General features: G+C 43.5%; 1 long non-coding RNA gene across 6 annotated transcripts; it reads left to right on the forward strand.

Annotated features, from left to right (window-relative positions):
• The first annotated feature begins 24,673 nt into the window (after positions 1-24,673).
• On the forward strand, positions 24,674-48,642 carry LOC125552924. Of its 6 annotated transcripts, none has more exons than XR_007303848.1 (11): positions 25,640-25,787; positions 25,904-26,145; positions 27,544-27,660; positions 28,713-38,011; positions 38,958-39,089; positions 39,295-39,371; positions 39,620-39,691; positions 40,125-40,180; positions 40,261-40,350; positions 42,724-43,409; positions 47,615-48,642. It is a non-coding gene; the product is annotated as an uncharacterized LOC125552924 (long non-coding RNA). The 6 variants fall into 6 exon arrangements; XR_007303851.1 differs by having other exon boundaries at positions 40,261-40,333; XR_007303850.1 differs by having other exon boundaries at positions 40,261-40,297.
• The last annotated feature ends 23,447 nt before the right edge of the window (positions 48,643-72,089 follow it).

The raw sequence follows: 72,089 nt of genomic DNA on the forward strand, positions 1-72,089 counted from the left end.
GCACCTGCTGAGATAGAAGATATCGATGTTACCATTAAGCTTGCCAATAGAGATACTATTTCACCAATTGGGATTGTTAGAGATATTGAATTCTTGTGTGGGAATGTTAAATATCCTGCTGATTTTCTTGTCTTGGTTCCCCACAAGATAGCTTTTGTCCCATTATATTTGGTAGACCCTTCTTGAATACTGTTAATGCTAAGATAGACTGCAATAAGGATATTGTTTCTGTTGGTTTAGGGGATATGTCTCATGAGTTTAATTTTGCTAAGTTTCATAGACAACCCCATGATGAGGAATTGCCTAGTAAAGATGAAATTATTGGTCTTGCTTCTATTGCCGTGCCTCCTACTGATCCTTTAGAACAATATTTGCTAGACCATGAAAATGATATGTTCATGAATGAAAGAAGGGAAATAGATGAAGTATTCTTTAAACAGGAACCTATTCTAAAACACAACTTGCCTATTGAAATTCTAGGGGATCCTCCTCCACCCAAGGGTGATCCCGTGTTTGAGCTTAAACCTTTGCCCGATACTCTTAAATATGCTTATCTTGATGAAAAGAAGATATATCCTGTTATTATTAGTGCTAACCTTTCAGAGAAGGAGGAAGAAAAATTATTTAAAACTCTGAAGAAGCACTGTGCTGCTATTGGATATACTCTTGATGATCTTAAGGGCATTAGTCCCACTCTATGTCAACACAAAATAAATTTGGAGAAAGACGCCAAACCAGTTATTGATCACCAACGATGGCTGAATCCTAAGATGAAAGAAGTGGTAAGAAAGGAAATATTAAAGCTCCTTGAGGCAGGAATAATTTATCCTGTTGCTGATAGTCAGTGGGTAAGTCCTGTCCATTGTGTCCTTAAGAAGGGAGGTATTACTGTCGTTCCTAATGATAAAGATGAATTGATTCCACAAAGAATTATTACAGGTTATAGGATGGTAATTGATTTCTGCAAATTAAATAAAGCTACTAAAAATATCATTACCCTTTGCCTTTTATTGATCAAATGCTAGAAAGATTATCCAAACATACACATTTTTGCTTTCTAGATGGTTACTCTCGCATCTCTCAAATACCTGTGTCAGCTGATGATCAAGCAAAGACCACTTTTGCTTGCCCTTTTGGTACTTTTACTTATAGATGTATGCCTTTTGGTTTATGTAAGGCACCTATTACCTTTCAAAGATGCATGATGGCTATATTCTCTGACTTTTGTGAAAAGATTTGTGAAGTTTTCATGGACGATTTCTCCATTTATGGATCCTATTTTGGTGATTGCTTGAGCAACTGTCGGTGTACTAGAGTAGGGGTACCCTAGTATCCCGAACTTGTGCACGGGCAGTCGCAGCATCCCGCGGCAAAGCTTGCCGGGTGACCGCCAAGGTCCTCCGTGGTTCCTTTGGAGCCATTCAAGGACAAAGTATCCAAGCCAAGGCATCTCAAGACCCCGGCAAGAGGAGCTTGCCGGGAAGGCCAACCAAGGCATCTCAAGGAACTTGCCGCGACGCGCCACGCGTCCCGGCAAGGCCCGGTGAGCGACAAGCTCCCGGACGCGACAAGACAACGACCGCGGCAAGGCGCTTGCCGCGGCAAGCCACTACTCTGTGCCCGCGCTCCAGCACATCCACCAACGTGTCGCTCTGGGACCCTTCCAGGCGTACGTGGCGGGAGGCTGTGCAGCCAGCGGCGCGCGGTGGCAAGCGGCGCTGACAAGATTGCCATCGTGGCGAGCGGTGGCGTCCCTGACGGTCCCTTTTGCACTATTTAGGCGACGCAGACGGGCATTTAATGCCCTTGTCCCCTGCCGTCAGGGTTAGGTATGATACACTGTAGTAGGTAGTTGTACCAACCGCAACACCTTTCCATTTTTACCCTTGTCTACGTTGCCACCTGTCGGTGACCCCTTGAGCATATAAAAGGAGGCCCATGCGCAACGTAGAGAGGGGTCAGAGAAAAAAAGAGGACACTCATGCTCGGTCTCGTTAGCTGCTGGGGTGTACTGTAGCACTCCACGCTCCCGAGCAAGAACTCAATACAAACCACAAAGCAGGAGTAGGGTTTTACGCATCCGTGCGGCCCGAACCTGGGTAAACCGCTCGTGTGCTTGTCCTCGATCCGCTCTTCGTGCGACCCTCGCCCCCGCCGAACCGAAAGGGACTCGGTCCGCCGGTCCCATAGGTGCTCGTGGATTAGTCCCACGACATCTTTGGCGCGCCAGGTAGGGGGTGTCGAGGTTGTGTGAACCAGATCCGGCGTTCACACGAGCTAGATCTTCATCATCTTCATCGACATGCCGCCGAAGAAGAAGGCTTCGGAGGCGGCTGCTCCGTCCGTGCCGAACCCACCGCCGTCGGAGCAAATGGCTGATGGGGCAGACGCCGGCGGAAGAACGGGCGTCGACGAGGGAGCTCACGGTGCTGCCAGGTCCAAGGACAAGGCTGCGCTGCCCATCGGCGGCGTAGCCGGCTCCCACAACGACCGGGCGCACTCCAAGACCTCGGCGTCCGTACATGCACCGCGCCCATCTCAGGAGGCACGGGACCGGCAGCGTCATGGTACTCACGGTACCATGCGTTTGCTGGACCAAGATCGAGCTGGTGGATCTCGGGGTGCTCAAGACCAGCATGCACGCCAACATGCTGGCACGAGCGAGGCACGGTCGCCTGGACGGGATACTGCTCCTTCTAACATAGTTAGAAGTCCGAGCACATCCCGCTCCTCGCACCGTTCGCCACCGCCACCCGCCACTACAGCAGAAGCTTTGGCGCGAGCTCAACTGCTCCTGGACTACCCTCCAACGGCAGACAAGATCGACGACTGGAGGGCCACCATTCAGAGCCTCATCGGCTTCGCCAACGGCGACACTCAACGGCAGCCGGGCACGTCGCAGCCGCGGCAAGTCAGCCAGGCACGAGCCAGTGGCGACAAGACCGGTGGAGGTGCAACCACTGTGCACTCTCCGCCCCGAAGGCCAAGATCGCCGACTCGCCGGATCCACCTCGACAGCGACTCCACCGCGTCATCAGATCCACGAGCTCGTCGCGATCAGCGCCAAGTTCTTCACGAACTACAGCAAGAAGACGCTCGTACTCGCATCGAGCGCCAAAGAGAAGCGCGACGTCAATCGGACCAGCGCGCTGGGCCCTCTGTCGACATGCATGCACTAGGGGAACCAGGAGACTTGCCGTACGCGGTAGGTTGCCCTGCGTTTACTCGTGAGCTGCGGCAAGTCCAGTGGCCCAGCACGAAGAATTTCAAGCCAGACGTACCAGAGAAGTACGACGGCAAGTCGCATCCGTCGGAGTTCCTCAGCATCTACACCATCGCGGTGCAGGCTGCCGGGGGGCGGGACGACAAGATCCTTGCCAACTACTTCCTGCTGGTGCTCAAGCCCAACGTCAGGTCCTGGCTCATGCACTTGCCGGACAACTCCATATCCTCCTGGGCAGACCTATGCCATCAGTTTGTCGGCGCCTTTACAGGCGGCCACAAACCTCATGGCCAAGAGAGTGACCTTCATCTGCTCGCCCAGAAGGAAGGAGAGCCCCTGCGCAAGTACATTCAGAGATTCAGTCGTGTACAGCACAACATCCCAGATATCCACCCTACCGCGGTCATCAGCGCATTCCATAGAACGTGCGTAACCGCAGGATGCGGGAGGAGATGGAGATGTGCAGGATCAGAGACGTCAGTGAGCTGTATGCCCTGGCCGACAAGTGTGCACGTGCTGAGGAAGGGAGGAAACTCCCCGGAGAGAATACAGGAGCAGGAGGATCTGACAGCGAGGATGCTGCCCCAGCAAAGAAAAATCGGCGGCGGAACAACAGGAAGAAGAAAGGCAAAGATGTGCTAGTCATTGAGCAGTCCGGCAACAAAGGTGGCGCCAAGAAAGCCAAAGCTGGTAGCTCCGGCAAGGAGATTGCCGCATGCACCAATTGCCAGGCTGTGGCGGTCGCCGACAAGCAGGACGGCACCGACAAGCAGTACTGCAAGATCCACCGCACCAAGGGCCATGATCTCCAGAGCTGCAAGAAGGTCGAGCAACTTGTCCAGCAGCAACAGGCTGAATACGAGTGACGCGACAAGGAGAGGGCCCAAGGAGGCGCTGGAGAATCCGGCAAGAAGCGCGCCGGCCGGGGAGGACGCCGCGGCAAGGAGACAGACCTCCCCGCGGCCGCGACAAGGATGAAGATGACGACGACAACGAAGACATGGATGATGTCGAGACCAGTGAGCAGGAGTTCCAGAAAGCCACAGAAGTCTTGTGCGTTGACGGTGGTGCTTCCCTGCATACTTCGCACCGCCAACTCAAGCAGTGGGTGCGGGAAGTCAATGCGGCGGAACCACCTGTCGAGTCACGCAAGCTTCTGAAATGGTCCAGCACGCCTATCATCTTTGATATTGAGGACCACCCTGATCGCACAACTGCGGTCGGGTGCTTGCCGATGTTGGTTTCACCAACTATCCGCAACCTCAAGGTCACTAAGATGCTAGTTGACACCGGGGCCGGCTTGAACCTGATCTCCTCCGCTGTACTCCAGAAACTCCAGATCCCTGACAGCGAGCTTGAAGAGACCGGCACATTCCAAGGAATCAACCCGGGAAGGAGCAAGCCGAAGGGGAAGGTCACGTTGCCAGTAACATTTGGCAGCGAGGTGAACTTCAGGACTGAGAGGGTCACTTTTGACGTTGCCGATTTTCCATTGCCTTACAATGGGATACTTGGCCGTCCAGCACTCGCCAAGTTCATGGCAGCCTCTCACTACGCATACAACATGCTGAAGATGCCAGGCCCGATAAGCGTCATCTCTGTCCCTGGCGACAAGAAGGATGCTCTTATCTGCGCCGACAAGATCTATCGGGAAGCGGCAGCCGCAACAGATCGCAAGTCACCTGCCGTTGAAGCTCCCAGGGGGAAGAAGAAGACAAGTCCGGCAAGAGTTCTGATGCCCACTCCGGCAAGCGCACCTCTTCGGAGTGCTGCGCTGCCGTCGAGGACGCACCATCGAGCTCCACCGGCAAGTGTAAGAAGACAATGGCAGCTCCGCGAGAGACCAAGAAGGTGTCCGCCAAGGAGGACGGCACTGGTGGTACCTTCACCATCAGTGCCACTCTCGACCCTAAATAGGAAAGCGCGCTCATTGCTTTCCTGCGGGTGAACGTCGACGTGTTTGCGTGGCAACCGTTTGACATCCCCGGTGTTCCCAGGAAAGTAATTGAGCACCATCTTGCCGTTTGTCCTCATGCGCGGCCCGTCAAGTAGAAGGTCAGGAAGCAAGCAGTGGAGCGCCAAGAATTCATCGCAGAAGAGATCAAGAAGTTGGAAGCAGCAGGCCTTGTCAGAGGAGTGCTCCATCCTACGTGGTTGGCCAATCCTGTAGTCGTGCGCAAGGCAAACGGGAAATGGAGACTTTGTATCGACTTTACCGATGTTAACAAAGCTTGTCCCAAAAACCCATTTCCTTTGCCACGCATTGACCAGATTGTTGACTCCACAGCCGGATGTGACTTGCTTTCATTTCTTGACGCATACTCAGGATACCATCAGATCTTCATGGCAGAAGAGGATGAGGAGAAGACCGCATTCATCACTCCATGTGGCACGTACTGTTTCATACGGATGCCTTTCGGATTAAAAAATGCTGGTTCAACATTTGCAAGGGTAGTCCATGTCGCTCTTGAGCCACAAATACACAGAAATGTGGAAGCCTACATGGATGACATAGTGGTCAAGAGCAAGGACAAGGCAACTCTGATTCAAGATTTAGACGAGACCTTTGCAAATCTGCGCAAGATCAGCCTCAAACTCAACCCCGAGAAGTGTGTGTTTGGAGTCCCCTCCGGCAAGCTTCTCGGGTTCTTCGTGTCTCAGCGGGGAATCGAAGCCAATCCCGACAAGATCAAGGCCATTGAGCAGATTGAAGCACCAAAGCGCGTCAAGGATGTACAAAGACTTGCCGGTTGCGTGGCTGCTCTCAGCAGGTTTATCTCTAGGTCTGCTGAGTGCGCCCTGCCATTTTTCAAAATATTGAAAAAGGCAGGTCCAATGAAATGGACTCCGGAAGCGGAGGCTGCGCTGCAAGGCTTGAAGAGATACCTGTCCTCCACTCCAATACTTGTCGCACCTAAGCCACAAGAGAAGTTGCTGCTGTATATAGCGGCAACCAATCAAGTGGTTAGTGCTGCGTTAGTAGCAGAGAGGGAGGCAGATGACGAGCCAGCAACCACGGCAGGCGCATCCAGCGACAAGTAGGGGGCTTCCCCGACAAGCTCTGGTCCCGACAAGGATGGATCTACACAGACGCGCGAGGAGATATAGAAGACAATGGTACAGCGCCCAGTTTACTTTGTCAGTTCCCTTCTGCAGGGGGCTAGGTCAAGGTACTCTGGCGTGCAGAAATTGCTTTTCGGCCTTCTCATGGCCTCGAGAAAGCTGCGCCATTACTTCCAAGCACATGAGATCACAGTTGTCACTCGTTTTCCGCTGAAGAGGATACTACAGAATCCAAAAGCGACAGGCAGGATTGTTGAGTGGGCACTGGAACTGTCAAGCTTTGGCCTCAAGTTTGAGAGTACTTCAACTATCCAAAGCAGAGCATTGGTAGAATTCATAGCAGAATGGACGCCAATACCAGATGAAGAAATTCCAGAAACGAGCATCCCCGTCGAGGAAGCAAGCAAAGAGTGGCTGATGTACTTTGATGGTGCCTTTTCGCTGCAAGGTGCCGGCGCTGGCGTGCTGCTTGTCGCACCCACCGGAGAGAACCTCAAGTACGTAGTCCAGATGCACTTTCCCAAGGAGCAAGCAACAAACAATACTGCAGAGTATGAAGGCTTGCTTGCCGGTCTCAGGATCGCGGCAGACCTTGGGATCAAGAAGCTCATTGTCAGGGGTGACTCGCAGCTTGTCGTCCGCCAAGTGAACAAGAGCTATCAGAGTCCGTTGATGGAAGCCTACGTCGACGAAGTGAGAAAGCTAGAAGAGCACTTTGACGGCCTACAGATGGAGCATGTTCCAAGAGCTCAGAACGCCATTGCCGATGGCCTATCAAAGTGCGCCGCACTTAAGTTACTTGTGGAACCAGGGATCTTTGTGCTCAAGCTGACTCAACCGTCTGTAACGCCATCAACTGGACAGAGCAAGAAGAGGAAGTTGATTTCTGGTGACTATTTTCCGGCAGAGCTTCCCGAAGCCGCCGCCAAGAAGGTCCCCAAGATCAACGCCAAAAGCGCTGAGGAGCAGTCTGCTCCGGCAAGCCCTAGGGTTTGTTCCGTTGAAGCAGAAGCTCCCGACAAGTTTTGCTCCGGCAAGCTTGTCGGGGAACGTCAAGCAGCCTGCAGAGCCGCAGGTTCTCGCCGCAGAAGCGGATGTTCCCGCAGCAGCAGATTTGCCTTTAGTCCTTGTTGTCGAGCCACAAGCTCCAGCATGGGCACAGCAGATTGTCCGTTTCCTTCAGACAGGAGAACTTCCCGAAGAGCAAGAAGAAGCAGAAAGAGTAGCCCGGCAGTCAAGTATGTACCAGTTTGTCGACAACACACTGTACATAAGAAGACTCAACGGTGTGAAATTGAAGTGTATTCACCGGGAAGACGGACAAAAGCTGTTGGCAGAGATACATGGAGGCATATGTGGTCACCACATTGGCGCAAGAGCACTTGCCGGCAAAGCATTCCGGCAAGGTTTCTTTTGGCCGACAGCCCTCCAGGATGCAACTGCACAAGTAACCAAGTGTGAAGCGTGCCAGTTCCATTCCAAGCAGATACACCAACCAGCTCAAACTCTCCAGACGATCCCTTTATCCTGGCCATTTTCGGTCTGGGGGCTCGACATCCTCGGCCCCTTTCCCCGAGCAATCGGGGGCTTTGAGTACTTGTACGTTGCAATCGACAAGTTCACAAAGTGGCCGGAAGTGGAAGCAGTGAGGAAGGTGACAGCACAGTCAGCAGTCAAGTTCTTCAGGTCGATTGTTTACCGCTTCGGGATCCCTAACAGGGTAATCACCGACAACGGTACGCAATTCACGAGCCGCACCTTCATGCAGTACGTCCAAGATCTTGGCGCCAAGGTCTGCTTCGCTTCTGTTGCTCACCCGAGAAGCAACGGTCAAGCGGAGAGGGCAAATGCTGAAGTGCTGCGTGGGCTCAAGACCAGGACTTTCAACAGGCTGCACAAGTGCGGAAGAAACTGGATCGAGGAGCTGCCGGTGGTTCTTTGGTCGATCAGGACGACGCCAAATCGAGCCACTGGCCAGACACCTTTCGCTCTAGTCTATGGAGCAGAGGCAGTTCTCCCCACGGAACTGGTATACGGGTCACCTCGAGTGCTCGCTTATGATGAGCTTGAGCAAGAGCAGCTGCGACAAGATGACGCGCTACTCCTTGAGGAAGACCGTCTTCAGGCTGCTGTACGAGATGCTCGCTACCAGCAAGCTTTGCGCCGCTACCATAGCCGCAAAGTTATCGCCCGAAGTCTCGAGGAAGGCGACCTTGTTCTTCGGCGTGTTCAGTCCGCCAAGAATTCCAACAAGTTGACGCCGAAGTGGGAAGGCCCTTACCGGGTGAAACGAGTCACTAGGCCTGGCGCTGTCCGCCTTGAGACCGAAGATAGCATTCCGGTGAGCAATTCCTAGAACATTGAGCATCTTCGTAAGTTTTACCCGTAAGGCGCGGTTGCTGGAACCTGTTCCGGCAACCACCTTTTGTACAAGTCTTGCCGCTGTTGCATGTAATCCTTTGTACAAAGCCGGGCGCAGACCCCGTGCATAAGTAAAGCTCATATGCTCCGCACATCTTGTCAATTTCATGCTTTCTATTTTTGCATATGTGATCTAACACTTTGTGCAGCACCTACTCCCCGGTAAGCAATAACGAGCCGTAAGGCCCCATATCTTTATTTTCTCCTCTTTCTTTCTTCTCAAGGAAAGGAAGGTTCCCTCGCCCACAAGTTTGCCGGGGGGAAAGGAGAAGATAGTGGTATGGACCAGGCGTCGTTCAAGAAAGTTTCGCCTTACCGGGAAGCAAACAACAAAAAAAGCTAAGTTGCCAAAGTTTGAGCAATCAGATTTTTTAAATTTTTAAGTTATCTCCCTTGAACGACCGCACTTTGTATGGAAAACCTGTGCGCGGAGGAACCAACTCGTAGCTAGTTGCGCCCTTACTTTGTTTCGAGTCCGCTCAACAACTTAAGTGAGCTGCGACTAGTTGCGATAAGGTTTCTTGTTGGTAGCGGCACCGCCAGCAGGCTGCTGACGTCCTACACTCAATGCTCGCGGCTAAGGTGCCTGCACCGGCAAGTTCCCTAAAAGCGTAGGGCAAAAACATACAAAGGGAGGAATCAAGTAAAGGGAATAACATTGCAATCATTACCCAGAATAGAGTTATATTACAAGGTAGCTTGTCACGGCTCTAACAGATTGTTCTCATAACATGACCAGCAGCGACAAGAAAAGAAGAAAACGGGCGGCCTAGTCTACGCGATCGCCGTCAATCCTCTTGATCCCGCTCACCTTGTCCACAATGGGTGCGACAAGGGTCTTGAGCGCCTCCAGATCAGCATCCAGCGGCAGGGTCTTGAGGACGTTGGTGAGGTTGAGGCCCGGGTTGCGGAAGGCCACCTTCACCAACACCTTTTGAAGAGCTCCCGCGCAGATCTTGCACGACTCGTCGGCCAGCTGCTTTGGGATCTTCTCCCGGAGCCGCTGGAGGGCCGTCACCACGCCTTTGAAGAACAAGCTGAGCTTGGTGCTGGTTGGAGGTTCTCGTCGGAGGGATACCCGAGATCCTCCATCCCCAGCTGCGCCAGCTCCCTGTCAATGTTTGCGGCAACATTCACGAGACCCTCCGTCCAGTGCTCCACATTCTCCCTAAAAGCATTCTGGGCGGCGGCAGCACTATCCAGCAGCGCCTTGTCGGCCTTGATCTCCTCCTTCAAGGCCACCTCCTGCTCCCTGGCGCCGTCCAGCGTATTGGTCAAAGTGGTCAGCTTCAACTCAAGATCTGCGTTGGAGTCCTTGGCGGCACTAAGCTCTTTGCCCTTCTCAGCGAGACCGGCCTCTAGCTGCGCCACCTTCGTCTCCAGCTCCTTCTTGGCGGCCTCGGCATCTGCGGCAGCATCCTCTGCTTGCTTAAGGGCTCCGCCGAATCTTTGCTCATGCGCGGCAAGCTCCTCCTCGTGGCTGTCGAGGTTAACTTTCCGCTGCACCAGCTCGCCCTCCTGCGCAGACAGCTTCTCAGCGGCAAGCCGCTGTTGCTCTTCAACTTCGGCCTTCTCGAAGAAGAAGGCCTTCTGCTCTTCGGCGAGTTGCTCCCGCTCCTCTGCCAGGGACCGGAGAGCTTCCTGGTTGAGACCCCGAAGCTCCTCCACGCGCTTCTCGATGTCCGCTCCCGCCTTCGCGACAAGCGCCTCGCAGGATTCCAGCTTGGCTTGCCGCGCGCGGTAGAGCGACAACAGCTTCTGCAGCAGCCGCTCCTCCTCAGGCTCGCTGCTGCTGCTGCTCGGCGCGTCAACCAGCGTCAGCCCAGCGGAGGCGAGCACCTCTCCGTCGAAGCTCTCTCCTTCGACCGGCTCCCTGGAGCTCGACGCCCAGGGGAGGTTGATGAAGACGCCATTGCCAGCCTTCAAGTAGACGCCTGGCTGGGGCTCTTCGGAGCCTGGCGCTGCGGCAGCGGCGGACGGGTCGGCGGTCGACGTAGCGCCTGGCGCTCCTGCGGCCTCAGGGCCGTCAGTGCGATCGCCAGACCCCCCGCCTGCTTCTGCGGCGACAGCTTTGGCGGCCTCTGCACCGGCGGGATCGTCAGCACCGGCTGCTTCTTCGGTGGCAGCGGCGTCGTTGGCGGCAACCTCGGTCTCCATCGGCTCCGCAGCAGATGGGTCTGACGGCCGGAAAAAGGAGAAGAGTCAAGCAAATATCCAAAAAAAAAGAAGATCAAAAGAAGAAGAACCCAAGGGAAGTTTTGAAGCGAGAGGATTACCTGTACGGGTTCTGCAGTCGTGGTCTCCGCCGCCGGGGGGCCGCTGGTGCTGTCCCTTGCCGGAGAACTCTCCCTTGCCGGAGACTTCTCCCTTGCCGGAGAACTCTCCCTTGACGGAGGACTCTCCCTTGGCTCTTGGTGGGGCTGCTCTGCTCCTACACAAACCAACAGTCAGATGTCAACAAAGAAAGAGTATCCATGCACGCCTAACAGCGGAAAGCGAACCATATACTTACGCTGGGGGCTGCTCTGGAGAACAGTTGCCGGGTCCGGCAAGGTTGTCTCAGACGCACCCCCTGCTGTCGCGGTGGGTTCGTCCTCGATGATAATCACCGGGACCTTGGCTCTCTTCGCTGCTCTCTCGGCCAGAGTCCTAAAAAGGAATAAGTTCAGAGTAAAGCAAATGAGATACAAGACAAAACAGCAAGAATTGAAGAACTACAAGTACAAAAAGAGAATCTTACTCTTCTTCTTCCTCGTAGGAGCTGAACGCGGAGAAGTCGAAGTCCGGATCACGTCCGGCGCGAGGAGGCGGAGGAGTAGGTTCCCTTGGCCGCTTGGCGGGAGCAGTGGCGGTGGTCTGAGACGACCCCGCTCCGGCTGCCGCCGCGGCGTGAGAAGCAGCAGGAGCAGAAGTGGTGGTCCGGCAAGACCCCGCTCCAGTTGCCGCAGCAGCGTGAGGTGCTCCCACGGCAACAGTACTTGCCGCGATGGAGCGTGTCGCGCAGCGCGGCGGCTGTTGGCTCGTCTGCCGATCCGCTACGTCCCCGGCCTTGCGGAGACGCCTTCTTGGTGGGGATGGAGGCTCTGCTTGCGGCGAGCTGCCTGAAGATGAGGAGGAAGAGGAGTTGATCTCCAGCGAGCCGCTCGTATCCTTGGCAGGCTCACTCGACTCGACGTCATGCCCGGCAAGCTCTTTCTCGCCGACGAGCTCCTCTTGCTCGCCACGGCTTGCCGCCTCTGCTGCCTCTGCCTCCTCCACGGTGAATCCAAATTCGCCCGCGGCTGCGGCTGCCGCTGCCTCTTCCAACCTAGTGGCGATGCGTGTCATCTCTGCATCGGTGGTGTCGCGAGTGAGGCTCTTCTTTTCGTCGGAGCGGACCGGCACTTCTACCAAGCCATCAAAGAACTTCTGCATGACATCGTCTGCAGGCTCTTGCCAAGTTGGGACAATTCCATGCGAATCGCACAGCGGCATCATTGCATGGATGCGGTCGAGCGCGGAGTTGTTGCACAGCGGAACGACACCCTTCGGCAACCTGAACACTTCGGGATGTTGAGGGTCGTACTTGAACAGCTCGTGGAGCATCGCGTTAAGCTCCAGAACAGTGAAGTTGAAATTGAGGCCCGGATGCAACCTCATGATATCTGCCGAATTCTTGAATTCCCAGGCAGGTCTCCCCCGTTCCTGCAGGGGGGCGATGCGGTGGCGAAGAAAATCTGCGCCAACAGCGCCTATAGTGAGCCCGGCATGCCTGAGGCATTGGATCCGGGTGACGGCAATCTTCATCCTATCGTCTTCCGGGGCCACGTCACTCCAATTGCTGCCGCGTGCTACTGGGGCTTGGCGTCGGGCGGTAAACGGCTGCGGGTTCTCCTCGGCAATCCAGCACCAGTCTGCTCTCCATTCCTCCCACTTGCCGCGGAACTCTCCCTCCAGATAAGTTTCCTTCTTGCCGGCCCTCGAGATCCAGGCGATTCCACTAGATAAAGGCTCTCCTCTCTCTACTCGGGGCATAAAGTTTTCCAAGCGGGGCATAAAGTTTTCCAAGTGGCCAAAAAGGGCTACATTGGGATAGACTCCGACAAAGTTTTCGCAGAGATGTGCGAAAACTGCCATGGTCAGAACAGCATTGGGGGTGAAGTCAAGGAGGTGGAACCCGTAGGTGTTCATAATATCGCAGAAAAACTCAGAGAAAGGCGGACAGAGCCCGCAGTAGAAGAACAAGGCGAAGAAAGGGTATCCACTTGGAGCCATTTTCCAAGCGGCGGCTGGAAGTACCTTCGTGCGCGGATGCGCTCGCGTCTCTGTCGACCAGAAGAGGTAGTAATTCTCCCTCAGCTCCCTCGCGGCGAGCTTGGGGGGGAGATTGCCCGCTCCTTTCGCAGCGCCGCAAGCCGCTGCGCCTCGGTCGACTTCACAACCTTCCCCTTGTCGGCTCTCGGAGCCATGGCGGAAGTGGTGAAGGAGGTCGACGGCATTGGTGGTGCTGGTGGCGATGGGGGGCGGGGCGCTGCTCTCTTTCGGCTTTGGGAAGACGAGGGAGCGGCGGAGGTTTCCGAGATTGGAGTAGCAACCGGTGAATGGGCGAACTACCCCTGTTTCCCCTGCTTATAAAGAGGGAGGGGGCGGACGTTCCACCTTTCCGAATAAAGAAATCACCCACAATCTCTCCCACGATGCCGCATTCAACGCGTGCCGTTCGGGGAGGGCGCGGTGGATACGGGGAGAGATACGGCGTAACCCAGGCCGCGCGTGCCCGTGCCCTGTTTTGGGCCTGCCCCAACAGCGCTCGGCACCGTGTATGGCCCAGGCCCGAGGGCTCCTATCGGTATACTAGAGTAGGGGTACCCTAGTATCCCGAACTTGTGCACGGGCAGTCGCAGCATCCCGCGGCAAGGCTTGCCGGGTGACCGCCAAGGTCCTCCGTGGTTCCTTTGGAGCCATTCAAGGACAAAGTATCCAAGCCAAGGCATCTCAAGACCCCGGCAAGAGGAGCTTGCCGGGAAGGCCAACCAAGGCATCTCAAGGAACTTGCCGCGACGCGCCACGCGTCCCGGCAAGGCCCGGTGAGCGACAAGCTCCCGGACGCGACAAGACAACGACCGCGGCAAGGCGCTTGCCGCGGCAAGCCACTACTCTGTGCCCGCGCTCCAGCACATCCACCAACGTGTCGCTCTGGGACCCTTCCAGGCATACGTGGTGGGAGGCTGTGCAGCCAGCGGCGCGCGGTGGCAAGCGGCGCTGACAAGATTGCCATCGTGGCGAGCGGTGGCGTCCCTGACGGTCCCTTTTGCACTATTTAGGCGACGCAAACGGGCATTTAATGCCCTTGTCCCCTGCCGTCAGGGTTAGGTATGATACACTGTAGTAGGTAGTTGTACCAATCGCAACACCTTTCCATTTTTACCCTTGTCTATGTTGCCACCTGTCGGTGACCCCTTGAGCATATAAAAGGAGGCCCATGCGCAATGTAGAGAGGGGTCAGAGAAAAAAAGAGGACACTCACGCTCGGTCTCGTTAGCTGCTGGGGTGTACTGTAGCACTCCGCGCTCCCGAGCAAGAACTCAATACAAACCACAAAGCAGGAGTAGGGTTTTACGCATCCGTGCGGCCCGAACCTGGGTAAACCGCTCGTGTGCTTCGCCTCGATCCGCTCTTCGTGCGACCCTCGCCCCCGCCAAACCGAAAGGGACTCGGTCCGCCGGTCCCATAGGTGCTCGTGGATTAGTCCCACGACAGCAACCTTGATCAAGTTTTGCAGAGATGTGAAGAAACTAATCTTGTCTTGAACTGGGAGAAGTGCCACTTTATGGTTAATGAAGGTATTGTCTTGGGGCATAAAATTTCTGAAAGAGGTATTGTAGTTGATAAAGCTAAAGTTGATGCTATTGAAAAGATGTCGTGTCCCAAGGACATCAAAGGTATAAGAAGTTTCCTTGGTCATGCCGGTTTTTATAGGAGCTTCATTAAGGACTTCTCAAAAATTTCTCGGCCTCTGACTAACCTATTACAAAAAGATATTCCTTTTGTCTTTGATGATGACTGTGTAGAAGCATTTGAAATACTTAAGAAAGCTTTGGTTTCTGCACCTATTGTTCAGCCACCTGATTGGAATTTACCATTTGAAATTATGTGCGATGCTAGTGATTATGATGTAGGTGATGTTCTAGGGCAAAGAATCGATAAGAAATTAAATGTTATTCAGTATGCTAGTAAAACTCTAAGCAATGCCCAAAGAAATTATGCTACTACTAAAAAAGAATTTTTAGCAGTTGTATTTGCTTGTGATAAGTTCAGACCTTATATTATTGATTCTAAAGTCTATTCACACTGATCATGCTGCTATTAAATATCTTATGGAAAAGAAAGATGCTAAACCTAGACTTATTAGATGGGTTCTCTTGCTACAAGAATTTGATTTGCATATCATTGATAGAAAGGGAGCTGAGAACCCCGTTGCAGACAACTTGTCTAGGTTAGAGAATGTTCTTGATGACCCACTACCGATTGATGATAGCTTTCCTGATGAACAACTAAATGTCATAAATGCTTCTCATACTGCTCCATGGTATGCTGATTATGCTAATTATATTGTTGCTAAATTTATACCACCTAGTTTCACATACCAGCAAAAGAAAAAGTTCTTCTATGATTTAAGACATTACTTTTGGGATGACCCACATCTTTATAAAGAAGGAGTAGATGGTGTTATTAGACGTTGTGTACCTAAGCATGAACAGGAACATATCCTGTGCAAGTGTCACTCCGAAGCCTATGGAGGACACCATGCTGGAGATAGAACTGCACACAAGGTATTGCAATCTGGTTTTTATTGGCCTACTCTCTTCAAGGATGCCCGTAAGTTTGTCTTATCTTGTGATGAATGTCAAAGAATCGGTAATATTAGTAGACGTCAAGAAATGCCTATGAATTATTCACTTGTTATTGAACCATTTGATGTTTGGGGCTTTGATTATATGGGACCTTTTCCTTCCTCTAATGGTTACACACATATTTTAGTTGCTGTTGATTACGTTACTAAGTGGGTAGAAGCTATTCCAACTAGTAGTGTGATAACCCACAAGTATAGGGGATCAATTATAGCCTCTTTCAATAAGTAAGAGTGTCGAACCCAACGAGGAGCTAAAGGTAGAACAAATATTCCCTCAAGTTCTATCGACCACCGATACAACTCTACGCATGCTTGACGTTTGCTTTACCTAAAACAAGTATGAAACTAGAAGTACTTTGTAGGTGTTTTTGGATAGGTTTGCAAGATAATAAAGAGCACGTAAATAAAAGATAGGGGCTGTTTAGATAAAGAAACAATAAAGTTAGTATAGCGAGTGTGGAAAAGTGGTGGTAGGAGTTGCGAAATTGTCCCCAAGCAATTGACTACTTTACTAGACCGATAGCAAGTTTTATGTAGGAGAGGCCACTGCTAGCATGTCATCCCTGACTTGGAATTCTATGCACTTATGATTGGAACTATTAGCAAGCATCCGCAACTACTAACGTTCATTAAGGTAAAACCCAACCATAGCATTAAGATATATTGGTCCCCCTGCAATATATTTATTCAATCTATTACAACTTTTTCCCGTCACGCACCAATTTCTGGCACCGTTACTCGAGAGGGATTGACAGCCCCTTTTACACGTCGGGTTGCGAGGAGTTGTTATTTGTGTGCAGGAGTTGTTTACGCTGTGTTGCTTGGTTCTCCTACTGGTTCTATAACCTTGGTTTCATATCTGAGGGGAATACCTACCTCCGTTGTGCTGCATCATCCCTTCCTCTTTAGGGAAATACCGACGTAGCTTCAAGCGACATCACTTCCCACCGACCATCCGTTAGCTTCACAACCGTCATTGCCTTGCACCCTGTCTGCACTATTGTATCTCGTTTTCGTTTCTTTCTTCTCTTCTTCTTTGCACACTGATCATCAATGAAAACTATGTCATCATGTGCATCATCGTCATCTGCATTTTCACAAATATCTTGAAGCTCATCTAGGGTAGGGGCAACTTTTGCACCTCCATCGTCAACTTTTGCTTTTCGAAACTTGTTCCAAACAAACTGTTGATTTCCCAGCTGGCCAGTAAAAGAAGATTTCCTCGAGGTGTGTCCATCTTGATTGAAAACCCAAGGCGGAGATCATAGGCATTGTAGTGTTGTTGGGCACCCTCAAGAGTATCGAACCTCATGCCTATGAAAGGTTCTCTCGGCTGGGACCAAGCTTCATCATCATTATCTATTCCCAAACCTCCTTGTGCAATAGTTCCCCCTGTTTCACCAACTGTAGTCGTGTCATTAAAAGTGTCACTATTTGCATGGATGGCTTCGTCAGACTGGGCAGCAGTATGTTGGGAAATTTTGGGATTAGGAGATTCAGCAACAGATTCATTATATTCTCCACTAGTTTGTGGGGCAGCAGGTTGCGTGCAGTACATGGGGTCTTGAACTCCCACGCCATCTGCACTAGGCACTTCACAGTTTGTATCATCAGGCAACTCATTCAGGTCAATCATTTTCAAACCTGAAAAAGCAAGCAAAAGACGGTGATTTAAAGGCAACTAACAATAATATTCAAGGCAACTCTAGCTACAAAAGCATAATAAAATATGAGCAAATTCATTTATGGAATTGCACCATATTTTTTTCAACTTACAGAAATGATTGACTTTCAGGTTACAAAAGTGAGACCATATCATTCTTTTAGTTTGAACTACATTCTTTTGCTTTTTTGTGTTTTGTAGGAATATGAAGACTAAAGACGTGGCAGAACTGTAGAAGTTGTAGCGGAACTGTGCATCTTTATGAAGGAAGTAAAAAACTATAGCAGAATTATGTCTCATTTTTTCATAGGAGTTGCACATTTGTTTCTAGACTTGATTCGTGTGTTCTAGACCCGATCAGGGGTTTGTCCTTGTAGTGCTTTTTTGTCACTTCATAAAACTTCTATCCCACTTCTATAATAGTTGTTACACTATATGCTTTTTTTTGGAAACCATAGTTTCATTATCAATGTTACAAAAATCAGCAGGTAAATGAAGAAAGACGAATTCCAAGAGAAAGCAACTTACTAGGTATTTTTATACTATATCTTTGCCCTACATCTTTTTTTGCAGTAGTGAACATGTTCTTTTTTTTCATTTCAATTCAAAATGTACTTTTATTACAACACAATTTGCCTGTTTTCATTCATGAAAATTAAGATGGTTGAATTAACATTGTTATTTGCCTAGTTTTGCAATAACAACTTGTTTTTTAACACAATACACCTGATAATTCATGGGAAACTAGGAGGGGGTGGCTGGGTATGTTATTTTTCCTGCAAAACAGAACCTGCTTACAAATCAATTTAGAGTTGTCACCCCTATGTATGAACTTGCCTGAGACCTGAAAATGTCAAAGTCTTGTTAGCTAAACACATTATCTACTCGAAATTAACATTGTTATTGCCTAGATTGCAACATTAATTTGCTCGATGAGAAACTAGTGTAATTGCATACATCCCAACAAATGTTGTGCTGTTTGAGGGAAAACAGAACCTGCTTGCAGATCTATTTTGACTTGCCAACCCTGTGGATGCAACTTGTCTACAATTATATGCATGCTCCTCTATTTCCCTATGTTTTCTCATTCCTTTGCCCCCTAACAAATCGTGTGATCTTAGGGCGGGAAACCAAACCTGCTTGCAGATCTATTTTGACTTGCTAATCCTGTGGATGGAACTTGTCTACAATTCTATGCATCCTCCTCTATTTTCCCTATGTTTTATCATTCTTTTTTTCCTGCAGCAATGAGGGAGCCCATGAGGGAAAGGAGGAAGATTTTACATACCGGCAGAAGTATGAGAGGGGCAGGGCCTATGGGGGAGGGGTGGGGGGCAAGAGTTTTCTGGAAGGTGCTGTTATGGATTTTGGGGCTGGGTCAAACTTCAGCTATAGCCATGGAGCTATGGATCCAGTAACAATGGCGTCCTTGGGGGCAATCGAGGTGGAGGAAGAAGGAGAAGCAAGGAAAAGGGTCCAGATGGTTTGTGTAGGTATGATGTTGCGTGAGGGTTAGCATAGGGTGGACGCTAGTTTGGACAACGACGTCCAGCTACGTTTTGATTCGGTCCTTGATTTTGGTGGGGACCGAATCTTTTTCTGTTGCGGGGGCGCGGGGACAACCCTTTCCTTTTTACATATGACAGCTGGCAGGGGGTTTCCTTTTACGGGTGTGTGCCCTGATCGACAATCTAGCCAACGGGTGCCGACGAGTCACGTCCTAAATATAATCTTCTAATGTTGTGGACGCTTGCTTTGGCACTTGTGCACAATCTTGATTCTAGATGTGAGGAATCCCATCAAACAAACATGATGCGTTTTTATTCAGGCAAACTATTTTGTTTGAGAAAGTCTGAAATTTATTATTTAGATATATTAAAACTGAGCACCCTCCCAGCCCTCTCAGGCCATCAGTGATTTTGTCCTTTAGATCTCACTGTTCGGACATCCCTAGCCGTTTGATCAACTCAACTTTGCGAACTGGGCCACTCGTCCTTAAGGGAAGCTACTCCGGGAGAAAAAACTGAAGTCTGTGGTTAACTGGGCCTCCACCCCTTTGGCATTGCAGGCTTTCAACCTATTCTGGCAGTGCCTCATCCCCTTCCCCGACACCGCCGCCGTCGCCGCCAAAGGGATCTCACGCAGCGGCGCCCTTCCCTCCTCTTGCTCGCTCTGCACCTAATGATTTGCGCAACCCTCTCCTTCATTGTCCCTCCTTTTTTCCCTCCAGTTCCATGTGCTACCTCCCCATGGCGCCTCCCTGTCCCATTGTTCCATGAAGGTCGAAGGTGTGACAAAGATGAGAGGATGATGACGGGAGGATGGGAAGACGAGTCGAGCTGGAGCAAGGCGGGGACTTCCCAGCTGCCAATGTATTCCTCCCCGTCATGCAGGCGTTCCCGCCCTTACGACCTCAGCAGGCACCATCAACGATGGATGTGCTCATATGCTGGTCATGACTGCTAGTGATGTCCTCTCCTCCAATGGAAGTTGATGTCAAATCCCCTCCTCCAAGGTAATAATCTACTCATGCAGATTTGCTTCTCCGGGTATTTCACTCAACCCCTACAAATATTTCATGGAATCCATGAGTTCTATTCTCTACTGATTAAGCCATTTGCACGTAAAAAGATTGTGCGATGATGCAAATGAGATATTAGGGAGGAAGCTAATGTTCAGGTATGGTAGATCCTTCTCATAATTTTGCAATGGTGTCTGTTAATAGGTAATAGGGTGTTACAAAATATAATGGTGATATGCTCTATTCAGTTGTAGACTTGTAGTAACATCATGCCGGTATCCTCTTCGGCGTCTTCTGCTCTGTTCACTTTGCTCAAAATTTTGTAATGGAATCATTTTGTTTTGTTAATAGTATGGAATGAACCAACTAGAAAAAGTTAGGAAGAATGTCTTCATGGTCATTTTTTCGGTGCTGCGTACATGAAATACCTTCTCCAAGTTTTAATTTATGAAGCGGACTAGGACCTTTGCTCCAAGCACCTGTGGAAGATACTAGCCGAGCTACGAACTGGTGAGCCGTGGGCAAAAGAAAATATTGTAGATGCAGTCACATGTTGCGGGTGGATAGGCAAGCCGGTTGAGCCGATGTGGGCGATGTGTTCACACGTGCATCCACCATCCGATCGGTGGTGATATGTTTATTTGATTTTGCAAGGCTTGGGTGATGGCCTTCCTCAGGATGCGTGAACCTCTTGATGTTGATGGTCAAGAAGGCAAGGGCCACATGACAACAATGCGAACAAGTGAACCAGAGGCTCCTATTGTGGACGCTACAAGAATGTTTTTAGTAAATCGGAAACAACCATTTACGCATTATTAGCTATTCATATTTTCTACTATCTGTATACTATAGGAGGGTGATAATGCAGGTACATCCTTATTAAAGGTAATTAGGCATGAACCCATGTTCATGGAATACAGATTGTTTGCTTTGGTAAGACACTGGTACTATTTACAAGTACAAAATTAAGCCTGCCTTTGTTTCTGTTCTTCCTAGTGCTATCATTTATCAACTAGAAGGAATCAGAATTAATAGAATATACATGGTTCATGAATCATGATAAGACGCAACTATTGATCAGACATGGCTCCTGTTACTGTTAGTTTTGAGCATCAACCGAAAAAAAAGGATAGCTAAATGCAAATGTTCCAGTTCTGTCTAATTCCCTATGTTAGCACGGCGTTCCTTCTGTAATGAAAGAATTTATTTAATATATAAGTAGAATTTTATCTAAATCATGTGATGTATCACATTTCTCTCAATGCCAACTTTCGGAGAGGAGATGGGCGTGGGTGATCTTAATGATTTTTGAGACATGGTAAATCTCAACCTATCTCTTGCCTTTGTCGTTCCTGATCTGGCAACCTCTTTAATTAAATCCCAACCCAATACTATTTGGTTCGGTGGTTATTTGCTATTTATAATTAAATTCTGTCAACGTGGTCTCTCTTTTCTACATGGATTGCATTTCCCTTTTTTAATTAATGAAAAGAAAAAGGGGGAAGCGTAAAGAAAAGCTCCTGGACTAGCATTTTTTTACCTTTTATGAAGTACATTGGAATGCCATTATTTGTATTGTCAGTTGTGCTGGTGGAGACTTGAAAATATATGAATATATTTGTCTTCTCTTTCTTTAAGGTTGTCTGTTGCAGAATATGTGATAATGGAGGTTTGCATTCATGGAGCTATCTGTGTTATTAGAGTGGACTTTATATTGTTATTAGTTTGTTGAATGATGATAGCATTTTCAGTTACACAAGGAGCACTTCAGCCTTGCAGATGCAGGATTAGAGATGTTACTATTTTTCTGCCAAAACTAGCTATGCCATGTAACTAAGATACATCTTTGTTTGTCATTTTACTGAAAAATATATAACTGGTGTCGCTGATGTATCGTATATTATCTATCTATGGAGTGTTTTTTGTCCCCTGTCTTCTCTTTAATACCAATGCCATTTTTCAATTTGCCAGCTATATTTTGCATGCATCAAGTTTCAATTATTCTTGATTAACAACTATATTCTCTGCTGGCAAAATTTCTAGCACTTCCACTACGCATGCATAGTCATGATCTGTTGAAGAAACTAGGATAGTTGTTTCAGACCTCACTAGCATTCTCTGTTGGTCCACAATATACATGCTATTATTCCGGTACACTTCTAAATGCCTCTCCTACTGTAGTTACTTCGTAGAATATCATTCTACAGCCAAATTTAGGTGCTTTTGGAGGAAGATTACTCTGGTTTGATGCTTTCATTCTCACTTACATTTTCACACACACACACACACACACACACACACATATATATATATATATATTTGATTCATTAGTTTTATTTGAGTTCAAAACTATGTATTTCGTCACAAATCTGCCAGGAAATTGTCTTCCCGTAACACTTATTTATTCTTGCTTCTTGGTCAATTAAATCCTGAAAAGATAGATTATATGGATAAATGGGCAAGCCAACATGCGACATGAAGGTTTGTGTTGGGGTCCATGTGCAATGCAAACAAATAAGTCCAAGAACAAGGCCAATGGAGATGTGATGGAACTTATAGTCTGCACTCTCTCATTTCAAAATAAACAAGAACTCTATGATGTACATAAATTTCTAACCCTATCATATTACATTCAAAATGGACAGGTGCGGCAACGCGCGCCATCAATGATCTAGTTAGGACAGTATAACCACACCTAAAGCAAGCCCTCTCAGCCATTTGCATTTCTGGCTGTCCATTTTCACGATCTGAACATATTTGGTCGTCCAATCTGGTGGTTGTAGTCACCTCTCCCGCGTGTGTTAAATACTGGCCGAAATGGAGGGGAGCTCCTAAACGACGCTTTATGCGCCGGTTTAGGAAGCTAGCGCTCTGTCGACCTTTCCCCATCCCCCCGAGTCGCTCCCCAGGCGACTCCGGGGGCGCGACCGCGCCGCCGCCTAGAAGCCCTCCCTCAGGTGCTCCCTCTCCGCCGCTGTCGCCGGCATTTGCGCCACGGTGGCGGCGGGCCCCCGCTGCCAAACGGCGCCGGGGGCGGCTCCTTCTCGTGGTGGCGCTGGCGACCGCTGGAATCGGCTGGGGGCGGGGATGGCGGCTGGCCGGCGCGGGCATGCCGGGGCGGCGGCCCCGGGGACGCGGAGGCAGGGGAGTGCGGTGGCCGGCGGTTCCCGGCGTGGGGGCTACGGGATGGCCTCGTTTCGAGGGTCCGTGCTCTCCCAGATCCGGCCAGGACGACGGCTTCCATGGAAGGCCTCCGCGCATGGCAGGCGGGCTGGGGCGTGGCTGCTCCGGCTGGCGTCTGCGGATCCGCGGTGGTGGCGGTGTGCCATGGATGGACGGGGGCGGCGCGACGAAGTCGCTTGAGGTGGTGCAAAGATGTCCTGGTGATGGCGGTGTTGGCCCATGGATGGTAGGCGGGTGTTGGCTAGTGGCGGAGCGGCTCCGGAAAGTGGATCCTCAGTGTGGAAGCCGGGGCGGCGGCCCCGGAAAACCGTGCGACAAGGTGGCGCGGTGGTTCGAGATCTTGGTGGCGTGTGGTTGCTGCTGGCTGATCTATGGCTCGACGACAGCGACATGCTACTTCCCTCTCCACGGTAATGGCCCAAGGTGACAACTTTGCTCCCCCTTCCCAGTTTGCTATGGTGCGGAGACTTGATGGACATGGTCAGGAGAAATCCGTGCGCTGCTGCGGCTGCGGGCAACGATGATGCCTGTGGGCGCCGTCTCCTCCCTGGAGGCGTTGTCATGGCCATGTCCATCCCCTGATCAAGCACCGAGGGAAACCCCAGGCTTGGTTCGCCGGGCTAGGCAGCGGCGGCACCATGGCGTCGTCCTCTCCTTGGAGACGCTGCGTGGGTGCTTGGAGTGTCTTTCATGGAGGAGTACCTGGTGTGGGTTGCCTCGTTTGCCTCGGCCACGCGGCTTTGTCACATGTTGGTTGTTGCCGTGGGCATGGGCATCCAGGGCGCAATGTACTCCATCTTCGACGCCTCTTTTGAGATGTCTTCCTCGAATTAGGCTAGCTCCTGTTGTTCACTTGCCGATCTCCTAGACACTAAGAGTGGACGGTGCGTTGATCTAGTTTGGTTTGAAGGTCGTGCTCCGAGGTGTTGGATTCGGATGTGTTCTACATCTTCGCCATTTATGGCTTGAGTTTGGGCAGGGCAAGTAGTGTGTCGGTGTTGTGATGGTGGACGTGGATGCTAACCTCTTGGTGTAGCATTGTGCCGAAAGGCGTTGTATCGGTCATCTTGGCCTCTTCTTCTATGAATATATGATACGCATGCTTGTGCGTATTCTAGAAAAAAAAAACAGCCACGCCTATTGGACCGGTGCACGACACGCCTTATCTTCCACTAAAAAGGGTTGCTCCCATGAGGATTCAACCACGCGACATCAAGTTCCCGTTCCAGTTGACTAACCACTAGAACAACCAATCGCTCGTGAATATTTCCAGCGCGAAAGATATAAGAATAAGTAAAGTTGCGCTATTTATTGCACACAGATTTGGGAAAACGTGATTTTTTTGGAAGAAAATTTGGAAGTTCACAGATTTCAGAACAAATCACGAATAGAAAAATATAACGAACTGAAAAAATTCATTGATTTTCAAAAAAGTTCACAAATTTGAAAAAAGTTCATCAATTTTGAAAAATAGTTCATCGATTTTGAAAAAAGTTCATTCGAATTTGGAATTCTTTTTTACTGCTGTTACCTTCGGACGCAGGGTCCCGAGTTCGAATCCTTTTGCCCGCACCTTTTTTGGGGCGTTTAAAACAGGAAAGAAAAGAAATATGGGCCGGCCTAGAGTGGAGCGGGTATGCGCCGGATTGCAGAAACACCTGTAACGGAGCCCTCTGGTAAATTGGGCTTGTTCTGCCCACCGCAACCCATTTATCTGACGACGAAGAGACAGCCCATTTATCTAACCAACCCTGATCTGCCGTATTCCCACCGCCGCCGGCAGGCAAGCGCCTCCCGCGGCGACCGCTAGCCGCTCCACCCACCGCCACAGCGCGCCTCCTTTCCTACTACGGCCGCGCCCCAGCATTTCCACCCCGCTCGCGGCGCCCCGACGATCTGGATAAGCGACGGCTAACATTCACCATCCCGAAGATCTGGATAAGCACCATGGTACCTCCTCTGCTTCCCGTCACGGTCTTCACCCATCTCAATAAGGCGAGGCCCTCCTGGCAGCGTGGGGAGGGAGTTTAAGCTGGAGTCGCCGATGGCGGGGGCCGCGGTGTGGGAGGAAGGGGAGGTTGGGGCGGTTGGTCCTCGTTAATCTCACGCGAACGCAGTCGTCGTGTCTGCAAGGCGGCTGGCGCTGATGCAGCCCACTACGACCTCCGGTTGCTCCTCGGCGTCATGGGCGTGTCTCTCGCGCCCGTGCATGTGTGTGCCGCTCAGTCTCTCTCGCACCTCAGCATTAAGGACAGTCCAATCGTAATTGCTTCTCCTTCATGCTACTGGATTACCCCTTTTGCTCGAGATTTTCCGAGTCTTGTGTTCGATGAAATGCTCGATTCAGATTTCTTCTTGTATGTATATGTCTTATTTCTCTCCTTCAATTTATGGCATGCACACTATATGAAATTTATTTCTCATGATTACAATGATGTAGGGGAATAAGAAGTTAGCTCGTTAGGGGAGGACCATGGTGAGGCTGCAGCCCAGCCATGGCTTCCATTGGTATTCATTATACTGGTTGTTGATTATACTTAGTATCTCATTCTCATTGTAGGGAGAAGCTTTCATTCATGTAACTTGAACTGCCTAGAGGGAGCATTCGTTATGAAAAGCGGAGAAGACGGCACAATGTGTGTCTGGATGCTCCATTCTTTGCTCTAGGCAAGTCTCTCTTCCCGCTGAAGTCTTCATAGTTTATATAAAAAATTTCTGTAAACAATTCAGGCTTTGATTTCCTTAACAATGTAGACATCATGTGTTTGATGCAAATGCAATGCACAACAGGAATCATTGTACTCAACGGTCTCTATTTTGTGTAAGTGAGGAACATAACAAGGCTATAGCTGATTGCATGTGTCATGTTGTTAACTTTGATATTCCATCTTTCGAAATGATGTTCATGTGAAGCTTACCATAAAACTTATGTTTCAGGTGCAAGTATGTTGGCTTGAGAAGCATCAGAACTAAAGGTTGAATATAAGCAAGTGTGATTCCAACAACTACGATATTCTGTGAGGTCGACCTGGTGTCATACTACTTAATTAACTCTTGTGTGCCACCATACCCCTGGTCGCAGTGCCCATGACTTCAGTCCTAGCATGTCGCATGCCACAGCTTCTGCCACCTCACTATCTTCAACTTGTTGGAGTACTGGCCAACCTCATGGAACCACAGTACGCTCCTTAATGTTCTCCTGCTTCTTCTCTCCTTTTTGTTTAGTCCCTGATACTAAGGTTTAGTAGAGTCGACGCTAAAGTCCGTGTAGTTGTACATGCTTATTAGAATATCCCAATTACCCATATGCATGTTGATGTTCAGCATTTTGCTGCAGACTTGCTGCATTATTATATAAAGTTTCTGTTATCGACCCTCTCCTACTAATATAATTGTATTGGTTTGGGAATAGTACGATGATGGTCCTGGCAGACAATGAAACTTAACACTGCACATTAATTAATTTTTAGTTGCATGCTCATCCCTGAGAAGCTCAACAAAAATTATGCCATGTGAAAATATTCTTGTATAAATTTACAGTATATGACTTTCAGTGTTTGTGCCCAGCAAGTGACAAGATTTAATAAGTACGACAGCTACATGTATTTTTCACAGTGTATATATGTTATTTTCGCGCCGAGTTTAACATGACTAGATGTTTGATTACTCTTGTGTAGAATAAAACAGAGGTTTAGGTTGTTCTTGTAGGCCGAGTTTGAATATAGTATGTGCATGTGCATGGCAGTCAAATTATATACATGTTGAGTTCCTGTGTAATAACTTGGTCTTGATGCTGCCGTTGTCCGTACCCCACAAATCAAACCCAACCCAAGTCAAAAGATAGTGTCACTAGTTTCTCATCAAATCTACATGAAATTTATACATATACATACTACACAGCTGGCTCCCACCCGTCACCCTCTCCCTTTTCTCTCTCTCTCTCGCCACCAAGTGGGCCTTAGCTGCTGAGTACTGCTATGCGATCCATGCGATTTAGCGATATGTTTAGGAAGTAGTGGAAGAAAATAGCCCGCCTAGGCGAAGGTTAACCGTACTAGGATCTAGGCAACAAGAAAACGCCTAGCAATTCCTTTATCCTCGCTAGGGAGTCTAGATCTCCATATAATGAGCTCCAATATTATTACGGGCTTATAAGGATGGCTAGTAGAGTTTGTTAATAATTCTGGCAAGTATATCTTGTGTAGATGATCAATAGTATCCATAGTTTGATTTTGTTATATCATGTAATATTTTATTCAATGTCTCATGGAACTGGCCCATGTTTGCTAGATGCAACAAGTGACAATAGTTTCCGTGATTCCTTTTTAACATGCAAAAAACGGTAACATACTGCATTGACGATTGTCTATCGGCACAGAGCCAAATATTTGATTATCTCATGTAGTACATAGATGATGAGATTTCCAGTAATATTTTCAGTCACCTCTGAATGTTATTAGTTTTTTTACTTATGTACTGACATTATTGTCCTGTTTTATGTTGTCCACATGAAGGTTCTTCTCACTCAACAGATCTGCAGCTATCAGTAATATAATGAGTTGTTGTTTTGTTTCCAGGCATGGTTCTTCCATCCCACCCTTATCTTCTCAAGGAAACACACATCAGTATTCTTCATATGGTGGTGGATACCAGAGTGGTAGTACAACAAAAAAGATTGATATCCCAAATGGAAGGTATGCTACTTGGGAGTTTACTCGTTTGGTTGTTGCATTCTTGCAGTGTTGTTAAAATTATGTGGGTTTAATTATCAATTTTTTTTATGTTACTGTATTTTTTGTCTCGATTTATATTTCTCTACTTGACCTTCCTTTTCCATTGTTTGCTTGTGAAACTCTTCTCTTTAGTTATGACATACCCTATATTCTTGTCAAAATGTACATGTCCAAAACGTTATCTCAACGGGTTGTCTTGTAAAACAAGGTGGTCTAGGAGCAGCAGCAGTATGGCTTTGACATGATTGTATACTTTATACAATTGTGTGCTTGCTTCTGAGATGTTCAGAGACGCACAACAAATCTGAAATTATATTTGTAATTTGCGCAGTCTTTGTTATTAGCTGCTATGCTCTGTGTAGTCTCTCTAATGAAGATACTAGAAATCTTTGAACAATCATAGTTAAATACTGGCAAATCCATACTTCCATTGGGAGGTTTATATACCCTATACGTCTTCACCACATATCATACCGGCGCTTGTGGTGTTATCCATATATCGCAAGCTATACTGTCTATTGATCATTATCTTGACACAAGGCCAAATTAGTGTCAGTAACTAGTTTTGAGGGCTGCACACATCAATCCCGGAGGCAGATTTGTTACTACCTAATGTTAATATACTTGATGCTGATGGATGAAAGATAAAATTATGAATTGCTCCCTCTGTTTTGGTATAAAAGTCTCATGTGTACCATTGGAGTATACCATTAGAATATAATACATACATCCAGGAACATGCCCGGTCTTTCTATATCGAAACAGAAGGAACTAGTTTGTATTTGGATTATATGATTGGATTTCATATACCTGGTCTTGTCCTGTCAAATTTTCGTTTGCTATTTCTGTACATCTTTGGCCCACAATACCATTTCTCTTTTTCTAAAATCCAGGGTACTTCCAGAATTCATCTAAAGTTTCCTCTTTCCAATGATACTACTTATGTAAATTTTGGATCCATTTGCACATATTGTTTATTGATTGTGTGTTCATTTTATTTTTCCAACGAGTAGAAATCATTATCTTTTGAAAGATTCAAGGACGTTCGAGGAGTGACTAGTACCATTGAAGACTTTGCTGAGCGAGGCAAGAAACCTACTTTGATCATGTTGAACCCATATTTGCATTACACTTAGAATTATTTTTCATGCATAAAGTATTGTTTACTAGTATTGCTATTAAGTAAATTAGCTAGGGTTTAGCTATGCCCTATGTGCTTGATATTGACACCCCTTTGACATTCTTATGCTAAGTAAATTAGCTAGGGTTTCGCTATGCTCTATGTGCTTGATATTGACACCCTCCTTTGATAATACCGTTCCTTCACCATGTAGTGGTCACAAATAAATGTGGGTCATATGTGCAATTTAATAGTATTGCTTAGCCATGCTAGTCGCATAAATCATAGGACTTGGGAAGAATTTTTGTTACTCATAAATGTTTTACAAAAACCTAAGGGTGTCACTAATGCCCATGGTATGATTCTGAAAATAAGGTTATATAAAATGGAGATGAAGTGGAGATTTAGTTAGGTGATTGTGACTTTGACGAGATAGTCAAAGATGTTCGGTGGATTATAAATTCTTTATGTATAGTAAATGAGCATGGTGGTTATTGTATTGGCGGATAAATGGATCTTCAATAAACTTGAAGCAATTTGGATTTAGTTAGGCGATTGTAATCTTGAACCAAATTTCATGGTGGATTATAAGCTTTTGATGCATTTATTTAGTTCGTTGTGATCTTGAGGAGATAGTCAAAGATGTTCGGTGCATTAATTAATCTTGGACAATTTGGATTTAGTTAGGTGGTTGTGATATTGAACCGTATTTCATGATGAATTATGAGATTTTAGGTGGATTTAGTTACGTGATTTAATCTTGAGAAGATAGTCTAAATTGTTGGGTTGATTATGAGATTTTAGGTATGGTAGATGAGCATGGTGATTATTATACTGGTGGATAAATAGATCTTTAATTTTGTTTGGACCATTTAGGATTTAGTTAGGTGGTTTAGATCTTAAACCAAATTTCACGGTGGATTATGAGGTTTTGGTTGAATTTAGTTAGGTGATTGTGATCTTGACGAGCTAGTAAAAGATGTTTGGTGGATTATGTGAATTTAGGTCTAGTAGGTGAGCATGGTGGTTATTATATCGGTGAATAAGTAATTTTTTAACAAACTTAAGAAATTTTGGATTTAGTTAGGCGATTGTGATCATGAACTAAACTTCATGGTGAATTACGATATTTTAGATGGATTTAGTCAGTTGATTGTAATCTAGAAGAGATACTCGAAGATGTTCGATGGATTAATTATCCTTTAATAATTTGAATTACGTTTGGCTATTGTGATTGAACCGAATTTCACGATGATTTATGTGATTTTAGGTGGATTTAAATATGTTATTATGATCTTGAGAAGATGTCAAAGATGTTTGGTGGATTTTAAGATTTTAGGTCTAGTATGTGAGCATGGGGACTTATATTGGTGGATGAATAGACCTCTAATTTAGCTTGAAACAATTTGAATTTAATTAGATGATTGTGGCCTTTTAACCAAATTCATGGTGGATTTTGATGTTTAGGTTGGATTTAGTTAGGTGATTGTGATCTTGACGAGATAGTCAAAGATGCTCGATGGGTTACGTCAGAATTTATGCCTAGTCTAGTAAATGAGCATGGTGGTTATTATATTGGTGGATAAATGGATTTTTAGTAAACTTGGAGTAATTTGGATTTAGTTAGGCGATTGTGATCTTGAGGGGATAGTCCAAGATGTTCGGTGGATTAATTAATATTTTTTTGAACACAGTACAAGCGCAAGTGCTATATAGACGTGCATACACTCGCCTCTATGAACACACACACGCACACCCTACACCTATGAGCATCCCCGAGAGACTAAGCTGGCTTATCATCTTGAGATTTTACGAAGTCACCGTAGGCGCCTCGTAGTCGACGAGAACAATTTGGATTTAGTTCGGTGAGTGTGATATTCAACTAAATTTCTTGGTGATTTATTTGATTTTAGGTGGATTTAGTTAGGTGATTGAGTCTTGAAAAGATAGTCAAAATGTTCGGTGGATTATGAGATTTTAGGTATGGTAAATGAGCAAGGTGATTATTATATTAGTAGATAAACAAATATTTAATTTAGTTTGGATCAATTTAGATTTAGGTAGGGATTGTGATCTTTTAATCTAATTTTACAATGGATTATGAGGTTTTGGTTGGATTTAGTTAGGTGCTTGTGATCTTGACAAGGTAGTTAAAGATATTCGATGGATTAATATGTCTAGTAAGCGAGCATGGTGGCTATTACATTGGTGGATAAATGGATCTTTAATAAGCTTGAAGATATTTGAATTTAGTTAGGCGATTGTGGTCTTGAACCAAATTTTATGGTGGATTACGAGATTTTAGCTGGATTTGATTAGTTGATTGCGATTTTGAGGAGATAGTAAAAGATGTTTGGTGGATTAATTAATCTTGAATAATTTGGATTTAGTTAGGTGATTGTGATTTTGAAGCAAATTTCTCGGTGATTTATGAGATTTTAGTTGGATTTAGTTAGGTGATTGTGTCTTCAAAAGGTAGTCAAGGACGTTCGGTGATTATGATATTTTAGGTGTAGTAGACGAGCATGATAATTATTATATTGGTGGATAAATAGATATTTAATATAGTTTGGAACAATTTGGATTTAGTATGGTGATTGTGATTTTTAACCAAATTTTAGGGTGGATTATGAGGTTTTGATTAGATTTAGTTAGGTGATTGGGATCTTGACGTGCTAGTAAAAGATGTTCGGTAGATTATGTGAATTTAGGTCTAATAGGTGAGCATCTTGATTATTATATTGGTGGATAAATAAATTTTTTATAAACTTGGAAAAATTTGGATTTAGTTAGGCAATCGTGATCTTGAACCAATTTTATGGTGGATTGTGATCTTGAGGAGATAGTCAAAGATATTCGATGTATTAATTAACTTGAACAATTTGGATTTAGTTAGGTGATTCTGATATTGAACTAAATTTCTCTGTGATCTATGAGGTTTTAGTTGGATTTAGTTAGGTGATTGTGTCTTCAGAAGATAATCAAAGATGTTTGATGGGTTATGAGATTATAGGTCTAATAAATGAGCATGGTGATTATTATATAGTTAGGTGAATGTGATTTGATGAGCTAGTAAATGATGCTCGGTGAATTATTGTGAATTTAGGTTTAGTAGGTGAGCATGTTGATTATTATATTGATGGATAAATAAATCTTTAATAAATTTAAAACAATTTGGATTTAGTTAGACGATTGTGACCTTGAACCAAATTTCATGGTGGATGATGAGATTTTTGATGGATTAGTTAGTTGATTGTGATCTTCAAGAGATAGTCAAAGATGTTTTGTGGATTAATTAATCTTGAACAACTTGGATTTAGTTAAGTGGTTGCGATACTGAACCGAATTTCACGCTGGATTATGAGATTGTAGGTGGATTTAGTTAGGTGATTGTGTCTTGAGAATATTGTCATACATGTTTGCTAGTCTGAGATTTTAGATTTAGTAGATGGGAATGGTGATTATTATATTGGTAGATAAACAAATCTTTATTTTAGTTTGGAACAATTTTGACTCAGTTAGGTGATTGTTATCTTTCAACCAAACTTACGGTGGATTTTGAGAATTTTTTGGATTTAGTTAGGTGACTGATCTTGACAAGATAGTCAAATATGTTTGGTGAATTATGTTAATTTAGGTCTAGTAAGTGAGCATGGTGGTAATTATGTTGGTGGATAGATGGATCTTCAGTAAAAATGAAGCTTTTTGGATGTAGTTAGGTGATTGTGATCTTGAACAAATTTCACGGTGGATTTACGAGATTTTTAATAGATTTAGTTAGTAGATTGTGATCTTGGGGGATGCCAAAGATGTTCGGTGGATTATAATCTTGAACAGTTTCGATTTAGTTAGGTGATTGCAATATTGAACCAAATTTCTCGGTGATTTATGATATCTTAGTTGGATTTAGTTAGATGATTGTGTCTTTAGAAGATAGTCAAGGATTTTCGGTGGATTAGGAGATTTTAGGTCCAGTAGATGAGCATGGCGATTATTATATTGGTGGATAAACACATATTTAATTTAGTTTGGAACAATTTAGATTTAGTTAGGTGATTGTGATATTGAACCAAATTTCTCTTTGATTTATGAGATTTTAGTTGGATTTAGCTAGGTGATTGTGTCTTGAGAAGATAGTCAAAGATGTTTGGTGGATTATGAGATTTTAGGTCTAATAGATGAGCATGGTGATTATTATATTGGTGGATAAATAGATAAACTGATATTTAATTTAGTTTGCAATTTGGATTTAGTTAGGTGATTGTGATCCTTTAACTTAATTTTACGATGGATTATAATGTTTTGGTTGGATTTAGTTAGGTGATTGTGATTTTGACGAGCTAGTAAAAGATTTTCGGTGGATTATGTGAATTTAGGTCTAGTAGGTGAGCATGTTGATTATTATATTGGTGGATAAATGGGTCTTTAGTAAACATGGAGCAATTTGGATTTAGTTAGGCGATTGTGATGTACTACAAATTTCATGGTGGAGATTTGCAATGGATTTAGTTGATTGTGATCTTGAGAAGATAGTCAGAGATGTTCGGTGGATAAATTAGTCTTGAACAATTTGAATATATTTAGGTGATTGTGATATTGAACCAAATTTCTCTTATGATTTATGGGATTTTAGTTGGATTTAATTAGGTGATTGTATCTTGAGATGATAATCAAATATGTTTGGTGGATTATGAGATTTTAGGTCTAGTGGATGAGCATGGTGATTACTATATTGGTGGATAAGCATATATTTAATTTAGCTTGGAGCAATTTGGATTTAGTCAGGTGATTGGGATCTTGACGAGCTAGTAAAAGATGTTCGGTGGATTATGCGAATTTAGGTCTAGTAGGTGAGCATGTTGGTTATTATATTGGTGGATAAATATATTTTTAATAAACTTGGAAAAGTTTGGATTTAGTTAGGCGATTGTGATCTTGAACCAAGTTTTATGGTGGATTATGAGAATTTTGATGGATTAGTTAGTTGATTGTAACCTTGAGGAGATAGTCAAAGATGTTCGGTGTATTAATTAATCTTGGACAATTTGCATTTAGTTAGGTGATTGTGATATTGAACAAAATTTCTTCGTGATTTATGAGATCTTAGTTGTGTTTATTTAGATGATTGTGTTTTGAGAAGATAGTCAAAGATGTTTGGTGGATTATGAGATTTTAGGTCTAATAGATGCGCATGGTGATTGTTATATTGGTGGATAAATGAATCTTGAATAAATTTGGATTTAGGTGGATTTAGTTAGGTGATTGAGTCTTGAAAAGATAGTCAAAATGTTCGGTGGATTGTGAGATTTTAGGTATGGTAAATGAGCAAGGTGATTATTATATTAGTAGATAAACAAATATTTATTTTATTTTGGATCAATTTGGATTTAAGTAGGGATTGTGATCTTTTAACCTAATTTTACAATGGATTATGAGGTTTTGGTTGGATTTAGTTAGCTGCTTGTGATCTTGACAAGGTAGTTAAAGATGTTCGATGGATTAATATGTCTAGTAAGCGAGCATGGTGGCTATTACATTGGTGGATAAATGGATCTTTAATAAGCTTGAAGATATTTGAATTTAGTTAGGCGATTGTGATCTTGAACCAAATTTTATGGTGGATTAATTGCGATTTTGAGGAGATAGTAAAAGATGTTTGGTGGATTAATTAATCTTGAATAATTTGGATTTAGTTAGGTGATTGTGATATTGAACCAAATTTCTCGGTGATTTATGAGATTTTAGTTGGATTTAGTTAGGTGGTTGTGTCTTCAAAAGATAGTCATGGACGTTCGGTGATTATGATATTTTAGGTCTAGTAGACGAGCATGATAATTATTATATTGGTGGATAAACAGATATTTAATATAGTTTGGAACAATTTGGATTTAGTATGGTGATTGTGATTTTTAACCAAATTTTAGGGTGGATTATGAGGTTTTGATTAGATTTAGTTAGGTGATTGGGATCTTGACGTGCTAGTAAAAGATGTTCGGTAGATTATGTGAATTTAGGTCTAATAGGTGAGCATCTTGATTATTATATTGGTGGATAAATACATTTTTTATAAACTCGGAAAAATTTGGATTTAGTTAGGCAATTGTGATCTTGAACCAATTTTATGGTGGATTATGAGATTTTTGATGGATTAGTTAATTGATTGTGATCTTGAGAAGATAGTCAAAGATATTCGATGTATTAATTAACTTGAACAATTTGGATTTAGTTAGGTGATTGTGATATTGAACTAAATTTCTCTGTGATCTATGAGATTTTAGTTGGATTTAGTTAGGTGATTGTGTCTTCCGAAGATAATCAAAGTTGTTTGATGGGTTATGAGATTATAGGTCTAATAAATGAGCATGGTGATATTATATTGGTGGATAAACAAATATTTAATTAGTTTGAAACAATTTGGATTTAGTTCGGTGATGATGATCTTTTAACCTAATTTTATGGTGGATTATAAGGTTTTGGTTGGATTTAGTTAGATGATTGTGATTTTGATGAGCTAATAAAAGATGTTCGGTGGATTATGTGAATTTAGGTCTAGCAGGAGAGCATGTTGATTATTATATTGGTGGGTAGAAGTAAGGGCCACACGAGTGACTCAAGGCGATGATGCCACTACTGAAAATAACTGGTAAACACGGCAAGAGAGGCGGAGAGACTGGGGGTGATGGCAGTAGATGGACTTTGATCCAGCATCCTACCTACCAGTGCACTTTCCGTTCCCCGCTGATCCGGCTTGGTGTCCTTGTCTTGTTTCCGGATTTGTGTCACGCACTTGATTAAGCATCCGACGTTCTCCTAATGTGTGCCCTTGGCCTTGACGATAGGTAGCGCCGTGTTCTCGGGCGCGTCCCGTGGGTAAAATTCAGGTATGCGTCGATTGTCTGAGCTCTTGCTCGCCATTATGCTGCCTAGAAAGGGAACATGGGATGTGGGATCAAGACAGCACACATAGCAACCCGCCACCAGGCAACGGACGCCCATCCGGACTTACAGGGAGCGGAGGTGGACACAAAGGTGGATGTTGAGCTCCATAGTAGTCTCAACAGTGTGCTCATCAGTAAGAGCAGCACGAGCAAGAAGATCCTGGATATACTCCTCTTAGGAAATAAAGAAGCCATTAGAGGTAGAAGAAACCTCAATCTCAAGGAAGTAGTGACTTAAGTAAACATGGAGCAATTTGGATTTACTTAGGCGATTGTGATCTTGAACAAATTTTATGGTGCATTATGAGATTTTTCAATGGATTTAGTCGATTGTGATCTTGAGGAGATAGTCAAAGATGTTCGGTATATTAATTAATCTTGAAGAATATGGATTTAGTTAGGTGATTGTGTCTTGAGATGATAATCAAAGATGTTTCGTGGTTCATGAGATTTTAGGTCTAGTAGATGAGCATGGTGATTATTATATAGTTAGGTGAATGTGATTTTGATGAGCTAGTAAAAGGAAGTAGTGACTTTAGTAAACATGGAGCAATTTGGATTTACTTAGGCGATTGTGATCTTGAACAAATTTTATGGTGCATTATGAGATTTTTCAATGGATTTAGTCGATTGTGATCTTGAGGAGATAGTCAAAGATGTTCAGTGTATTAATTAATCTTGAAGAATATGGATTTAGTTAGGTGATTGTGTCTTGAGATGATAATCAAAGATGTTTCATGGTTCATGAGATTTTAGGTCTAGTAGATGAGCATGGTGATTATTATATAGTTAGGTGAATGTGATTTTGATGAGCTAGTAAAAGATGCTCGGTGAATTATTGTGAATTTAGGTCTAGTAGGTGAGCATGTTGATTATTATATCGATGGATAAATTTAATCTTTAATAAATTTAAAACAATTTGGATTTAGTTAGACGATTGTGACCTTGAACCAAATTTCATGGTGGATTATGAGATTTTTGATGGATTAATTAGTTGATTGTGATCTTCAAGAGATAGTCAAAGATGTTTTGTGGATTAATTAATCTTGAACAACTTGGATTTAGTGAAGTGGTTGCGATACTGAACCGAATTTCACGCTGGATTATGAGATTGTAGGTGGATTTAGTTAGGTGATTGTGTCTTGAGAATATTGTCATAGATGTTTGCTAGTCTATGAGATTTTAGGTTTAGTAGATGGGAATGGTGATTATTATATTGGTAGATAAACAAATCTTTATTTTAGTTTGGAACAATTTTGACTCAGTTAGGTGATTGTTATGTTTAAACCAAATTTACAGTGGATTTTGAGATTTTTTTGGATTTAGTTAGGCGATTGTGATGTAGTACAAATTTCATGGTGGAGATTTGCAATGGATTTAGTTGATTGTGATCTTGAGAAGATAGTCAGAGATGTTCGGTGGATAAATTAATCTTGAACAATTTGAATATATTTAGGTGATTGTGATATTGAACCAAATTTCTCTTATGATTTATGGGATTTTAGTTGGATTTAATTAGGTGATTGTGTCTTGAGATGATAATCAAATATGTTTGGTGGATTATGAGATTTTAGGTCTTGTGGATGAGCATGGTGATTGCTATATTGGTGGATAAGCATATATTTAATTTAGTTTGGAGCAATTTGGATTTAGTCAGGTGATTGGGTTCTTGACGAGCTAGTAAAAGATGTTCGGTGGATTATGCGAATTTAGGTCTAGTAGGTGAGCATGTTGGTTATTATATTGGTGGATAAATATTTTTTTAATAAACTTGGAAAAGTTTGGATTTAGTTAGGCGATTGTGATCTTGAACCAAATTTTATGGTGGATTATGAGAATTTTGATGGATTAGTTAGTTGATTGTAATCTTGAGGAGATAGTCAAAGATGTTCGGTGTATTAATTAATCTTGGACAATTTGCATTTAGTTAGGTGATTGTGATATTGTACAAAATTTCTTCGTGATTTATGAGATTTTAGTTGTGTTTATTTAGATGATTGTGTTTTGAGAAGATAGTCAAAGATGTTTGGTGGATTATGAGATTTTAGGTCTAATAGATGCGCATGGTGATTGTTATATTGGTGGATAAATGAATCTTTAATAAATTTGGAATAATTTGGATTTAGTTATCCGACTGTGATCTTGAATCAAATTTTATGGTGGATTATGAGATACTCCACGCATCTCCTGCGCCCCGCAACCCTCTCCTTCGCAGCACAGCAGGAGCAGGAGCAAGGATGCCGAGGCGGTTCAGGTTTGCCTCCAGCTCCCCCCCCCCCTCTCTCTCTCTCTCTCTCACTCTGGTCTTCCCTTTTTGTCTCATTCTGCAGCTTCATTCAAGCATATTTTAAATTGCTAGGTATTCCAGGTAGTTAGCCTATCTATGGACTGCACCTACATTTGATGTTAGAACTCTGATACTAATTTATGTTCTTGTTGCATAGGTGAATGGTGCTTTAGCTTCAATGATCAATTTTATTGCTAAATATTTTTCCCACTGAAAGTGTCAAACAATTACAACTTGGTATGAAGAAGTTTTCTTATAGGGAAATAAAGATTTTTGTATGCAGAACTATTTGGGCTCCTGTAGCTGTATCAGTTGGTTTTAGTTCTCAGATTTTTACTTTGCCTTTTTTGGCAAAAGAATTGGATGTATGAATCTGAGATCTGGACCTCAAGTTCACTGCTTTTCTTTTCATCTGCACTCGTGAGGAAGAGTAGGAAGATCAGGCAGAGAGGGTTTCACACACCTCTTCTACACTGACAACTCTTTGCTTTCCAGGATTGCCATGGTGAGCTGCTGCTGTAATGCTTTAATTTTTCTTTTGTTTTGTCACTTTGTTAAACTTTGTTATCTTATTCTGATGCTATGATTTGTGATGGCTAGATGAGATTTGTGGTGAAAGTCTCCTTTATTTTGTTTACCTACAGATCTTGAATGCACGATTTATAATTTTGCTGGATAGCTTAGAAATCTAAACAATAGACATTTTAAAGGATATAGTTGGTAAACATGGAAAGCCAAGAAAAATATATAGCTTACTTACGATGGAACTGAAGTATGCCTAATCTTGGACTGCATTTATTGCCTGTCGTAGGTGTGCTTCTTTTATTCTATATTTGGGGGGGTTCTAAGCTATTGAATTAGGAAGCATACAGTTTATCCGCTTGAGACCCGCTCAGTCTGTTGGCTACTACAGGGAGCTTTGGATGGTGGTCTTGATCTTCCGCACAGTGACAAGAGATTTGCTGGCTTCAAGAAGGATAAGCAGCTGGGCGCTGAGGTTCACCTCAAATACATCTATGAAGGTCATGTTGCTGACTACATGAAGGTGAGTTGGATCCATTGCCCTCGTGGTATTATAATGCCATTTCTTCATTCCCTAGGGCTATCATTGTTGTATACATGAATTCTTTCTGGAAGATATATCTGGGCCTGATTCACCCATATAAAGTATCCAAAAGCAGTGTACTTTGTTCTTATTTCTGAAGCAGCTTACTGGATCTCGTTTTAACTTCTGCCCTACCCTATTTCAGTCAATAGCTGATGAGGAACCTAAGAAGTACCAATCTCACTTCAGTGAGTACATCAAGAAGAACTGAAGAAGATCAAGGTGATTTTTCTCCGTCTTGTTAACCTTTGTTCTCTCATTTTGATGCTATAAACATGACTACACGAGGGAGAGAAAAGAATACGACAAAGTTAGATGAGATTTGCAGTGAAGAGATTTCTTTCATTTGTTTACCTACATATCTTGATTGCACGATTGATTATTTTGCTGGGTATGTTAGGAATGCAAATGCCCCTTTATAGGAAGCTTGAAACTTCAATTTTCTGATGGGGAGTTATGTGTGGTTTCAGGGTTACAGATGCCAGTGCCACAAGGCTTGCCTAACAAAGGTTCCCAGAAAAGGAATGGTTTGACAAAAAAAGGTGGTTCTTTCTTTAACTGTTTCGATCCTCTTTTTAATGCTAAAAGGAATGCTTATGTTTATGTTTTACTATTTGTAAAATAAACATATATCATGTTTTAGAGCAAATTTCAGGTTAAACATTTTCACTATTTGTATTCCTGGTTTGAACATATGCTAGAATCATATCTACTCCTGAAAATCTTTGTATGTATATGCAGTCGTTTTGGAATGGGCTATGATTCCTTTTTAGTATTTTAGGTTACACATTTCTCCTAAGAATCTTGATATTCACTATATTAGTATAGTATAGGTTTGTAATTTTTCCTTGGGAATCTATATATCCAGTCAAGCTGGGATAGGCTATATTTTTTTTACTCGGTCATGGCGATGGCACTCTGCCGACGACATGGCAACAGGTCAATAGTTCATGTTCTTTCTATACATTTTTGCAGGCTTTGCTCTCCAGGTGCAGAACACTTTCCCACTCCCCATCGATGACGATCTTCCTGTATGAGCATTTTCATCTGTGCTCCCTATTTTCCTTGCTCCACTAAGAATGAAGCCATTAACTGTTGACTGTAATTGCAGGGTAGCTCTTTTAGTACCACAGAAGTTATTCCGAAAGGTCATTAAGCTTATTCTAATGCCAACTTCTGTAGAGGTGCTTGTCTTATTACAGTATGTTCCTTTTGACAAATCAACAGAAGTGTACAAAATTCATTTAAATGGGTTCGCAAGGTATTTTCATTAGCAATGCCACAAGGCATCAGAAAGCACAAGTAGCGAGATTGTGTTAAATTAATCTGCTAGAGTATGGTGATAACAGAGGGGCACTGTTTTTGAAAATTGTTTTTTCTGTTCCAATTGTATAGGGCCCTCCGCAAGGATATTGATTCATCAGGTGTAGATGTTTAGTTGGACAGATATTGTTCGTCAGTTTCTTAGTGCGTGCCTAGCTGTTTCCCCTTTTTACATTGCTTCTTTTCTGTAGGATTTCTTGAAACATACTCCCTCCGTTCCAAAATAGATGACCCAACTTTGAACTAACTTTGTACTAAAGTTAGTACAAAGTTGAGTCGTCTATTTTGGAATGGAGGGAGTAATAACTTGCTTCCACAATTGTAGAATGATCATGGTTTCTTTGCATTCCTGTACTTTCATACGATTAACAATTTCATGGCTATCCTAGGTAACAAACAGACATCATTGGCATTAGCCAATGCATTTGCGTTAAATGCCCTGCTGGCCGAGTGCAACTTCATTCTTCTTTAGTGGGTATTTGTATTTTCCAAAAAGAAGTTGGTGCACCTCATAGTTGTTTTGTAGCCTGACTATTATGCCTAGATTTTGCTCTATGATACAGAACTAAGTAGTTAACTATGTCAGTTGGCTATCTGTGTTGCTTCATAGTTATGGAAAAACAGGGTAGAGCTCTAATGACTACTCTCCTCAATCAATCTACAAGAGCCAAGATTATCTTTTAAGTAGATTCCATATCTTTGAACAACAGATTCTGATTCTTTTACAGAGATGTTTTAATGCATTTTTTATCAGTTGCGCTACTACATTTTACTAATGATTTGAGCTGCCTTATTCCCACATAGCGACTATCTAATTTTTAACATCAAGGACGGGGCGTCGACCCGTTGGCTGGGCAGCTGGGGTAGCTGCCAGCCCACCCGAGTTCGAGCCCCGGCTTTGACGCGTGGTGCTCGCGGAGTTTCTCCTATAAAAAAATGCCAACGAGGGTTAGCCCTTGGGTTGGTCTTACTTTAAAAAAAAATTTATTGACATCCGCTCAAATAAATATACAAGAGTTGTATGAAAGGGAACCACTCATCTTTTTAACAAGAAATATGTTTAGCGTCATAACAATGTTCAGGACGCACATGCATGCCAGAACACTGAGGGGGGTGGTCTTACAAATGACAACTACTTACATGTTAGTAATTTCTTCTGTTTGACATATTCCACGACCCTTCTTGCTAGCTCCAGTCATTCAATTTATCATTATATCCACCATATTTTTATGCTCGGCATTCCTAATTTGCCGGTCACAAGAAACTGTAGTATAATGTCAGGTCGCACATTCTTTTTGTTTCATGGTTCAGTACAGGTCTCATGGTGAGCAGCAGCTCTAGGTTGCAGTATAATGTCAACTGATTGCAACATCCTGAGTTATTTTATCGATGTTTTTTATCTGGAAACTTGAATCTCTTTCAACTTTCAGTACACATATATTCTGATCTGTGCATAAGGAAACTCACAAGTTTGTGTCCATCTTTTTGGTTGTAATCATATGGCTTGCATATTTTATCGGACTGATGAGCCACAAAGATCGGACTGATCATATTTGGTACAGAAGATCAAAAGAAGCATTTATATCATCTTTTTGTGTGCTTTATCTGTAGAAAAGTACCATGGGTTGATGGTGTTGGATCCAATTACTATTTGATGTAATTGACTGCTATTCCTAAGAACTGCTCCTGGACACAGTGCTCTATGTTATCATGTCTTGCATTCTGTTGTGTCGCCTATATAGTTACTCGGATCTTACATTTCGATTTTTGTATTTTTATCGGTGCAAGTGTTGTCTTCCTACTATCAAACAACAGGGATTTCTTTAAATTAAATTGTACATGTTGTCGAAAATTATCCTGTGTATGTCTATATTCATGCCTACTATAAAACAAACATTCTTCATTGCCTAAGCCTTTTCCTTCTGTTAATGATGATAATGCAGCTCTCCATCTTATTAATTCCTTCTTCATTCACTTGAAATATTGCCTAATTTTTTTCTGTGTGTATTTGGTTTAGAACCCTGACTTATGGTCAAACTGAAGGTGCTTAGCATGGTCTAGTATGCATTTCTCAGTTTCTCTTGATTTCTGTTTTTGTTTCATTTCATTTTAAGCCGATTGTATTTGCATACATATTGGAGAGGTTATTTCTCGTGTGAAGTTACTATTTTTTTCCAGTTCTGAAGCACCTTCCTCAACTTTTGATGGTCTACTTTACAAGAGAAAATATTTCTCTGTTTGTATGGTGCAGGTTTCTTTATGGTCTACTTTACAAGAGAAAACATTTCTCTGGAAGGAGCTGCTGACAAGGCTTAACAACAAACTGGACGGAGTTCTTCACATGGCAAACATAGATGAAGGAACGATGTATGCCTTCACCTTCAGACGCAAGGCAAAGTGCCTCCGCCTCTGTCTAACTGCTCACTCCCTATGAGGACACCATCGTAAACCTTCGGTGTCACCTATATATAGCTTGTGTACCAGACTTCATGTTTATAATGCTCTTATATCCAAAAACAAAATTCCCACCACCTCTGCGGCTGGCGCACGATTTTTTTTGGTGCAGGTATTGCGAGCTAATCCTACCCCCTCCCCACAGTTTCTGGAAAACGTGGGATCCATTACCAGCAGTATCAAGATCGGGGGCGAGGGCCGAGCAGTTTCGGCGGCGAGCGGGCGATTTCGCGTTGGGCGCCCTCGTCGGCATTGGCTTTCAGCCATGGAGGAATCGACGCCTCAGCTTCACGATGAAACGTTACAGCGTCTCCACCGCCACCGCTTCTGCCCTGAGGTTATTTGGCGGTGGGCAGCAGCGTGTGAAATCTACTGCAGAGGAGTTGGGCATTTTCCTACCGGTGGAAGACCTGCATCCAGCCCCACAAGTCCTTTACTAGCCCTCCTTGCCGCAGTTCCATCCTCTACCGTCAGGCCAGGCTGGTATGAGATTCTGGCAAGGATCTAATTTCATAGCCCTTTTTCATTGCGTGTGTATTCTTCAGTAATGCTCCCAAATCTCTTCTCACACTAGAATTCCAGATACAATGCATCACGTAATTTCTTTTGTTTAGTTGCCATTAGCCAGATATTCACAGAATTCGAGTTAGATTTATTTGAACTGCAGAGTGTCGTACTGACGCTCACCCATTATTCATTCAGGTTATTTCCTGTTAATTTCTATAGAATAAACTAGATGGGAATGTGTTATTTTGCTGAGTGATCATATGGTTATAGCTAGGCTCCATTAGTTTGTGTATGGAAGTAACCTGCTATTCTCTCTTCAACCAACTGCATAAGTAAAATTATTGTGATTATCCATCTGATGACATGAGTAATTCAAATGTTGGTCTGTGTGCATGCTGTCAATGCTTGGCTCCTAGTACCTGTTTACAGATAGAGTTATTTCCATTGCAATGAGAACGGCTATTAATATTTGCTTATTTTTTGGTTGAACCAAGCCACAAACCAAGAGGAGTTATTTCCATTTTTGGTTGACCCTCTTCTCCTTTGTTCTCCTTGATAGTCCAGCAATCAGTAAGTTGAAAAGATTTAAATCAAGGTTTCCTGATAATTCTTTTGAATCTTCCTGTAAGGCAGGCTTTTCAGATATCCCCCATTTAACTAAAGGTGCATTCCTTTTACTTCCGGTGATATAAACTTAATTTGTCTAACCTTCTGTGCATAGGGTCTCCTTCACATGAGAGATAAAGATGTTCCTTGTACAGTATTTAGGTTCTGTAGTAAAAAAAATATTTTTTTTGATTGGTTGTTCTTACTTGTCAGTCACACAGGCCTTTATATTAGGCCTTAGATGCTAGTATTAAGTACTAACTGTTAACCCTTTGTAGTTGAAGAGCAGAATTTCCACTCCCTAGTTCATATTTCTCTGCGCCTTATTCTAGTTCCAAAAATGCATTTTGATGGTGCAACTTGTTGATTGCCTGCTGTTACTGTGAATATTTGATTATGCTTGATAGCATCACTATCGAAGATGGCCTCATTAAAAATCTTAGTTGGGTCACTATCATTAAAAATCTTAGATGGCCTCATAAGATGAATTTCTTCCTGTGAAACTGAGGACTGAAGGCAGGGGCATAGGATTATTGTGTATATTTACATTACACGGGGTCAAACTGATTCTAGTGCTCAACAGTATGATAGTGACCCAAAAGCAATAGTTTAGCCCCTGCATAAATCATGGGAAATCCCACGTGCATGGAAAATGAAGGACTCAGAGGTTAACATAATCCATTTTATATATACAAACTCTATTAAGGACCCAGGTTGAAGACTTATTCTTCACCCTGGTCGATTGACCAAGTGACGACTGGCTCAACCATGTAAAATTATACCCCAGGAGGAAGCACCTATTCCATTGTAGGCTCTCTGTTTGCTACACAAGAGAAAGAAATTAAGTGTGTTGTTCTAAAAAGGGTGATTAGTCAAACATGATGCAGAGTTGCTTACTAGTAATTAGTAGCTTCTACGATGGAGGATGATTTACTCATAGAATTAGTTGTTGTTGTTCGCTAGTTTTTCACTACCCATTTGATAACAGAAGAAAATTAAACCCCATGTCTCTGTATGAGAAGGTGCAGGCACTTAATGGTCCAAAATTTACAGAGAAATATGCATGATATCAGTGTGATTACCTCATGGTTTGTTTTTTTACACCGTCCAAATCTAATTAGCATATATATAGTCAAGAACGGTCATAGCAACTAAGGCAATGGGTAGGTATGATGCTTAGCGCCTTTCGTTTGTAGATACTAATCAGTTCAAACTTTAAGTATATACTGTCCGTTGTTGTAAAGCTGCAGAGATGTCAAACCTTTTGTTCAGAATTTGATATCCAAGCTGCAGAGGCGGCACATAATATAGGGCTGGAGAAAGAGAAACTTTTGTGAAACTTAGCTTGTATGAGACTAATAGAGAAGCTGCAAAAAAATAATTTGAACCTAACAATGATAAAAAGTAAGTTGCCCTTGTAAATCTGTCAAGTAATTTTCTAAAACAATTTTATTCAAGGATTAGTTTAACTATTGAGAGGTCCTAATCCTGTTTGTACTTTGGTTCTTCTTGTTTTAGCAACTACTGACCTTGTTCATGGATACAGGAACCGGGAAGAGCAAGATGATTTTGCAAGTTTTGGTTCGGTTGACACTTATGTGTTTTTGTTAGTGATTTGTAGCTCCTATTTTTTTATCTTCTTTTGAAAATGTAACCCCACTGATTAGTAGTAGGATCAATAATTACCATAATAAAGCTGCCACACTTGCCTTCTTAGAAGATCCATTAAAGAAACATGGCAAAACTCACCAATTGATGTTTTTTTTAAAGAAACATAGCCTGATACTGTTGCTAGTAGCTTACAGTAAACCGAGAACAGGTGACATCATCACATTTGCATGGGCATGTCTAGGTTTTGCCTCTCAAGGAAGACACACCCATTCTCTCCCGAATTTGAGTTTAACATGTACTGTACTATTTCCATTAGCACTATGCATTTCAGTTTTGGACACTCCAATGGCGACATTAGGTATGCTTAGCAAAACTAATCATTCTGGAATCAACACATCATATGACCGAAAATACATGGGCTTTAGTTAGCTCATAGACCGTGTACATGTTTATTGATCCAAAAAAGATGTCTTGTAAAACCGAATTACATAAGCATTTAAGTGTAAAACGTGATCTGGATGATGGCATTATCCTTAACTATGCCTTGCCATGATATGTCCATACATATTCAGTGTGCTCTTTCACTTGAGAACAATAGTAGTTGTAGTAAGTTTTTCCAAAAGTTTCTGCCAAAAATCACTATGTTAGAGCCACTGGTGGTTCCTGGAAACTGTAATGGGGAAGAACCCATTTATCAATTTCAGAACCAGCATTTTTGGATTGAATATTTTGTAATGTGTTCGATTGTTTTTAACTAGTGAAATAAAATTACAGAGACTTCATTATTAAATTTTACATCTCTTGTGCTGCCTCGTTGACCTTAGTTAGGTAGATTAGGTAGCAGTTCTATGTTGGTATCGAGCTGGTCAACAGAAATTGCATCGGCGTACTGTGGCATCTGCCACAGCGCAAGCATAGCTGCGACCTTGGTATCTAGCCTCTTGCAATTTTTCTTCAGCTTGTAGTTTGGGTACATGCGGTGTTAATTTTTGTTGCATGTTCTACTGTTTCCTGATTCTCATGGAGGTACAAATATCCAATTTCAAAAGAAAGGCATTTGCCTCCAACTACCATTGTTTCTTGACGTGGTTTCTATTAATTGAAGCAAGGTTCATTCTTTAGTTGAGTTTGGTAGTTGAAGCGATCCAGGTGAGGCCGCAACCATATAAGTAAGATCTACTCCCTATGTCCCATAATGTAAGAGTGTTTGTGATACTAGTGTAGTATAAAAAACGCTTTTATATTATGGGATGGAGGGATTAGTTATTATCAATTTGTCATTAATCATGATGAACTCCATGGAAACATACTACTGTTTTCTCCTCTTTGCAGAATTCCCCTAGTGTGAGTCGACTTTAGAGCTCTAGCGTAATTGCCTTATGAAAGTCACCGCTTGAATTTACCTTGCATTTTTTGCAAGGTATGGGAGAAAGTTTTTTTTGTTGTAGAATGTACCTTTATAACATACTACATGATGGGCAAATGTCGTTAATGAATTTGTTGCAATTCTGGTTCATCGTGCACCACATGCAAATACGCATGTACTCCTTCCGTCCCAAAATAAGTGTCTCAAGCATAGTATAATTTTGTACTCCCTCCATTTACTTATAAGTTCAGTTCAAACTCTAGGCAATAGTTGCCATTTAGTTCAGTTCAAGTTCAGTTTTCTGTGCATTTAGTTAAGTGTTAGGAGCAACAAGTGGAATCCAGTTCAGTTTTGTTCATAATTCTGCATGTGTTGTTCTGTTCAATTCTGCAAATGCTCAGAGAGTCATAACGTTCAAGCAAACACTGGAACATTTTGCCATTAATATATGTTCAATCCTACACGTATACAAGTACCGACTGGAACTCTTATTCAATCATAACATCCAATCAGAACTACAATATTTAGTTCTCTTAATCTTTCCCTCCATATTCAGTTAACATGAGTGACTCAGTTGAACGCTTCGTGCACTTTGCAGCATTTTGGCATGGTTTTTTACTCCAACCGACTCAAGTCTGCTCAGAACACAAACCACATGATGTGTCGAGGTATCCTTGTCTTCTGGCTCCTTGCGATGCCACTGGTGTACGGCGACGGAGCCTTGGCTGGTGACTGCTGCCACGGGACCTTGAAACTGGACCTAAGCAGTGTGTTCCAGGATGAGCGCAGTGGCCCTAAAGCCGGGTGCAGTCTGTGAATGAAGATATGTCAAATGACACTACATCTCTTGAAGCTATCCGATAAATGGAGAACGTAGGCCATAGCCAAAACTGAAGTTAGTGACCTCAATTGCTGTCACATGAAGAAACTTAGAGCAGGAAAATGTATATGTAAGAATCAACTTGGGGTGGCAAACATACCAGCCGGAAACATTTTAAGGGCTGGTTCGTTGCAGCAAGGTATGCAACATTATAATGCTAAGCTACTCACTTGGACAATGAGATCATGAATTCAACTCTTATGAAAATTGAAGAACTGACAGATTCTTGTACAATCTCGATGCGGATACATTTAACATGAGAGATGAAACAACTCTGAATCCAAAGAGCAATGGAAGTCAAAATCAGCAACTAACTGTGGCCTGTAGCTTGTTCACCGCCATCAGACAATCTGAAGCCAGAATCATCACTCGTCGATAGCCTTCCGACACAGCAAAATGCAGACCTTTGGTCAAAGCCGCTATTGCTTCAGCCAGTTCTTGGATGATGACCCCTTGAAGAGTCTGAACAACGCGAGCCAGGACATCACACCCCCACGCCCATCATTTGATCATTCAATGAAGTACTGCAGCATCAGCATTCTTGGCACTATCGATGATGGCTCACACCTGGAGGTAGACACCGGGGAAACAAGACGCTGTTGGATCATATCAATATAAGCCTCCTGATCTTATGCACAACCCTTTGTAGTACAGGACCACCTTTGCTTTTTCGAGCCTCATTGGGTGCGTCCCCTGGGAATTGATATGTAACAACAATAGTAATGGATGTTTCTTTTATTTGACTAGAGTTGTTTTGACAGTAATTATATGCTTTGGATTATGCGGTAATGAATGGTTTCTACTTGCTATATCTTGCGGATACTTTGAGTACCTCAAAGCATTGGCTTGTTGATATATTACTGTTAGGCATTGGGAATGTGGTGCCGTGAACGATGGTTCTACATTCGCAGCAAGCTTGGTTCAGTTTGCTTTGAACTAGCCGCTCGCTCCCACCAGCCTATCGACGGCGGCCACATCGTTTTTTCTTGGGGCGCCTCGGCTTTGCCGCAATCCTGCTGCCACCACGGCACGTAGCGTCCTGCTCCATGAAGCACTAGAGAAGAGGTGTATGCAGTACTCCTTCCGTCCGGAAATACTTGTTGAAAAAATAGATAAAAATGAATGTATCTAATACTAAAATGTGTCTAAATACATCCATTTTTTCGACAAGTATTTCCGGATGAAGGGAGTACTATGTTAGGAAGGGAGCGTGTCATTTCAGGCGGCGATGCCTGCCTGCCTGCCTGATTTTATCTGTTACTGTTAGGTTTGTGATTAGGCAGTACCGCATCATGTGAGACTGCTGCCAAGATTTGTTGCCACGCATTGAGTAGTTCCACCCAGAATCCGAATATATGAGCTATTTTACGACATCCTATACTCGGCAGTGGATCTTGTGCCTAGATTAGACTCTTTTTTTAGAAGTTGTGCCTAGATAGACGATAGCTCTTCGTGTGGGCTGGCCCACAAAACCAGAGTTCCGCTTGCTCGGGTCCTCCTCGCTCGTTTGTTTGATTGACCGGTTTAATGATTGACTTTTAGAAAAAAATAGATCTAAAAAAAATTCTGGAATGAGGAAAATATTGCGAATTTTAAAAAGGTCATACATTTTAAATGGTGAACAAATGTAAAAAAAAATCATGAATTTGAAAAAAGTTCGTGAGTTAAAAACTGGTTCATCAATTTGAAAAAAAATCACAGAATTGCTAAAAAGAATTGTGAAATTTGAAAATAGTTCATGAAATTTGAAAACGTTCATAAAATTTGAAAAACATTCATAAAATTTGAAAAACTTCACAACATCTGAAAAACACGAATTCAATAAAAAGTTCACGAGCTAAAGTTCATGCATTTGATAAAACTTCACGGTCTAAAAAATCAAGAATTTGAAAATAATTCATGAATTAGGAAAAATGTCCATGAATTTGAAAAAAAAATCACAAAAAAGAAGAAAAAAAGGGTTTAAAATAGAAATGAAAAAAAGAAAAAGAACAAAAAAGTACAAGAGACAACGAAAAGAAAAACAAACAAACACCGATAGAAAAACCCAGCAGGAAAAAGTAGAAAAAATCAAATCGAAAGCATATGGGTCGGCCTGCTACTAACTAGCGTACGTGGAGGGGGGGGGGTGTCGCCCTTAACCGGCGTTTAAGGCATCGAATAGGGATTGGCAGTTTAGACCTTGTTGTTAAAAAAAGTTATGATCCCTGTGATAAATTAATGGGCCAATATTTTAGCCCATGTGCTACGACCTGGCATGTAGCTTTTTCTCGTCCTATCCCGCAATCAGACACATGTGCTAATTCCCTCTGTCTCCCATCATCGAACTTGAGGGAACATCTAATCATGTTCTCATATTGACACGCTAATCCCTATGAGAACGTGAATACTATGATGTAGTAAGAGCATCTACAGCCGGGCTCCCCAAACGCCCTCATGCATGGTGAGGACTATGGTTGGATGCATTCTCTGGTTTTACCATAGGCCCTTTGTGAAACCAATGGTGGGAAGCCACATGGAAAGTGGTCACTGGACTGTGAAGGGTACAAACACTCTTAGGGAGGTGGATATCAATTGCCCTTCATCTTCGTCAAAGCGCCAACGGCTAGAACATAATAAAAGGATTGTTCAACATAATGAGTTCATGGAGAGAGATGCACAAAGTATCTTTGAATTGCTAAAGTCTATGCAGACTACAGTGTAGAATAGACCTGGTGGACTACACAAGTTTCTTAAGGTGTGTTTATTTCTTTTGTGTAGTCATCTTGTTTCTTTTAAGCTACTTGATACAACCTTTGACTACCCTCCCAATTACGTTTTGCCAAAGTTATCCTTAGTTAGAACCACGTCCTTGTGAACAAACCACGTGAGGCTTTGATTCTTAACAGGACCTTGATCTTTCAAATATGTATCAATTTCAAAATCGGATCGAAATCAATTAGGTCCATATACATAGATTTCACTAAGAAAATGCCATTTATAGTTAATCCAGTGAATACTATCAGACTCATTAGAGAGGTGACATCCATCAACCTTCTGACCAGATGTAGCCATGCGTCCTATCGGTCTCCTACCAAAGATCTATGAAAATTGAATATTTAGAGGGTTGAACTGTAATACTGTAGCAACGTATGTTATAGAGAGACGGGTGTTGTGTGGCTAAAGGTGTCTCCTCAACCATGTATCCTCTTAGAATCTCATCGAATTACCGTTTTCAATGAATTTAGTTCTGTGGAAGAAAGCTACTTTCATTCTCATCAACCCCTTCTAAAAAGGTGAATCATCACGGCTAATGCTAACCCAGGCCAAAGTCTTAGATTAGGTATTTATTAGAGGTAATATCACTCGCAGTCATAAAACTTGCGTTGCATGTTCAATTTAGTGCTAGAACTTTAGAAATATGGATTTGTGGTCATCTAACTTGTTGGTACTAGAACTTTAGAAATACGGATTTGTGGTCATCTAACTTGTTGTCTGGTACAAATACGGTGCTTTCTAATCTATCCGTGTGTACACCCTACGTGTGTGGCATGCCAGAGGCCCACATATCAGTGGCTCGCAGTAGAATTTTTTTCCAGCTAACTCTTTGGGTTTTTTTAATTAAGCAAAAATACTCAGGTAGGACCCACTTGTCACAAAACAGTATATATATATGTGTGTGTGTGTGTGTGTGTGAGAGAGAGAGAGAGAGAGAGAGATTTGTGGTCATCTAACTTGTTGTCTGGTGCAAATACGATGCTTTCTAATCTATCCGTGCATACACCCTATGTGTGTGGCATGCAAGAGGCCCACATGTCAGTGGTTTTTAATTAAGCAGAAATGCCCAGGTAGGACCCACTTGTCAGGGAGCAGTATATATATGAGGAAAAAAATTCAAAAGTAGGTAGCAGGGTTCGAACCGAGGGCTGGTGAAGTCAAACTAACCTAGTGAACCACCCCCACCAAATAACACATTAGATCTCCTCCAATGCAAAGGTGCTTAGATAAGGTGCTAAGTATATTAAATGCCTTAGCAACTCAAGTCCCCACTGCAAATGTGCTAAGTTTTTGGGTGCTAAGCTTCATGTATTTAATTAGTTGTAGACTCAGAATTATGCTTCCACCTAGATACACGTGCTTAGCACCGTTTCTTCGTGGGTCACCATACTCTCTCTCTCTCTCTCTCTTTTTCTCTCTCTTCTTAACTAGCATGCCACATTAGATTTTTTTTGCTTAGTCGACAACCTTAGCATCTGTACAAAATGGAACATCAAGAGAGGACTTATGCATCGATAGATAACAACTTAATATATTCTCCCCTGAAACACCTGGACCCGTTAGCTAAGATGGGCTTTGCCCTTTTTTTAGGGGAGCATGGGCTATGGTAAGTGCAGCTATTTTGCACCTGGTTCTATTTATTTTTATTTTGCACCTATGTCTTTTTCAGAAATTTGTAGCTAGTATGTAAATTATGATCTCAATAATAAAATAAAATTTAAATATTCATCTATTGTAAATACAAACGAAATTGTTCATGTATTAGTTTAAAAATATTTATATATATTGAACAACATTTATGAATTACAAAAATGTTTGTATAATTTAAAATAATACAAATATTTTTAAAATAATACAAGTATTTTTTAAAATAAAAAAATAAAAAAGTTGTTTTGATTAAACAAACATTTCAATAATTATGCACACATTATTATTTTTTTGAATATAAGTCATGAGTGAAAAATGATATGTCCTTATTAACTAAACATTTTGATTTTTTGGATTAGTTAAACATATTTAATTGATAAACATTTGAAACATCCACATTAACTAAACATTTTTAATATAATACAGAGGTTTACACTTAAATGTTTTATTTACTAATCATTGTTTGTATGTATAATTTTAACACATAAATATTTGAATATAATTTTATTACCTACATTTGAAATATTTCTTAAAAAAATTAGTACTTACTTTTTACTAAATATTTTTATATAATACACAAGGTTATTTTTATTTACTAATCATTGTTTATATTTATGATATTTTAACACAAATATTTAAACATAAATTTATTACCTACATCTTACAAATATCTTAAATAAAAATAGCATGTGCAAAATGGGTTGTGCAGTAGATGACCGCAAATCAGTATTTTCAAAGTTCTAGCACCAAACTGAACATCCAACGCAAGTTCTATGACTCCCGGTGATATTACCTCTACTTATTACATAAAATATGTACCCATGTGCCTTCGATCTCAACAGAAAGTCAGTGAGCAGACATCTATTTTTTATCTCTAAATTCCCAATGTTGGAAATATGCCCTACAGGCAATAATAAATTGATTATTATTATATTTCCTTGTTCATGATAATCGTTTATTATCCATGCTAGAATTGTATTGATAGGAAACTCAGATACATGTGTGGATACATAGACAACACCATGTCCCTAGTAAGCCTCTAGTTGACTAGTTCGTTGATCAATAGATGGTTACGGTTTCCTGACCATGGACATTGGATGTCGTTGATAACGGGATCACATCATTAGGAGAATGATGTGATGGACAAGACCCAATCCTAAGCCTAGCACAAAGATCGTGTAGTTCGTTCGCTAAAGCTTTTCCAATGTCAAGTATCATTTCCTTAGACCATGAGATTGTGCAACTCCCGGATACTGTAGGAGTGCTTTGGGTGTGCCAAACGTCACAACGTAACTGGGTGGCTATAAAGGTACACTACAGGTATCTCCGAAAGTGTCTGTTGGGTTGGCACGGATCGAGACTGGGATTTGTCACTCCGTGTGACGGAGAGGTATCTCTGGGCCCACTCGGTAGGACATCATCATAATGTGCACAATGTGATCAAGGAGTTGATCACAGGATGATGTGTTACGGAACGAGTAAAGAGACTTGCCGGTAACGAGATTGAACAAGGTATCGGGATACCGACGATCGAATCTCGGGCAAGTACAATACCGCTAGACAAAGGGAATTGTATACGGGATTGATTAAGTCCTTGACATCGTGGTTCATCCGATGAGGTCATCGTGGAACATGTGGGAGCCAACATGGGTATCCAGATCCCGCTGTTGGTTATTGACCGGAGAACGTCTCGGTCATGTCTGCATGTCTCCCGAACCCGTAGGGTCTACACACTTAAGGTTCGATGACGCTAGGGTTATAAAGGAAGTTTGTATGTGGTTACCGAATGTTGTTCGGAGTCCCGGATGAGATCCCGGACGTCACGAGGAGTTCCGGAATGGTCCGGAGGTAAATATTTATATATGGGAAGTCCTGTTTTGGTCACCGGAAAGGTTTCGGGGTTTATCGGTAATGTACCGGGACCACCGGAGGGGTCCGGGGGTCCACCGGGGGAGGGCAATGAGCCCCAGAGGCATACATGGGCCAAGTGTGAGAAGGCACCAGCCCCTAGGTGGGCTGGGGCGCCTCCCACTAAGGCCCATGTGCCTAGAAGGGGAGAGGGGGCAAACCCTAAGGGCAGATGGGCCCTAAGGCCCATACTCCCTGCGCCTCCCTCCCCTCCCCCCTTGTGGCCGCCACCCATAGATGGGTTTGGGGCTGCCGCACCTCTAGGGGTGGGAACCCTAGAGGGGGCGCACCCTCCTCCCCTTCCCCTATATATATGAGGCCTAGGGGCTGCCCAAGACACGCGATCTGATCTCTGCCTGTTGGTGCAGCCCTCCTTCTCTTTCTCCTCATATCTCGTGGTGCTTGGCGAAGCCCTGCAGGATTGTCACACTCCTCCACCACCACCACGCCGTTGTGCTGCTGCTGGATGGAGTCTTCCTCAACCTCTCCCTCTCTCCTTGCTGGATCAAGGCGTGGGAGACATCGTCGGGCTGTACGTGTGTTGAACGCGGAGGTGCCGTCCGTTCGGCACTAGGATCTCCGGTGATTTGGATCACGACGAGTACGACTCCATCAACCCTGTTCTCTTGAACGCTTCCGCTTAGCGATCTACAAGGGTATGTAGATGCACTCTCCTTCCCCTCGTTGCTGGTCTCTCCATAGATAGATCTTGGTGACACGTAGGAAAATTTTGAATTTCTGCTACGTTCCCCAACAGTGGCATCATGAGCTAGGTCTATGCGTAGTTTCTATGCACGAGTAGAACACAAAGTAGTTGTGGGCGTTGATTTTGTTCAATATGCTTGCCGTTACTAGTCTTATCTTGATTCGGCGGCATCGTGGGATGAAGCGGCCCGGACCAACCTTACACGTATGCTTACGTGAGACCGGTTCCACCGACTGACATGCACTAGTTGCATTAGGTGGCTGGCGGGTGTCTGTCTCTCCCACTTTAGTCGGATCGGATTCGATGAAAAGGGTCCTTATGAAGGGTAAATAGCAATTGGCATATCACGTTGTGGTCTTTGCGTAGGTAAGAAACGTTCTTGCTTAGAAACCCATAGCAGCCACGTAAAACATGCAAACAACAATTAGAGGACGTCTAACTTGTTTTTGCAGGGTATGCTATGTGATGTGATATGGCCAAAAGGATGTGATGAATGATATATGTGATGTATGAGATTGATCATGTTCTTGTAATAGGAATCACGACTTGCATGTCGATGAGTATGACAACCGGCAGGAGCCATAGGAGTTGTCTTATTTATTTATGACCTGCGTGTCAACATAAACGTCATGTAATTACTTTACTTTATTGCTAACCGTTAGCTGTAGTAGTAGAAGTAATAGATGACGTGACAACTTCATGAAGACACGATGATGGAGATCATGATGATGGAGATCATGGTGTCATGCCGGTGACAATGATGATCATGGAGCCCAGATGGAGATCAAAGGAGCTATATGATATTGGCCATATCATGTCACATTTGATTTGCATGTGATGTTTATCATGTTTATGCATCTTGTTTACTTAGAACGACGGTAGTAAATAAGATGATCCCTCATAATAATTTCAAGAAAGTGTTCCCCCTAACTGTGCACCGTTGCGACAGTTTGTTGTTTCGAAGCACCACGTGATGATCGGGTGTTAGATTCTAACGTTCACATACAACGGGTGTAAGACAGATTTACACACGCGAAACACTTAGGTTGACTTGACGAGCCTAGCATGTGTACAGACATGGCCTCGGAACACAGAAGACCGAAAGGTCGAGCATGAGTCGTATGGTAGATACGATCAACATGAAGATGTTCACCGATGTTGACTAGTCCGTCTCATGTGATGATCGGACACGGCCTAGTTGACTCGGATCATGTAATCACTTAGATGACTAGAGGGATGTCTATCTGATGGGAGTTCATAAGATGAACTTAATTATCCTGAACATAGTCAAAAGGATTTCGCAAATTATGTCGTAGCTCGCGCTTCAGTTCTACGTTTTAGATATGTTCCTAGAGAAAATTTAGTTGAAAGTTGATAGTAGCAATTATGCGGACTAGGTCCGTAAACCGAGGATTGTCCTCATTGCTTCATAGAAGGCTTATGTCCTTAATGCACCGCTTAGTGTGCTGAACCTCGAACGTCGTCTGTGGATGTTGCGAACATCTGACATACACGTTTTGATAACTACGTGATAGTTCAGTTAAATGGTTTAGAGTTGAGGCACCGAAGACGGTTTTTGAAACGTCGCAAAACATATGAGATGTTTTGAGGGCTGAAATTGGGATTTCAGGCTCGTGCCCACGTCAAGAGGTATAATACCTCCGACGATTTTCTTAGCCTGCAAATTGAGGAGAAAAGCTCAATTGTTGAGCTAGTGCTCAGATTGTCTGAGTACAACAATCATTTGAATCAAGTGGGAGTTGATCTTCCAGATAAGATAGTGATGTTTCTCCGAAGTCATTACCACCAAGCTGCTAGAGCTTCGTGATGAACTATAATATATCAGGGACATATATGATGATCCTTGAGATATTCGCGATGTTTGACACCACAAAAGTAGAAATCAAGAAGGAGCATCAATTGTTGATGGTTGGTGAAACCACTAGTTTCAAGAAGGGCAAGGGCAAGAAGGGATACTTCATGAAACGGCAATTCAGCTGCTGCTCTGGTGAAGAAACCCAAGGTTGAACCCAAACCCGAGACTAAGTGCTTCTGTAATAAGGGGAACAGCCACTGGAGCAGAATTACCCTAGATACTTGGTAGATTAGAAGGCTGGCAAGGTCGATAGAAGTATATTGGATATACATTGTGTTGATGTATACTTTACTAGTACTCCTAGTAGCACCAGGGTATTAGATACCGGTTCAGTTGCTAAGTGTTAGTAACTCGAAATAAAAGCTACGGAATAAACGGAGACTAGCTAAAGGTGAGCTGACGATATGTGTTGGAAGTGTTTCCAATGTTGATATGATCAAGCATCGCACGCTCCCTCTACCATCAAGATTAGTGTTAAACCTAAATAATGGTTATTTGGTGTTTGCGTTGAGCATAGACATGATTGGATTATGCCTATCGCGATACGGTTATTCATTTAAGGGGAATAATGGTTACTCTGTTTATTTGAATAATACCTTCAATGGTCTTACGCCTAAAATGAATGGTTCATTGAATCTCGATCATAGTGATACACATGTTCATGCCAAAAGATATAAGATAGTAATGATAGTACCACCTACTTGTGGCACTGCCACTTAAGTCATATCGGTATAAAACGCATGAAGAAGCTCCATGTTGATGGATCTTTGGACTCACTCATTTTTGAAAGGATTGAGACATGCAAACCATGTTTGTTGGTAGATATGCATGAAGAAACTCTATACAGATGGATCGTTTGGACTCACTTGATTTTGAATCACTTGAGACATGCAAATCATACCACATGGGCAAGATGACTGAAAACCTCGTTTTCAGTAAAATGGAACTAGAAAGCAACTTGTTGGAAGTAATACATTTTGATGTGTGCATTTCAATGAGTGCTGAGGCATGTAGTGGATATCGTTATGTTCTTACTTCACAGATGATTTGAGTAGATGTTGAGTATATTTACTTGATGAATCACGAGTCTGAATTATTGAAAGGTTCAAGTAATTTCAGGGTGAAGTCGAAAGATCGTCGTGACAAGAGGATAAAATATCTATGATATGATCATAGAGATGAATATCTGAATTACGAGTTTGGCACAGAATTAAGACATTGTCGAAATTGTTTCACAACTAATACAGCCTGGAACACCATAGTGTGATGGTGTGTCCGAACATCATAACTGCACCCTATTGGATATGATGCATACCATGATGTCTCTTATCGAATTACCACGATAGTTTATGGGTTAGGCATTAGAGACAACCACAATCACTTTAAATAGGGCACCACGTAATTCCGATGAGATGACACCGTATGAACTATGGTTTAGAGAAACCTGAGCTGTCATTTCTTAAAAGTTTGGGGCTGCAATGCTTATGTGAAAAGTTTCAGGCTGATAAGCTCGAACCCAAAGCGGATAAATGCATCTTCATAGGACACCCAAAATAGTTGGGTATACCTCCTGTCTCAGATCCGAAAGCAATGAGGGATTGTTTCTAGAATCGGGTCCTTTCTCGAGGAAAAAATTTCTCTCGAAAGAATTGAGTGGGAGGATGGTGGAGACTTGATGAGGTTAGTGAACCGTCTCTTCAACTAGTGTGTGGCAGAGCACAGGGAGTTGTTCTTGTGGCACCTACACCAATTGAAGTGGAAGCTTATGATTGTGATCATGAAACTTCAGATCAAGTCACTACCAAACCTCGTGGGATGACAAGGATGCGTACTACTTCAGAGTGGTACGTAATCCTGTCTTGGAAGTCATGTTGCTAGACAACAATGAACCTATGAGCTATGGAGAAGCGATGGTGGGCCCGGATTCCGATAAATGGCTCGAGGCCATAAAATCCGAGAGAGGATCCATGTATGAAAACAAAGTGTAGACTTTGGCAGAACAGCTTGATGGTCGTAAGGCTGTTGAGTACAGATGGATTTTAAAAGGAAGACGGACAATGATGGTAAATTTCACCATTAAGAAAGCTCGACTTGTCGTTAAGATGTTTTCCGACAAGTTCAAGGAGTTGACTACAATGAGACTTTCTCACTCGTAGCGATGCTAAGAGTCTGTTGGAATTATATTAGCGATTACTGCATTATTTATGAAATCTGCAGATAGGATGTCAAAAAAACATTGTTTCCTCGATGATTTTTGAGGAAAGGTTGTATGTGATACAACCGGAAGGTTTTGTCAATCCTGAAAGATGCTAATAAGTATGCAAAGCTCCAGCAATCCTTCTAAGGACTGGAGTAAGCATCTCGGAGTTGGAATGTATGCTTTGATGAGATGATCAAAGATTTTGGGTGTATACAAAGTTTATGAGAAACTTGTATTTCCAAAGAAGTGAGTGGGAGCACTATAGAATTTCTGATAAATATATGTTGACATATTGTTGATCAGAAATGACGTAGAATTTCTGGAAAGCATATAGGGTTATCTGGAAAGTGATTTTCAATGGAAAGCCTGGATCAAGCTACTTGAACATTGAGCATCAAGATCTATAAGGATAGATCAAAACGCTTAATGGTACTTTCAAATGAGCACATACCTTGACATGATCTTGAAGGTGTTCAAGATGGATTAGTCAAAGAAGGAGTTCTTGCCTGAGTTGTAAGGTGTGAAGTTAAGACTTAAAGCTCGACCATGGCAGAATAGAGAGAAAGGACGAAGGTCGTCCCCTATGCTTAAGACATAGGCTCTACAGTATGCTATGTTGTGTACCGCACCTGAAGTGTGCCTTGCCATGAGTCAGTCAAGAGGTACAAGAGTGATCCAAGAATGGATCACAGGACAGCGGTCAAAGTTATCCTTAGTAACTAGTGGACTAAGGAATTTTCTCGATTATGGAGGTGGTAAAAGAGTTCGTCGTAAAGGGTTACGCCGATGCAAGCTTTGACACTAATCCAGATTATTCTGAGTAGTAAACTGGATTCGTATAGTAGAACAGTTATTTGGAATAGCTCCAAATAGAGCGTGGTAGCTGCATCTAGGAGATGACATGGAGATTTGTAAAGCACACACGGATCTGAAAGGTTCAGACCCGTTGACTATAACCTCTCTCACAAGCATAACATGATCAAACCCAGAACTCATCGAGTGTTAATCACATGGTAAATGTGAACTAGATTATTGACTCTAGTAAACTCTTTGGGTGTTAGTCACATGGGGATGTGACCTTGAGTGTTAATCACATATCGATGTGAACTAGATTATTGACTCTAGTGCAAGTGGGAGACTGTTGGAAATATGCCCTAGAGGCAATAATAAATTGATTATTATTATATTTCCTTGTTCATGATAATCGTTTATTATCCATGCTAGAATTGTATTGATAGGAAACTCAGATACATGTGTGGATACATAGACAACACCATGTCCCTAATAAGCCTCTAGTTGACTAGCTCGTTGATCAATAGATGGTTACGGTTTCCTGACCATGGACATTGGATGTCGTTGATAACGGGATCACATCATTAGGAGAATGATGTGATGGACAAGACCCAATCCTAAGCCTAGCACAAAGATCGTGTAGTTCGTTCGCTAAAGCTTTTCTAATGTCAAGTATCATTTCCTTAGACCATGAGATTGTGCAACTCCCAGATACCGTAGGAGTGCTTTGGGTGTGCCAAACGTCACAACGTAACTGGGTGGCTATAAAGGTACACTACAGGTATCTCCGAAAGTGTTTGTTGGGTTGGCACGAATCGAGATTGGGATTTGTCACTCCGTGTGACGGAGAGGTATCTCTGGGCCCACTCGGTAGGACATCATCATAATGTGCACAATGTGATCAAGGAGTTGATCACGGGATGATGTGTTATGGAACAAGTAAAGAGACTTGCCGGTAATGAGATTGAACAAGGTATCGGGATACCGACGATCGAATCTCGGGCAAGTACAATACCGCTAGACAAAGGGAATTGTATACGGGATTGATTAAGTCCTTGACATCGTGGTTCATCCGATGAGATCATCGTGGAACATGTGGGAGCCAACATGGGTATCCAGATCCCGCTGTTGGTTATTGACCGGAGAACGTCTCGGTCATGTCTGCATGTCTCCCGAACCCGTAGGGTCTACACACTTAAGGTTTGATGATGCTAGGGTTATAAAGGAAGTTTGTATGTGGTTACCGAATGTTGTTCGGAGTCCCGGATGAGATCCCGGACGTCACGAGGAGTTCCGGAATGGTCCGGAGGTAAATATTTATATATGGGAAGTCCTGTTTTGGTCACCGGAAAGGTTTCGGGGTTTATCGGTAATGTACCGGGACCACCGGAGGGGTCCGGGGGTCCACCGGGGGAGGGCAATGAGCCCCAGAGGCATACATGGGCCAAGTGTGAGAAGGCACCAACCCCTAGGTGGGCTGGGGCGCCTCCCACTAAGGCCCATGCGCCTAGAAGGGGAGAGGGGGCAAACCCTAAGGGCAGATGGGCCCTAAGGCCCATACTCCCTGCGCCTCCCTCTCCTCCCCCCTTGTGGCCGCCACCCATAGATGGGTTTGGGGCTGCCGCCCCTCTAGGGGTGGGAACCCTAGAGGGGGCGCACCCTCCTCCCCTTCCCCTATATATATGAGGCCTAGGGGCTGCCCAAGACACGTGATCTGATCTCTGCCTGTTGGTGCAGCCCTCCCTCTCTTTCTCCTCATATCTCGTGGTGCTTGGCGAAGCCCTGCAGGATTGCCACACTCCTCCACCACCACCACGCCGTTGTGCTGCTGCTGGATGGAGTCTTCCTCAACCTCTCCCTCTCTCCTTGCTGGATCAAGGCGCGGGAGACATCGTCGGGCTGTACGTGTGTTGAACGCGGAGGTGCCGTCCGTTCGGCACTAGGATCTCCGGTGATTTGGATCACGATGAGTACGAATCCATCAACCCCGTTCTCTTGAACGCTTCCGCTTAGCGATCTACAAGGGTATGTAGATGCACTCTCCTTCCCCTCGTTGCTGGTCTCTCCATAGATAGATCTTGGTGACACGTAGGAAAATTTTGAATTTCTGCTACGTTCCCCAACACTCAACCCCAAGAACACCCTAGTCCTTCAGCCTACAAATGATGTCCTATCTAGTAAGCCTGTATTTTCTCTTGATTTCATCACTCCGCCAAAAGAATCAGATCGATAAAAGCCTAACCTTTCATGTACCCCTACAGGTACTTCAAAGAAGGACAAAAGGAACATCAGCATAGTCATGAGCACTGAATTTATTAGTACTAGCCAACCTCCGTACGACATAAGCTTACCCTTCTAGCAGCTTAGTTTCTTTTCAAATCGTTCTTCAATACACTTCCACTCTTTGTTAAATAGCTTGCCATGGTGAATTGATATGCCCAGATAACTAAACGGTAGGGTGCCCAGTCCGAACAGTTGTTCATAAGCATCTTGTTCGTCTTTGGATTTCCCAAAACAAAACAATCCACTTTTGTTAAAATTAATCTTCAAACCCGAACAATTGTTTGAATAGGTATAGCCCAAGCTTCATAATTCTGGCCTTTGCCAAATCATGTTCCACGAAAATAATGGTATCATCAGCGTATTGTAGTATGGACACCCATCATCTACTAGATGTGGTGCTAGTCCTCCTACTTGGCCTTCCTAACCTTTTTAGCTCTTCCTATCAAACTTGCCAACATATTCGCTACTATGTTGAACAAGATAGGAGACAATGGGTCCCCCTGTCTTAGACCCTTGCGCATCTGGAAGTAGTGACATATGTCATCATTCACTTTAACCCTGACATTGCCTTTTTGTACAAATGATTCGGCCTGCTTCCTCAAAGAATCGCCAAATCTCTTCATATGTAAGGCCTGCTGGAGGAACGGTCATTTAACTTTATTATACGTTTTTTCAAAATCCACTTTGAAGACCACCCCATCCAGTTCATCGCGTGGATCTCATGAAGTGTTTCATGTAGGACAACCACACCCTCTAGTATGTTTCTGCCCGACATGAAAGCTGTCTGAGTTGGTTGCACTACACTACGTGCAATCCGCGTCAGTCGGTTAGTGCCAACTTTTGTAAAAAAAATAAAGCTCATATGCAGAGGACAAATTGGTCGAGACTGCTCAATACGCATTGGCTCCTCCTTCTTTGATAATAACATTATCGTCTCAAAGTTTAGGTCGAAGTAAACAATTCATGGAACATCGACACTAGGTCACCCTCAATGATATACATTATAGTATTTTCTTAATTATTGCAGGCTGAATTGTCATGTCCATGGTGAGGTCGAGGTCGGTGAGAAAGCATTGTTAGAGGTATATTTGGTTTGGGATACATGTATTTAGTAGTCAAGGATTTGTAATCTCTCTTCTACTTTATCTCCAGAAGAGGTGTCTTGCCCTCCAAGTCTTGTACTCAATATATAGCCTTCAAGGCTCAATAATACATCCATCATATTCCGCAACAATCCCTCTCTCCCTTCTAACATGGTATCAGCCTTATCTCGATCCTAAACCCTAGCTGTCACCGCTTTCGCACTCGCGCACCGCCCCCAGGTCGGTCGGCGTCCATGACCACCATCGGGGGCCGCGCCTCCCGTACCTAGGGTTCGTCTTGAAGGAAATATGCCCTAGAGGCAATAATAAAGTTATTATTTATTTCCTTATATCATGATAAATGTTTATTATTAATGCTAGAATTGTATTAACCGGAAACATGATACATGTGTGAATACATAGACAAACAGATTGTCACTAGTATGCCTCTACTTGACTAGCTCGTTGATCAAAGATGGTTATGTTTCCTAACCATAGACATGAGTTGTCATTTGATAAACGGGATCACATCATTAGGAGAATGATGTGATTGAATTGACCCATTTCGTCAGCTTAGCACTTGATCATTTTAGTTTACTGCTATTGCTTTCTTCATGACTTATACATGTTCCTATGACTATGAGATTATGTAACTCCCGATTACCGGAGGAACACTTTGTGTGCTACCAAACATCACAACGTAACTGGGTGATTATAAAGGTGCTCTACAGGTGTCTCCGATGGTACTTTTTGAGTTGATGTAGATCAAGATTAGGATTCGTCACTCCGATTGTCGGAGAGGTATCTCCGGGCCCACTCGGTAATGCACATCACTATAAGCCTTGCAAGAATTGTAACTAATGAGTTAGTTGTGGGATGATGCATTACATAACGAGTAAAGAGACTTGCCGGTAACGAGATTGAACTAGGTATTGAGATACCGACGATCGAATCTCGGGAAAGTAAAATACCGATGACAAAGGGAACATCATATGCTGTTATGTGGTTTGACCGATAAAGATCTTCGTAGAATATGTGGGAGCTAATATGAACATCTAGGTTCCGCTATTGGTTATTGACCGGAGACGTGTCTCGATCATGTCTACATAGTTCTCGAACCCGTAGGGTCCGCACGCTTAAAGTTCGGTGACGATCGGTATTATGAGTTTTTGTATTTTGATGTACTGAAGGTAGTTCCAAGTCCCGGATATGATCACGGACATGACGAGGAGTCTCGAAATGGTAGAGACGTAAATATCGATATATTGGACGACTATATTCGGACACCGGAAGTGTTCCGGGTGATTTCGGAGAAAACCAGAGTGCCGGAGGGTTACCGGAACCCCCCGGGAGAAATAATGGGCCTTATGGGCCTTAGTGGAGAGAGAGAGGGCTGGACTAGGGCAGGCTGCACGCCCCTCCCCCTCTGGTCCGAATTGGACTAGGAGAGGGGGGGGGGCGGCGCCCCCTTTCCTTCTCCCTCTCCCCCTTCTTTTCCCCCTCCTAGTAGGAGTAGGAAAGAGGGGAGTCCCACTCCTACTAGGAGGAGGACTCCTCCTCCTGGCATGCCATAGAGGACCGGCCGGCCTCCCCCCTTGCTCCTTTATATACTGGGGCAAGGGGGAACCTCTAGACAGACAAGTTGATCATTGACCCCTTAGTCATGTGCTGTGCCCTCCTCCACCATAATCCACCTTGATCATATCGTAGCGGTGCTTAGGCGAAGCCCTGCGTCGGTAGCAGCATCATCATTGTCAACACGCCATCGTGCTGACGGAACTCTCCCGTGAAGCTCTGCTGGATCGGAGTTCGTGGGACGTCATCGAGCTGAACGTGTGCTGAACTCGGAGGTGCCGTGCGTTCTGTACTTGGATCGGTCGGATCGTGAAGACGTTCGACTACATCAACCGCGTTCTCATAACGCTTCCGCTTACGGTATACGAGGGTATGCGGACGATACTCTTCCCTCTCGTTGCTATGCATCACGATGATCTTGCGTGTGCGTAGGATTTTTTTTGAAATTACTACGTTCCCCAACAGTGGCATCCGAGCCAGGTTTATGCGTAGATGTTATATGCACGAGTAGAACACAAGTAAGTTGTGGGTGATACAAGTCATACTGCTTACCAGCATGTCATACTTTGGTTCGGCGGTATTGTTGGATGAAGCGGTCCGGACCGACATTACGTGTATGCTTACGCGAGACTGGTTCTACCGATGTGCTTTGCACACAGGTGGCTGGCGGGTGTCATTTTCTCCAAGTTTAGTTGAACCGAGTGTGGCTACGCCCGGTCCTTGAGAAGGTTAAAACAACACTAACTTGACAAACTATCGTTGTGGTTTTGATGCGTAGGTAAGAACGGTTCTTCCTCAGCCCATAGCGGCCACGTAAAACTTGCAACAACAAAGTAGAGGACGTCTAACTTGTTTTTGCAAGGCATGTTGTGATGTGATATGGTCAAGACATGATGCTATATTTTGTTGTATGAGATGATCATGTTTTGTAACCGAGTTATCGGCAACTGGCAGGAGCCATATGGTTGTCGCTTTATTGTATGCAATGCAATCGCCCTATAATTGCTTTACTTTATCACTAAGCGGTAGGGATAGTCGTAGAAGCAATAGTTGGCGAGACGACAACGATGCTACGATGGAGATCAAGGTGTCGCGCCGGTGACAATCGTGATCATGACGGTGCTTCGGAGATGGAGATCACAAGCACAAGATGATGATGGCCATATCATATCACTTATATTGATTGCATGTGATGTTTATCTTTTATGCATCTTATTTTGCTTAGATCGACGGTAGCATTATAAGATGATCTCTCACTAAATTTCAAGGTACAAGTGTTCTCCCTGAGTATGCACCGTTGTGAAAGTTCGTCGTGCCGAGACACCACGTGATGATCGGGTGTGATAAGCTCTACGTTCACATACAACTGGTGCAAGCCAGTTTTGCACATGCAGAATACTCGGGTTAAACTTGACGAGCCTAGCATATGCAGATATGGCCTCGGAACACTGGAGACCGAAAGGTCGAGCGTGAATCATATAGAAGATATGATCAACATACTGATGTTCACCATTGAAAACTACTCCATCTCACGTGATGATAGGACATGGTTTAGTTGATATGGATCACGTGATCACTTAGATGATTAGAGGGATGTCTATCTAAGTGGGAGTTCTTTAATAATTTGATTAACTGAACCTTAATTTATCATGAACTTAGTACCTGATAGTATTTTGCATGTCTATGTTGTTGTAGATAGATGGCCTGTGCTGTTGTTCCATTGAATTTTAATGCGTTCCTTGAGAAAGCAAAGTTGAAAGATGATGGTAGCAATTACACGGACTGGGTCCGTAACTTGAGGATTATCCTCATTGCTGCACAGAAGAATTGCGTCCTGGAAGCACCGCTAAGTGCCAAACCTGCTGCAGGAGCAACACCAGATGTTATGAACGTCTGGCAGAGAAAAGGTGATGACTACTCGATAGTTCAGTGTGCCATGCTTTACGGCTTAGAACCGGGACTTCAACGACGTTTTGAACATCATGGAGCATATGAGATGTTCCGGGAGTTGAAGTTAATATTTCAAGCAAATGCCCGAGTTAAGAGATATGAAGTCTCCAATAAGTTCTACAGCTGCAAGATGGAGGAGAATAGTTCTGTCAGTGAACATATACTCAGAATGTCTGGATACCATAACCACTTGACTCAACCGGGAGTTAATCTTCCTGTTGATAGTGTCATTGACAGAGTTTTTCAATCACTGCCACCAAGCTACAAGAGCTTAGTGATGAACTATAACATGCAAGGGATGAATAAAACAATTCCCGAGCTCTTCGTAATGCTAAAGGCTGCGGAAGTAGAAATCAAGAAGGAGCATCAAGTGTTGATGGTTAACAAGAGCACCAGTTTCAAGAAAAGGGTAAAGGGAAGAAGAAAGGGAACTTCAAGAAGAACGGCAAACAAGTTGCTGCTCAAGAGAAGAAACCCAAGTCTGGACCTAAGCCTGAGACTGAGTGCTTCTACTGCAAACAGACTGGTCACTGGAAGCGGAACTGCCCCAAGTATTTGGCGGATAAGAAGGATGGCAAGGTGAACAAAGGTATATGTGATATACATGTTATTGATGTGTACCTTACTAATTCTCGCAGTAGTGCCTGGGTATTTGATACTGGTTCTGTTGCTAATATTTGCAACTCGAAACAGGGACTACGGATTAAGTGAAAATTGGCAAAGGACGAGGTGACGATGCGCGTGGGAAATGGTTCCAAAGTCGATGTGATCGCAGTCGGCACGCTACCTCTACATCTACCTTCGGGATTAGTATTAGACCTGAATAATTGTTATTTGGTGCCAGCGTTAAGCATGAACATTATATGTGGATCTTGTTTGATGTGAGACGGTTATTCATTTAAATCAGAGAATAATGGTTGTTCTATTTATATGAGTAATATCTTTTATGGTCATGCACCCTTAAAGACTGGTCTATTCTTTTTGAATCTCGATAGTGGAGATACACATATTCATAGTATTGAAGCTAAAAGATGCAGAGTTGATAATGATAGTGCAACTTATTTGTGGCACTGCCGTTTAGGTCATATTGGTATAAAGCGCATGAAGAAACTCCATTCCGATGGACTTTTAGAATCACTTGGTACTTGCGAACCGTGCCTCATGGGCAAGATGACTAAGACACCATTCTCCGGAACTATGGAGCGAGCAACAGATTTGTTGGAAATCATACATACTGATGTATGTGGTCCGATGAATATTGAGGCTCGCGGCGGGTATCGTTATTTTCTCACCTTCACATATGATTTCAGCAGATATGGGTATATCTACTTGATGAAACATAAATCTTAAACATTTGAAAAGTTCAAAGAATTTTAGAGTGAAGTGGAAAATCATCGTAACAAGAAAATAAAGTTTCTACGATCTGATCATGGACGAGAATATTTGAGTTACGAGTTTGGTCTTCATTTGAAACAATGCGGAATAGTTTTGCAACTCACGCCACCCGGAACACCATAGGGTAATGGTGTGTCCGAACGTCGTAATCGTACTTTACTAGATATGGTGCAATCTATGATGTCTCTTACTGATTTACCGCTATCATTTTGGGGTTATGCTTTAGAGACGGCTACATTCACATTAAATAGGGCACCATCTAAATCCGTTGAGATGACTCCTTATGAACTGTGGTTTGGCAGGAAACCAAAGTTGTCGTTTCTTAAAGTTTGGGGCTGCGATGCTTATGTGAAAAAGCTTCAACCTGATAAGCTCGAACCCAAATTGGAGAAATGTGTCTTCATAGGATACCCAAAAGAGACAGTTGGGTACACCTTCTATCACAGATCCAAAGGCAAGACTTTTGTTGCTAAGAATGGATCCTTTCTAGAGAAGGAGTTTCTCTCGAAAGAAGTGAGTGGGAGGAAAGTAGAACTTGATGAGATAATTGTACCTGCTCCCTTATTGGAAAGTAGTTCACCATGGAAACTGGTTTCTGTGACACCTACACCAATTAGTGAGGAAGCTGATGATGATGATCATGAAACTTCAGATCAAGTTACTACCGAACCTCGTAGGTCAACCAGAGTAAGATCCGCACCAGAGTGGTACGGTAATCTTGTTCTGGAAGTCATGTTACTAGACCATGACGAACCTACGAACTATGAGGAAGCGATGATGAGCCCAGATTCTGCAAAATGGCTTGAGGCCATGAAATCTGAGATGGGATCCATGTATGAGAACAAAGTGTGGACTTTGGTTGACTTGCCCGATGATAGGCAAGCCATTGAGAATAAATGGATCTTCAAGAAGATGACAGACGTTGATGGTAATGTTACTGTCTACAAAGCTCAACTTGTTGCGAAAGATTTTAGACAAGTTCAAGGATTTGACTACGATGAGACCTTCTCAACCGTAGCGATGCTTAAGTTCGTCCGAATCATGTTAGCTATTGCCATATTTTATGATTATGAAATTTCGCAAATTGTAAAGACTGCATTCCTGAATGGATTTCTGGAAGAAGAGTTGTATATGATGCAACCTGAAGGTTTTATCGATCCAAAGGGTGCTAACAAAGTGTGCAAGCTCCAGCGATCCATTTATGGACTGGTGTAAGCCTCTCGGAGTTGGAATAAACGTTTTGATAGTGTGATCAAAGCATATGGTTTTAGACAGACTTTTGGAGAAGCCTGTATTTACAAGAAAGTGAGCGGGAGCTCTGTAGAATTTCTAATATTATATTTGGATGACATATTGTTAATTGGAAATGATATAGAATTTCTGGATAGCATAAAAGGATACTTGAATACGAGTTTTTCAATGAAAGACCTTGGTGAAGCTGCTTACATATTAGGCATCAAGATCTATAGAGATAGATCAAGACGCTTAATTGGACTTTCACAAAGCACATACCTTGACAAAGTTTTGAAGAAGTTCAAAATGGATCAAGCAAAGAAAGGATTCTTGCCTGTGTTACAAGGTGTGAAGTTGAGTAAGACTCAATGCCCGACCACTGCAGAAGATAGAGAGAAAATGAAAGATGTTCCCTATGCTTCAGCCATAGGCTCTATCATATATGCAATGCTGTGTACCAGACCTGATGTGTGCCTTGCTATCAGTTTAGCAGGGAGGTACCAAAGTAATCCAGGAGTGGATCACTGGACAGTGGTCAAGAACATCCTGAAATACCTGAAAAGTACTAAGGATATGTTCCTCATTTATGGAGGTGACAAACAGCTCATCATAAATGGTTACGTTGATGCAAGCTTTGACACTGATCCGGACGATTCTAAATCGCAAACCGGATACGTGTTTATATTGAACAGTGGAGCTGTCAGTTGGAGCAGTTCTAAACAAAGCGTCGTGGTGGGATCTACATGTGAAGCGGAGTACATTGCTGCTTCGGAAGCAGCAAATGAAGGAGTCTGGATGAAGGAGTTCATACCCGATCTAGGTGTCATACCTAGTGCATCTGGTCCAATGAAAATCTTTTGTGACAATACTGGTGCAATTGCCTTAGCAACGGAATCTAGATTTCACAAGAGAACCAAGCACATCAAGAGACGCTTCAATTCCATCCACGATCAAGTCCAGGTGGGAGACATAAAGATTTGCAAGATACATATGGATCTGAATGTTGCAGACCCATTGACTAAGCCTCTCTCGCGAGCAAATCATGATCAACACCAAGACTCCATGGGTGTTAGAATCATTACTATGTAATATAGATTATTGACTCTAGTGCAAGTGGTAGACTGAAGGAAATATGCCCTAGAGGCAATAACAAAGTTATTATTTATTTCCTTATATCATGATTAATGTTTATTATTCATGCTAGAATTGTATTAACCGGAAACATGATACAAGTGTGAATACATAGACAAACATATTGTCACTAGTATTCCTCTACTTGACTAGCTCGTTGATCAAAGATGTTTATGTTTCCTAACCATAGACATGAGTTGTCATTTGATAAACAGGATCACATCATTAGGAGAATGATGTGATTGACTTGATCCATTTCGTCAGCTTAGCACTTGATCGTTTTAGTTTACTGCTACTGCTTTCTTCATGACTTATACATGTTCCTATGACTATGAGATTATGTAACTCCCGATTACCGGAGGAACACTTTATGTGCTACCAAACGTCACAATGTAACTGGGTGATTATAAAGGTGCTCTACAGGTGTCTCCAATGGTACTTGTTGAGTTGACGTAGATCAAGATTAGGATTTGTCACTCCGATTGTCGGAGAGGTATCTCTGGGCCCACTCGGTAATGCACATCACTATAAGCCTTGCAAGCATTGTCACTAATGAGTTAGTTGCGGGATGATGCATTACAGAACGAGTAAAGAGACTTGCCGGTAACGAGATTGAACTAGGTATTGAGATACCAACGATCAAATCTCGGGCAAGTAACATACCGATGACAAAGGGAACAAAGTATGCTGTTATGTGGTTTGACCGATAAAGATCTTCGTAGAATATGTGGGAGCCAATATGAACATCTAGGTTCCGCTATTGGTTATTGACCGGAGACATGTCTCAGTCATGTCTACATAGTTCTCGAACCCGTAGGGTCCGCACACTTAAAGTTCGGTGACGATCAGTATTATGAGTTTTTGTGTTTTGATGTACCGAAGGTAGTTTCGAGTCCCGGATATGTTCACGAACATGACGAGGAGTCTCGAAATGGTCGAGACATAAAGATCGATATATTGGACGACTATATTCGGACACCGGAAGTGTTCCGGGTGATTTCAGAGAAAACCGGAGTGCCGGAGGGTTACGGGAACCCCCCCCAGGAGAAATAATGGGCCTTATGGGCCTTAGTGGAGAGAGGGCTGGCCTAGGGCAGGCCGCGTGCCCGTCCCCCTTCCCCTCTCCCCCTTCCTTTCCCCCTCCTAGTAGGAGTAGGAAAGAGGGGAGTCCTACTCCTACTAGGAGGAGGACTCCTCCTCCTGGCGCACCATAGAGGGCCGGCCAGCCTCCCCCCTTGCTCCTTTATATACGGGGGCAAGGGGGCACCTCTAGACAGACAAGTTGATCATTCATCCCTTAGCCTGTGCGGTGCCCTCCTCCACCATAATCTACCTCGATCATATCGTAGCGGTGCTTAGGCGAAGCCCTGCGTCGGTAGCAACATCATCACTGTCACCACGCCGTCGTGCTAATGGAACTCTCCCGTGAAGCTCTACTAGATCGGAGTTCGTGGGACGTCATGGAGCTGAATGTGTGCTGAACACAGAGGTGCCGTGCTTTCGGTACTTGGATCGGTCGGATCGTGAAGACGTTCAACTACATCAACCGCATTCTCATAACGCTTCCGCTTACGGTCTACGAGGGCACGTGGACGATACTCTTCCCTCTCGTTGATATGCATCACCATGATCTTGCGTGTGCGTAGGATTTTTTTTTG

This window comes from Triticum urartu, chromosome 4 (genome assembly GCF_003073215.2).
Source record: "Triticum urartu cultivar G1812 chromosome 4, Tu2.1, whole genome shotgun sequence".
NCBI lineage: Eukaryota > Viridiplantae > Streptophyta > Magnoliopsida > Poales > Poaceae > Triticum > Triticum urartu.